General features: G+C 39.3%; 4 protein-coding genes across 6 annotated transcripts; 2 read left to right on the forward strand and 2 right to left on the reverse strand.

Moving 5' to 3' along the window:
• Positions 1-331: 331 nt before the first annotated feature.
• LOC124268962 (serpin B6-like) lies at positions 332-4,539 on the forward strand. Its single transcript, XM_046703985.1, has 3 exons — positions 332-440; positions 1,967-3,271; positions 4,000-4,539. Exons 1-3 carry the CDS (start codon positions 389-391, stop codon positions 4,116-4,118), a joined length of 1,476 nt encoding a protein of 491 aa, XP_046559941.1. The 5' UTR covers positions 332-388; the 3' UTR covers positions 4,119-4,539.
• Positions 4,540-7,760: 3,221 nt separating this feature from the next.
• On the forward strand, positions 7,761-12,540 carry LOC124268963 (serpin B6-like). Of its 2 annotated transcripts, XM_046703987.1 has the most exons (4): positions 7,761-7,842; positions 9,965-11,263; positions 12,217-12,375; positions 12,408-12,540. In XM_046703987.1, the coding sequence occupies exons 1-3, from the start codon at positions 7,791-7,793 to the stop codon at positions 12,333-12,335; spliced, it is 1,470 nt and encodes a 489-aa protein (XP_046559943.1). In that variant the 5' UTR covers positions 7,761-7,790; the 3' UTR covers positions 12,336-12,375; positions 12,408-12,540. The 2 variants fall into 2 exon arrangements, with proteins under 2 accessions (XP_046559943.1, XP_046559944.1); XM_046703988.1 differs by lacking the exon at positions 12,408-12,540 and having other exon boundaries at positions 9,965-11,267; positions 12,217-12,335.
• Positions 12,541-20,629: 8,089 nt separating this feature from the next.
• Positions 20,630-27,384, reverse strand: LOC124268965. Its single transcript, XM_046703990.1, has 3 exons — positions 26,929-27,384; positions 21,681-21,806; positions 20,630-21,087 (listed from the first exon to the last, which is right to left on the reverse strand). The coding sequence occupies exons 1-3, from the start codon at positions 27,257-27,259 to the stop codon at positions 20,816-20,818; spliced, it is 729 nt and encodes a 242-aa protein (XP_046559946.1). The 5' UTR covers positions 27,260-27,384; the 3' UTR covers positions 20,630-20,815.
• A 3,607-nt stretch (positions 27,385-30,991) lies between these two features.
• Positions 30,992-34,579, reverse strand: LOC124268966 (fucolectin-5-like). Of its 2 annotated transcripts, XM_046703992.1 has the most exons (4): positions 34,466-34,579; positions 33,073-33,294; positions 32,387-32,614; positions 30,992-31,064 (listed from the first exon to the last, which is right to left on the reverse strand). In XM_046703992.1, the coding sequence occupies exons 1-4, from the start codon at positions 34,569-34,571 to the stop codon at positions 31,060-31,062; spliced, it is 561 nt and encodes a 186-aa protein (XP_046559948.1). In that variant the 5' UTR covers positions 34,572-34,579; the 3' UTR covers positions 30,992-31,059. The 2 variants fall into 2 exon arrangements, with proteins under 2 accessions (XP_046559948.1, XP_046559947.1); XM_046703991.1 differs by lacking the exon at positions 30,992-31,064 and having other exon boundaries at positions 32,005-32,614.
• Between the last annotated feature and the right edge of the window lie 22,244 nt (positions 34,580-56,823).

The raw sequence follows: 56,823 nt of genomic DNA on the forward strand, positions 1-56,823 counted from the left end.
TTTGTATGGTTCCAAATTTATCATAAGCGTGTCCCTATCGTTGCTTATTATTATATCAATCGCTTCTCTGAATCAATTTCTTTACAGACTTCCGACATAATTATATCGAGGGAAAAAATAAGGGATCACATGAAAGCACAAGTATTCCTTTATTTTTTTTCCAGGTTTCTTCACAAGCTGTGCGATACAATGCTTGTGAAGAAATCTTTCAAAACAATAAAGGAACACTTGTATTTCATGTGATCCCTTATTTTTTCCCCTCAGTATATTAACGGACCACTGTGATTGTGACAAACGGAGTGTACATGATACATTCGCCCAAATACAGCAGTCAGGCGTGTCACAAACCGTGTCACTCCTCCGTTCACAGAACAATATACAGCACATCATGGCGCCTGGGCTCATCTTCACCATCTGCTCTTGTGCTCTGCTGATAGCTGGTAATATGCCTTTTATTGCACTATATGTCACAGTCAATGTGTAAAATGAATAGTATTTTACAGGAAATTGTGTGTATTTTATATATAGAATAATTCCATGTATAATATGATTGAGATTTAATAACGACTCGAGACATATTATTAAGGCCCTTGTGTTTATATACTATCTTTGTATGCTGCAATAGAGGTAGCGAACAGCTAGTTCACATGATTTACATTCATTATTAATTAAAACTTAGATACATAAGATATACACAAGATACAGTTTGAAACAGTTCTATTTCATTATTCGATGTGTATAAGTCAACTTTACACATGGATGAGGTGTGTCAAAATACAATTTTGTAAAATGTTCAACCTCAGTGAAATGAGCATTGGGACATGGAGGTACTGTCTAAACGCTAGATGGAAGAGAAGAGGTGTTCTTTGATCCATCAACAAAAACATGAAAATACCTTTCAGAATCTTTGAGAATGTCACACATATCAGTCAGTGTCGTGTACGTCCACCATTAAGACTTAACGTTGACTTCCCAACCTTTTCTATCTTCAAATCCAGCTAAACATTCATTCAACGTTATTGTTCCAGCTGGGGTATTCTGTTGTTCACAGTAACTGTGTGCGCCCTGAGCCAAATTGGTATTGAGCTATGCGAACTGAAATGAAAGCCTTTGCTATCTATGAGCAACAGATTATCCTTTTGAGACTGACTGACTAAGTTTGGTTTTAAGCCGCTTTTAGCAATATTCCAGCAACATCACGGTGGGGGACACCAGAAATGGGCTTCACACACCGTTTAAATACTCTTTTCAAGGATATTGTGAAGGGTGATGCAAGTTCAGAATCAGACTATGTGTTTCGATTTTTTATATTTTCTACACATGAAGTAGTATCATAGTTCTAAGACATGTGTATATCATTTGACACTTCTGTTCCGAGAAATAGAATCCTTTTTTGACTTTCCACTTAGCCGGAGTCTTGTAAAGGCACTAAATGGACATAAAATGACATAGATAAGATAAACTTTATTGTCCCGCAAGGGAAATTTGTCTTGCATTTAAACAGCCAATACAATGCCAAGAAAAAAAGATAATTTAAAGTACATCTATACACACAATGTCAAGCTAATCACAATATAATAATGAATCATAATTAAAGTACATAATATAACAATCACTCGTGCAATCAATGTCTTCACTGTTACAATTTTGGAGGTAGATTTAGAAGTTTTACGATGTATGGAAAAATTACTTTGAAGTTCTATTAGTCTTGTAATACAAGATTTTGAAATGGCGGCCAGATGGCAGAAATTCATAACATTCATTTAATAAGTGTAATGGAGCAGATTGAATGGGTAATATTTGCATGGAGGTGATTGGCATTTTTGCATTATTAATGCTTTAATGTTCAAGATGAATAAAAGCCGGAATATTTCCTTCATGGAAAAGACAAACTTATTTACTTGCTCAACAAATTGAAAATAATGCTTATTCATTTCACTTACATATTTTGCCAAACATATTGCAGTGGTGTATGCTACACTGGAGGCGACTGGTAACCATGACACCGAGCTCACTGAGGATGCGATCAGAGAAAAGCGAGGGCTAAGAGGGAGACATCGCCATCGACACAGGAGCCACAGACAGGGAGATGGAGATGGTGATGGAGATGAAGATGGAGACGACAATGTTCGTAGTGGTAGGGGAAGAGGAGGAGGGCGCAGGCGCAGACCTGGACGAGGCCGACGACCTGGTGGTAGACGTGGTGGGAGAGGTCAACGTAGGATAGCAAGTGCCACAGATCTATCCGACATGCCTCAAAGAGCACAACGACTAATCACTGCCCTGGTTGGTGCACAGAACAGTTTCACAGCCAATCTCCACCGTCAAGTTGGACAACCTGTTACAGATGTTGTGTACTCTCCGTTTAGCCTTCACCAAGCGTTGACCATGACCTTCATGGGCGCTATGGGTAATACTGCGTTTCAGATGAAGAGAACACTCGCTTTACAGGGACTAGGGCGACGTACGCGCCGAGCAGCAAAGAAGCTTAACGAAGTTATCAGCCATTCTGGCAATGCTACCCTGAAAACGGCGAATGGTGTGTATGTTAAAGCAGGATTGACTGTCGTGGACGATTTCACAGAGAGTCTGCGTGTATTCTACCAGGCTAATATCTCCTCGTTTGACTGGGAACACCCAGATGGACCAGAAGGTCCGATTAACGAATGGGTTTCTGAGCAGACGAATAATCTCATTCCAAACCTAGTGGCCCCGGATACCATAGATTCGTTGACAGCTATGATTCTAGTCAACGCGATCTACTTTAAAGCAAAGTGGAAGACGCCATTCACACCATCCCTAACAACTCAGCAGATGTTCAGAAAGTCACGTACTGAGCAGGTGCCCGTTCAGATGATGCAAGTAGAAGGGATGTTCAAGTTGGGCACTGTTCCTGGTCATGCTGCCAGAATATTGGAGTTACCATATGAAGATGACCGCTTCAGTATGCTCGTGATGCTTCCCAATGAAATCGAAGACCTACCCACACTGGAGAACGGGCTGACGGTAGATCTTCTCGCCAGTAGGTTGGACACTGTCGTAGCTTCGGACTTGAAGGTATATTTGCCTCGTTTCAAACTGGAGACAGCAATATCAGTAAAGGAATCTTTACAAAATATGGGGATGACCAATCCATTCCTGCGGGGAATGGCAGACTTCAGCGGCATCGTGAGCACTCGTCAGCTTTACATTTCTGATGTACTTCATAAAGCTGTTGTCGACGTTAATGAAATTGGAAGTGAAGCTGCTGGGGCCTCAGCAGTTATCATTTGTAAGTATTTCGTTTCTAAAAATGGATTCTATAGCCAAATCAAATAGAAAAACAGATCCAAATAAAACCACAAGTCTTTTTCAGGTTGCAGTTGACTTGTGTTTCCATTTGCTCCCCATTTCAGTGATTGAACATATGTTCATGAGTTCGTTAGAATCGTTCTCCTGTGTATGTTGGTATGTCACGCTCCTGTAAGTTGTGTTATTTAATCATTGTATTCATTTTGAGAGTGATTAAAAGTGAAAGCATTTTGACGTACTTTGATTCCAGAAATATTCCATTACTGAGTATGTCCTACCGCTAATGCTATTTCAAGATATATTTTTTCTATTTTACTTAGTATTATCTAAACATGTTTAGATAATTTGCAGAACGTACATGTGGGAATAATAAGGTATTGCACAGTCGTGTTTCAGTGGTAGGTTGTAATTCCTAAAATACGTATCATTACAAAACCTTTTTTATCATGTTAGTCGTGTCTACATACATGTTTGCAGACGATGGATCATCAACATTCATGTCTCGCAAAAATTTGAAACAGAAAACAGTTCTCAGCTGACCTCGTTCATGTAAAACGTATGTTTGCTCCTAAGTAAGATAACTATCATTAGATATTATGGTAATGTGTATTTTCCTTAAAGATATACTTGTTGACATTTGGAAGACATGCAATATTTGTCAGTGAAATATTGAGCTAAAAGTCTTTCACTGTTTACTGTTTACTTCAGCTCTCGAATCACTTCGAATAATGCCCGAGATTCGCTGTGACCACCCCTTCCTCTTCATCATCAGAGACAACGTCTCCAAAGCCAACCTCTTCATTGGCAAGTTCTCCGGTGGGGCCTAAATGTGGATTATTCCAGGTCCCCCGAATTGATCGTATTCTGACTCAACTTTGGAGTCAACCATCATATGTTGCCTGGTCACTTATTATTACAAAAAAGGAAGTGTAGTTGGATATAGATATAGCAAGTCTCTCACATCTCGACTATTCACATCCATGTATCGATTAGAAAAGTAAAAGAACATGGATTGCAGCTGTTAATAGGTTATATGTTTTTTTTCCAATAAGTTCCTCATCAGCCACAGGAAGTAAATTTTAATGAATATCTAATACCTCTTGTCCATCGTGATGTGCACCAGTTATTGATTGTAAGAGAGTCACATTACTGGATGAAAAATGTATTTGCTTAATATCAAATGTTACACAAGAAGCCACTGTCGTACGTGCGTATAACAAAGTTCTGGAATAAACTATTTCCCAACTCTGTGAATGTCAAGTTACCAAATGAGTGAGTGAGTGAGTTTAGTTTTACGCCGCACTCAGCAATATTCCAGCTATATGGCGGCGGTCTGTAAATAATCGAGTCTGGACCAGACAATCCAGTGATCAACAGCATGAGCATCGATCTGCGCAATTTGGAACCGATGACGTGTCAACCAAGTCAGTTACCATATGAAGATATTTGCTGTACATGATATGCCTGGTCTCCATTCAATTCGTCCATATCACTGCTGACATATACTTGCGAGTGTATTTACAGACTACATATGTCCGAAACATACTGTTGACATGTGACACAAAGTAACAGATGAACGTAACATATCTCAAAAATTGGGTTCCAATGCTGTACCGTGTATCTCGTGTATGCTATGATAATGTGTGGATCTTATTCTGGCGTGATTTCCTACTGTTGTGACAACAAATTAGAGTGAGTGAGTGAGTGAGTATTTATAGTGACATAGTAATATTTCAGCCATATCGATTAGTATGACTTCGACTTCAGTTTACACTGTTTTGTACAGTGTGATGCTCACATGATGAAAAGTCAAACATGTGTGTGAAATACAAGCATATATTTCAGCTATTTGCACATTTAACCATGTACAAACATGTTTGAGGAAACGACGAGTGTGCTTCCCTAAGCGTGATACGACCACTGACTTTGAATCAGCTTCCCAGGGACATGCATGTGATCGACAGCGTTCCACAACACAGCGGCAAAACCTGACTTTAACAAGAGGGTCATCACTTAGTTTCTCCTACTACACACAGAAATAACAGCAGCGGCCTTACAGTTTCTGTTCAGGCAGTTTCTATTAAGGTCCCATTTCCCTCCTCCCATTTGAGGAGAGAATATGCAGTCTAATGTGTCGATGTAAGATAGCTGGGGTATTGTGGACTGCTGCCTGAAAGGCTAGCACTGCACCAAATGGTACAAACAGTCACATCACATGTGCACGCACGTCACTCTACAACTGGAGTAATCTTGAAAGATTGTTTAGCCATATTTCACCGTACACGTGTGCAGCATACATTTAAGTTACACCTGGCACCTGAACAACGTTTGACAAAATGTTGAATTAAAATTGTAATTACTCTACTGTATCACCCAGTAATATCAGTAATCGTGACTGAGGTCTCTTTCAGTTTCGGCTTCATGCTGATTGAAAGTTCCTTGAAGTTGTACAGATGTTTGCCAAGATGCCTAATTGTAACATTTGGTAACGTGAATGTTTTGCTGCAAATATTTGACGATTAGAAACTGTCCGTTTTCATGACGTCACAAATGATCTAATGGCATGTCGTCTCATAAAAAGATACTACGATAACTTCGTATTAAGAATGATCTCCTCACAACCAGTCCTAATCCCTGATTAATGTGGAAATTGCTCATGGCTCCACTCATGTGAAACTCTGTTACCCGAGTTGTAATTGGGTAATACTCCTTGTTCGCTCATTTACATGGAGGCGCTTGTACCTCTTCATAAAAGTGGGGGATGCAGAGTATAAAGCCCTAGTTTGTACATCACAAGTATAGTTCAATAAACCGCATTATGAATTAGGCGTCTCACAATGCAATGGTGTAAAGTATAAACCTAAACTGCAATAATGCGCCATTGCAACAGCTGCAGTATTACAATACTGCTGACTGCATAAAACAACCGTGATGATCCGGGTCAGAATTGGTCATCATCAATCCATGCTTATCGTGAGAGGTGACTACATATGGTCAGATTGAAGAGGTGGTCTTACACACACATACCCAAACAGACCCCCACCCCACCCCATCCCATGCTTCCCACCCCTTGAGCATACAACTACTGGTAATCTCGGTTAATATTTATATCTCCCAATATTGAAACACGGAATGAAAGAAGATATTTCTTTCCACCATAAGTTCCCTTTCTGCACAGTACGTATTTCCACAGAATAATCACTAGAAGTGCATCTTAAAATTTTAAGTGACCGATTTAAAATTAGAACAAGAAGGTTTTCAAAATTAAGTAAGGGGACATTTAAAATCTTAGATGTCTTTATTATTCATGTATCATATGACATCACGAGAATGGTTCAAGTGACAAGACTACCCTCGTGAGTCTTCGATGATATTCGATCTCCTGCAACACACCAGTACTCTGTCACAAGACACATGACCCTCTCTTATCCCCGTCAACATGATGGAACGCAACTCGTGATGGTCAACAAGTGTTGTGTTTTGGCGTGTCGTCTTTAAGGTTCCCAATGTGCTAGAGGAACGTTAATGTTGATGTTCTTGAGATGTCGTAGACTGTTTTCGATGAAGATCCTTCAGGTTTCACTAAAGAAAATCAATGATTTGTTGCTTTGTCTTGCTGTAACATGCAACATTGCAGCACCTCCTTCAAAACAAACAGTAAATTATTTGAACAGTGATTGAAAAAATATCTCATCTCAAGACCTCAAGAATAACACATTTTGAACTCGCTTAATTAGAAACAAAACACGCCAAAAAGACAAACTAATACTATACATATTGGAAATGAAGCAAGGCCTTGAAGCACCACGAGAGAGTAAGTGAGTGTAGTTGTACGCGGCACTCAGCAATATTTCAGCTATATGGAGTCGGTCTGTAAATGAGTCTGGACCAGACAATCCAGTGATCAACAGCATGAGCATCGATCTGCGCAATTGGGAACTGATGACATGTGTCAACCAAGTCAGCGAGCCTGACCACCTGATCCCCTTAGTCGCCTCTTACGACAAGCATGGGGTACTGAATATCAACATTCTAACCCGGACCTTCACGAGTAAGCACCACGAACAAGGTGGATGTTCTGCTTCACACAGGGGTCATTTCATGCCATCGTGATTGTCTATGTTTATTAAAAAGTTAATGGCTCTTTATTCACATAGTCAAACTTAAACAACCAAAAGCCTTTCTAAACAAAAGAAAATCCACTTTAGGATTCCAACTATATAATGACCCTGTTTTAACGAATCATAATCTTTGATCATAATATTAATGATATGGAATCAATCACTTTACTAGCATGTTCGAGAACCAGTGGGAGTGGGACATCAAGCGACGAGCAAACAGGCAAATCACAGAAATAACAAGTACATACGACAGAGACAAACACAGCGCACAAGAAGCATTCGCCTAAATACTGCAGTCGAGGGTCTTGTAAACATATGATACATCACCTCAGGTTACAGTGTCACACCCTCCGCGCAAGGAACAGCATCTGGAAAGCCATGGGGCCTAGTCTCATCTTCACCATCTGCTCTTGTGTTCTTCTCATAGCAGGTAATACGTCTTGCATGTGTATTGATGTTTCATTCACGTTCTTATATGTAGAACATATCACGTCCTATATTGTTGTTTTTTAAAATGAGATTTAAACTTTTATATAAGGTGAAGAACATCCGAGGTGCGTCAGCACCCGGAATCGTCTATGGGGCGTGAGATATTACCAAGGCTGTTTTTTATATATATTGGCATGAACTATGTTTGTACCCAAAAAAACGCTCCTTTGATGCAGTGCGAAAGCAGTGTATGATATCCGTCTCATATTAACCTAAAGTCTGCACTAAACTGCACTTTGGCATTTTATTATGTTCTTGAAGGCACATTATATTGTTTCAGTGTTGACATTTGTCTGATCGGAACTTGTTCCGTTGAAAAACATTGCATCTATCTTACTATGACCCTTAGGTATTTGTAAATGTGTTGAAATCTGACACTGATTCAGTATTGAACAGTAATCTAACACTCAACATTTCAAGGACACAATTTAAAAGAAATATATATTCTTTTGGTTTGAGTCAATATACCTTAGAGACACTTGATTCTGTTTTCATTCGAATAAAGATTCAAAACTTATTTTAGACAAATAAATAGATACATTTATCGTATACGTTCAGAGTCACGTGAATTGATATGGGCAATATATATTTTACTGAAATTGACGGGACAACTTGCATGTAAATTGAATATTCCAGGCGCGTTTTACCTCGGGCAATTCAACAATGGAACGTCTGGACAAAGACGAATAAGACAAGCGTGCGTACTGTATAAACGCGGTGGTCTCCAGGTGGTATGTGACATAGCAATAGTGACCTGGAATTCTCTTAAAATGCAGCTTTTCACTTTAATTAAACTATCAAAGCTGAGGAACTGATATGACCCCAGTATAAAGTCTCGGTCTAAGTCAAATCCATCCAATATCTTGATTGAAGCGAGTTTGAGTATAGTTTGGGATTCCATTTGGCTGATTATATTCAAGGGCATTCCGTAACGCCTTATGTAGTGTGATAACATACAAGTTTGCCCTGAACTATTATGGCTGTGACGTTGTCATAGTCCAAAGCAAAACTGTCCATTACCCATTGGTGTAGTGTGTAAAAATACCACCACAGCCTTCTATGTTGTGTAAGCACACCCAGATTCCATCTGCCTAGGCAATGAATGTTCCGCTTCAGTAAACATAGACATGTGGACAAAGCATGGGAGACAGTATGTCTCTAATGCCTCAATCGTAATTTCAAATATTTCAATTCAAGAGGCCATTTCATGCCCAAACTCACTGTTTTGTAAACTCGGAAAAGAGTATTGACTCCGATTTTGACATGACGTAAACAATTGTTCACTGATGTGAATTGTTATAATTTTCCCACATGGGCAAGATTACACTATACACACATGTCTAAGTATGAGTAATTTAGTGCACTGAAAACAGAACTAATGTGAAGGAACACATTTTTATTGTCAAAGGCATGATTTCACATCATTACAATTTATGGGCACGCATTTACTTAACTTCACAACCAAACAGTAATGTCCTTTAGCTATGAGGTAGTCATTTTAGAATTCATTCAAAATTATTGTTCCAACTGTCATATTATGTTGTTCCCAATACCTATCTGCCCTTATAACTCAAAGCTGCGTCAAATTGGTATTGTACTAAGTGGGTTCTGTAATGAAATATGTTCGTGTAAGACTTTGCTATCTATGAGCTACATATTATCTTTTACATCCTTCAACGTACACTTTCATGGCAGATTTGAAGTTCAAAATAAGATAATGTGATTCTATGTTTTCTGTAAATAAAGTAGTATCATATTTCTTATAATTGTCCAGTTGTGTCTATCATATGACTTATATGTATCCCTCAGTCTCCGGTTTTAAATGGATGAGAGTCAGAAATTTGATCAAACGTAGGCAAGGAGATTATTTCATGACACTTCTTCAACTGCATGCATGACATAAGAGCAATTGGCATTGTAGACCATTAATGGTTTAGTGTTTCCAAAAATAGAAAATGTCCGTAATATTTCGCTCATGCAAAAGACATACCTAATTACTTGTTCCATACATGGAATCTAATGCTTATTCATTCAAATTAAGTATTTTGCAAAACATATTGCAGTGGTCTATGCTACTCTTGAAGCAACTGGTAACCATGACACCGAGCTCACTGAGGATGCGATCAGAGAAAAGCGAGGGCTAAGAGGGAGACAACGCCATCGACACAGGAGCCACAGACAGGGTGATGGAGATGGTGATGGAGGTGAAGATGGAGAAGACAACGTTGGTAGTGTTAGGGGAAGAGGAGAAGGGCGCAGGCGAAGGCCTGGACGAGGCCGACGACCTGGTGGTGGTAGACGTGGTGGGAGAGGTCAACGTCGTACGGTAGATCTATCCAACATGACTCAAAGAGCACAACGACTAATCGCGGCCCTGGTTGGTGCACAGAACAGTTTCACAGCCAATCTCCACAGGCAAGTTGGACAACCTGTTACAGACGTTGTGTACTCTCCGTTTAGCATTCATCAAGCATTGACCATGACATACATGGGGGCTAATGGGGATACAGCAAATCAAATGAAGAGAACACTCGCTTTACAGGGACTTGGACGACGCACGCGTCGAGCAGCAAAGAAAATCAACAAAGTCATCAGACGTTCTGGCAACGCTACCCTGAAGACAGCGAATGGCGTGTATGTGAAAGCAGATTTGAATGTTGTGGATGAGTTTTCAGATAGTCTGCGTGTATTCTACCAGGCTAATATTTCCTCGTTTGACTGGGAGCACCCAGATGGTCCAGAAGGTCCGATTAACGAATGGGTTTCTGAACAGACGAATAATCTCATTCCAAACCTAGTGGCCCCGGGAACCATAGATTCGTTGACAGCTATGATTCTAGTCAACGCGATCTACTTTAAAGCAAAGTGGAAGACGCCATTTACACAATCCCTAACAACTCAGCAGATGTTCAGAAAGTCACGTACTGAGCAGGTGCCCGTTCAGATGATGCAAGTAGAAGGGATGTTCAAGTTGGGCACTGTTCCTGGTCATGCTGCCAGAATATTGGAGTTACCATATGAAGGTGACCGCTTCAGTATGCTCGTGATGCTTCCCAATGAAATCGAAGACCTACCCACACTGGAGAACGGGCTGACGGTAGATCTTCTCGCCAGTAGGTTGGACACTGTCGTAGCTTCGGACTTGAAGGTATATTTGCCTCGTTTCAAACTGGAGACAGCAATATCAGTAAAGGAATCTTTACAAAATATGGGGATGACCAATCCATTCCTGGAGGGAATGGCAGACTTCAGCGGCATCGTGAACACCGGCCAACTGTACATCTCTGATGTAATTCATAAAGCTGTTGTCGACGTCAACGAAGTCGGAAGTGAAGCTGCTGGAGCCACAGGAGTTGTTATGAGTAAGTATTGAATCTAAAAGCGACCAACCCGTGTCAATAGCCACAACAAATTGAAATACAGACTCCAGTATAACCACAAGCCTGTTTTAGGAGGTAATTGACTTGCTTTTGCATGTGTTGGTTACGGAGCCACTTGTGGGTCATGATTCGTTCCCCTTTTCAGTGGTCACGATATGGCTGAAGTACTGCCGATGTGACTTAAATTCGTAACTCACTCACCAACCCACTCCTTTTCAATGATTCATTAACATATGTTCATGATATAGTTAGAACATAGTTCTGCAACATAGTTTTTTTAATGGATATTTCTTATTTCACTACAGGCTGATAAATGAAATCGTCTGTTATCATCACTATTTGATCATACATAAACACATGACTGCGATACAGCCGAGAGGAGTATATCTGACTATATCCTATATCTAATCATGATTTAATGTGTTTTTAAAAAAAAAATTTACTCAGTACCTAAGTACAGACAAAATAATGGTCAGCTGTTCTGTTCTCTGTTTATGTCCAGTTTAGAGTTCACTGCCAGATTTCGTCTTGTTAGAATCATGTATATGGTGCAAACACGATCACTCTTAACCAGGTTTAACTACATTTCCGCATCATTGACATTTGGATGACCTGTTGCTGAAATGTTGTTTCGTGTGTTTTTCGCCAATGTTCCTCAAGTTGCCAGAAAAGTAATTATCAAAGGGTCTCGTCCGAAATTTGTATGTGACATTAATTCATAAACTGCGTGGCAAAAGAATGATAATTTAATTTGGCGAAAACAATGTCATAATTGAAAATGGAAATAGTCTCAAAAGCACTACAGTGTTTAGGGCTTAAACACAATTAGATATCCATGTAAAACATATCACCATCGAATAACCGTTACTAATAGACAGTATATATTTTGTTAACTTTTAAAGACATATGGCTACAATGTTTATTATTTCCTTCAGCTCTCACGTCACTTCGAATAACGCCCGAGATTCGCTGTGACCACCCCTTCCTCTTCATCATCAGAGACAACGTCTCCAAAGCCAACCTCTTCATTGGCAAGTTCTCCGGTGGAGCCTGAATGTGGATTATTCCAGGTCTCACGAACTGATGGTATTAGGCTGTTGTTGTGTTGTTGTTGTTGTTGTTGTTGTTGTTGTTGTTGTTGTTGCCACACTCAGCAATGCCCCAGCAGCATGGCGGGATCGTATTGTGACTCAACTTTGGAGCCAAACATCAGGTGTTGCCTGATAACACATATACACAAATAAAGAAGTGTATTTGGATATCGATGTTGCAATTCTTTCGTCTTTCAAATATTCCCATCCATGTATAGATTAGAAGAGTAAAGCAATATGGATTTTTAAAAACACATGATTCCTCCAGCTCCAATTTATCAAAACACGGGTGGTTTTGATTTTAGCGTTCAACTAACACATATGGGACCTACAACAGTAAACAACTGATTTGGTGATGATTTTCGCATTCACACCATAATGAGTTACATAACATGACTGTCAAATGACAGGCTCCTTCGTGATCTGAACGAGAAAGCGATCGTGGCGTGTGGTCCTGTGCACAGAGCGCAGGTCACGAATCAGTTGGCGAGCTTGGATGGGTGACCGTGTTTGACAGCTTGACTCCTGAGAGTTTCTAGGACTTCAGTTCTGCCCCACAACGAAGTACATGTGATACATGTGGTCTCACCTTAGGCACGTGAGTTTGTTCAAAATTGCCTCTGTTCACCCAGCCGAAAATGGGTACCCGGTTGGATAAAAATGTGACTATGTCTAGCGCCTAACAGGCAGCTTGGGCTATCGGGGTAATAATAATCAGGGTGTTAGCAGTTTGAACATGCTTTGTTGCGTGGAGATTAGCGCATTATAAGACTTCTCATTATATTATTATTATTATTGTTATTATTATTATTATTATTATTATTATTATTATTATCAAACACACCCAGAAACATCAGATGCGTTAAAGTTTTTTCCAGGACATAAGGGGCAAAACTCGTCGTGCACGAGTGTGGATAAGGCTGGGAGAAAGATTTCAGGATTCCATCGTTGACCACTCCATGGTCATGATCATTAGTTAGAGGCTCATTCGTGATTTCTGGCAGGATTAGTCGAATTAGAAAGAACCGCTACAGGTGTGAACTACAGTGATGGTATCGGACTTCACTGCATCCATGTTGATGGTAACGCTCGACTTCATTGTGCCATGTTCGTTGATGTCCACCGGTGTCCGTTATGTGGACAAGCACTAGTCACTTGTCCTCGATCAAACCCAATGAGCACATCTGGAATGAGCTGCAGGGGACATTCTCATGACGCCTTGTCAATCAGGGGACGGCATGTAAAGTGGAAAATGCTTTTACTGAAGAGTGAATGGGTGAGTTTAGTTTTACGCCTCTTTTAGCAATTTTCCAACAATATCACGACGGGGAACGCCAGAAATGGGCTTCACACATTGTGCCCTTGTGGGTAATCGAACCTGGGTCTTCAGTGTGAAGAGCGGACGCTTTAACCATTAGGTTACCCCGCCGCCCCTACTGAAGAGTGAATCACTCGAATCCATACACACCCTTACTGAGAGCATAAGACAATGTTGATTTTCTTCGATCGCACCCTGTTGAGAGATGGTGTTTTTGTACAATGACTTTAATTTCGTAATATATCACTGTTTCTCCTTGGGTTAGATTATTGTTCACATGCTACTTTGTCGCAGGGTGTGGCCCATGACAACGGACTGTTGTTCATTAAACTTGTCTGCACTGACTGTGTTTTTACCTGGTTCAAAACGTGTATAAAGTATCACACGCGTTATCTCTTTTAGCTGGATTGGCACATGGTTGACTATGTGATTTCCCTGGTTCAAAATGTGATAACCTTGTTGATCAGCTTCCGAACCTTTTCTTGTTTGTTGGGGACGTAATTGTGGGGTACAGCAAGTCACAATGGCAAAGGTAAAGTGCTTAAAGAATTGCTCCAGAAACACAACTTATGTTTGTGTAACGATGGTAGAAACATACATATACATCCAGCAACAGGAACATACTCTGTCATAGACCGATCTATTTGATATCTTCTTCTTTATTAATGAATTTCCATGGTTCCCGAGTACTTTGGCTGACCCACTTTCTTCTAAATGGAAATTTACTAAGACGGACTGAGACACATTCAGAACTTAGTGTGAGGCTATACATTTGGAATTTTATATTGGTGAAACTGACCCATAAAATGGTTTTCGGAGGCCTCATACTGCTAACTTCGTGCAACACTTCCTTAACGTCAACAACGTTCACACGTGACCCTTACCCGCAGAACGTAATCCCATAGAGAACCTTCGGGAGATCATGTGCAGACGGCAACAACGTTCACACGTTACCCGCAGAACGTAATCCCATAGAGAACCTTCGGGAGATCATGTGCAGACGGCAACAACGTTCACACGTTACCCGCAGAACGTAATCCCATAGAGAACCTTCGGGAGATCATGTGCAGACGGCAACAACGTTCACACGTTACCCGCAGAACGTAATCCCATAGAGAACCTTCGGGAGATCATGTGCTGACGGCAACAACAACCTCCCAATCCCGGATGAACTAATTGAATCCTGGGACACCAGGAAGAATGGCGATACATCCCATGTGCCGTCATCAGGTGACTGACAAATGCAGTGACGCATAAGACCACCTATGATCAAGTTCTGCCGAGCTGACCATTTGGACTTGTAATGAAACAAATGCTTTATGTACCCCATGTGGACATTACAAGCCACATTTATAAATTGTTCATTGTATTGTTATGAAGGCTTTAGCAGATAATGATGTTGACAATACCGTTTATTATGGTCATGTTTGTTTTGCTGTTTTCTCTTCGCTATCGAGCTTCAAAAGGTGTTCAGAAAATGGATATACATCTTTTTAAATCCAAAACTAAAGTGGTACACGGAGGCGAATTCAAGGATATAATTCTTTAATCAGCGTTTAATATCTCTGACCGACATTAAATATTCAAAAATGGCATGCCTAAATCAACTGAATTTATTGAAAAATGTTTTCCATCTTGGCAGGGGACTAGTCCACCCTTTTTCACATGTATCGAGTATTTTTCGGTAACTCGATTATGGCTACATCGTCTATGCTGCAACTTGCAAAAGCAGCCTTAAACTAGTATATTCTGAGCATTAAAAAATGTCTTCTTGTTGATGTGTTCGGAAATGGCGAATATGAGGTCGAGTGTGTTGACTGACGTTTAGGTCTTTTTGAGTCTTGTGTTGAGGGGTCTGAGGGTTACATCGTTGTATGTGTCGCTACCATTGCAGGGAATCTAGTATACACATACTCTGGGGTAGGGACACGAGTCGCTGGTGCCTCTGTCATTGGCGTGCAGGAGGGTTTTGCTGCTGCTGAGACGACAGATTGGATCCCCATCATGTGGGAAGCCACTAAAGTCCTATTGACCACCACCAACAAGAAGAAACACTACAAGAGGCCACAGACATCAGTGGATCAACCATGGCCATGGGATATACATGACTTGTTAATATAATCATCACTGTTGGCTTCCCTTGTATTTGTGTTATTCACTAGTTTGGCCTGGATATATTCATGCCTCTCATTTGTTTATAATGATTTACCTTGTTACATGCCACCATTGTGATCGCATCATCCATGCTTGGATTAATATTCCCTGGCTTCCATTGGTCCATCCACCTTACCCATTTAGCGCAAATTAACTACCGACTTCCCTTGTTATCATATCACTATTGGTATTTCACATGCACATATATAGCTATCTTTCCCGTCAATACATCTTGCCCAGCCCTTCATACAACTATTTTTTTAAATTCTCTTCCTGAAGATCTGTGCAATAAGAAATCTTCTATTTTGCCGCAATCTAGGAATGAGAATTAAACCTTTTATTTCTGCTGCTCACATTGAGCACGAAAATAGTCTCCTTTTCGATTGCTTTCTTCTCTCCCGTGGCAATTGGTCAGACCACTGCTGGATCGTGCCTCAATTAAAATTAGAGGCATCTGAAGTAACGGAATCAGCAAAATATAATCAGCTAAGAAGCAATTTGGAAGATTTCACACTCTGTATGTTCAGACAACACCAATGTCATTGGATCCAAAACTTTTTACACTGCGTTTAATACTCTTAACGCATTAATTCCCAAACTAATTGCATATTTTCAAATGTAGTTTATTGGTTATTATGAGCTTAACTGAGGGTTGTTTTTAATGTAGAATGATGCATATGTTTTGAGAAATTGCAAAATATGTCTGTGCTTTGTCTCTGCGAATGCAAGGGGCGAATGTCCCCAAGTTTCAAGTACATTTTTAAAGAAAAGCATATTCATAATAACTCCCCCTCTTAAAATACATACATAATACGAAATTCAATTTCAGACATTTTGTGGTAGATTTTATCAAACATTTAAAATCAACATGAAAATCAATTTAATGGGTATTTCATTTATTCATTTCAAAAGTCTCAAACAATTTCCCAGATGATCACTGTGACAGTAAGGCACATAATGATAATAATACATTTGACACAAACAACAAATACTTTTGTTATTTCATTGAGAGGGAACGTCTGATAATATCTGATATAATCAGATACTCGTGTCAAGTTTCCATAAGCAACATCTTCATCTTCAGAAACTGACTAAAAGAATGTGTTGCGAAGATTTCTGTCCATACACGGCCAAGAAATGGAAAGTGAGTGAGTGAGTTCCGCACTAGGCAATATTCCAGCTATATGGTGGCCGTCTGTATATAATCGAGTCTGGACCAGACAATCAAGTGATTAACAGCATGAGCATCGATCTGCGCAATTGGGAACCGATGACATGTGTCAACCACGCCAGCGAGCCTGACCACCCGACCCCTCTTACGACGAACATGGGCTACTGAAGGTTCATTCTAACCCGGACCTTCACGAGTAGAAATGGAAAGCTTCATAGCAGTGCATTGAAAACCACAATACCACATTACTTGCATGTTTACGCGTGGTCTTTTCTGCAGTGTGTACACTTTCGCTGTGTAAGCATCTCCCCCTCATAGCGTGACCCTGGACATCAGTGGGTGGAATGCTTCTGGGGGGAAGACAGTGTCCAGTGAAATTTGGTTGTCGGTAATAGCAGACCAGAACCTTGCCTAAAATATCGTCATTCCAGATTACAATCTGGTGCCTAACAAAGGCATAGTCGATAGCTTCTCGTGGCACTTTCTTCATTTCCTTAGGGCTCATGACTGGACATTTTAAAAATGTATGTGTCAGCATTGAACCAGGCCCCGATTTCTCGAAACAAACTTAAGTCTGAGTTTTGACTTAAGTTAGAGTTTTTACTCTTTGAGAAAACGCTGTTAAATTCATTTCCAAGAAAGAACTGAAATCGATATCAACTCAAATTTAGAAGACAATTTGAGTTTGGTGGAAAGATTTCGTAAGTTGTTTGGGCCTTTTTATTGCAAAAATGCAGTTGAATGCAGAGGAATGTTTGAAATTTCAGTTTGAAATTTTAGTAAACACTTGTTTGTTTCGAGAAGTCGGGGCCAGTTCCTGCAACACCCTTTGCAGAAAGATAATCCAGTAGTTTAAAAGAGGTGAAGAAATGACCAAGTATAAGATGGCAAGGAAAGCCAAGCGGTTAACAACTACAGAACCTCCTAGTCCTAGATCTGGATCACTCGTGATACCTTCGGCTTGATGTGGCTCAAACTGCACAGAATATCCCGAGGGCGTAGCGAGAACCCTGAACGTGAATTCAAATAGAACAATCTTTCCTCCTACGAACCGTTTAGCAGAGAGGCGGCCATAGTAAGGTACTACTGATTCGTTTACAGATAAATGGTGAACATCAGAATCAGTGAGCGTCCATTTATCATGGCATCAAAGGTCGCACCTTTCCAAACTGACCACGGTCAGGCAAGTTCTGATTGCCGGGATGAAAGGTAGCAGAATATCTTTCCAAACCTGTTTCATTAAATCGTAGACGTAAGAGCTTCACTGTAACTATCTTCATTCTGTTCCAAGTACATGCTTCGACTCAATAAAACAGTATACCTAGATATGAGCAGAATTGCACGAAAAAGCTTCATCTCTTCTTTGTCTGCCTTGAACACATGATATCCGTCATCCCTAGAGGCATGAAACGTGTCATTTCAGCAAACAATGTTAATACACCGGGCAGGTTGCCATTGACGCTGGTTTTAACGCTCCTCTGGTAAATTATTCTCAACCCAGCCACGTCCTGAATTGATGTTGCTCGAGTAAAATACACAGAAGAGAATATTTATATGGAACTCGTAGATATCTAAGGTAGATATTTTCCAAACGTTAACAGGAGATCTTGCTGATCGTCTGAAACCCGCCACCAGTTTGGTTTTTCACAAAGTGCCAAAGCCCCCCAACACCGACTAAAGTGGAATATCTCGAACAACTACTGCACCCTTGCATACTGGAGTCTCTCTAGTGGCTCAGCCAGAAATACAAAGAGCCGTATGTGTCAGTATTTGTTTTCAGGATAACTTTGAGAATGTGCACCCGACTAGGGTTAATGTATATCTGCGTGATCATTACACAAATCAATCTTCACTAATTCCGCGTCTCGGAACAAGAGTTCAACCTGATATTTCTCCTTGAGGACTAAAGGTACTCCAGCCACACTCCCCTGTGGAATTCGCACCATCCCTTAAGCTCCAGGCCATTCAACGTAAGTAAGATTCACAATACTGCGCTCGTTAAATACATAAACAGTACCGTAAAGGGTTAGTGCATACCATGTCTCTAACAAAAGGCTTCTTTTTCTGGATTTGAACGGATTAAACAAAACCAGTTCAACCAGTGGAAGTAATTCATACTGTGTACAACACCCAGCAATCTAATCATCGACATAAACATTACTTCTGTCATGATAGCTAATTTTCAGTCCCATGTAAGAAATACCTATGGTATAGAAAACATATCACATACAGAACCGTGTATATAAGCATTACGAATCTATTTTGTGATACCGAATATATCAGGTTTTTGTGCGTGGTACAATGCCAAGTGGTGAAGGGCGGCGGGGTAGCCTAGTGGTTAAAGTGTTCGTTCGTCACGCCGAGGATCCGGTTCGATTCCGGTACAACACCTATCTATTCTGTCCAAACTGGAGCACTCCACTCACGCAGAAGCAGACCAAACAAAACACACACATACACGTGCACGTATGGGAAGGTAAATATAGTGAACTGCTTAACACAAGGATATTTACTGGTTTAAACATATTTCATTTATATGAATAATGAACAGGATTGGGAAACAAACCAAGGCTTATCTTAATTCCGCAACAATATCAAAGCATTGATTACATAATCGATGTTTGTGTGTTTGTGACATATCAACACTAAGACACAGAAATAATCAAGTGACATTGAATTTGATCAAATGAAATAAATTCGTTCACAGCTGGTTTACAGTTAAGTAGTACATTCCATTTCGGTATATTACTTCTTAAATCTTAGATCGGCAAGAATAAAACAATGAACAAATTAAACAATTCGCTAATCCAGCTATCCATTTCAACCCACATGACATGACCCAAGTTGTCCTCGAATATTGACTCGTCACGCTGTCAGCGTTAACCTGTCAAGTGATGAGTATTGACTTACTGTTACAAAACACGAAGACGCCTGGTACTAACGACTTACAGTTCTAGGTTAATGTAAAGATACAGAGATAGGGTGAAGGGTTGTATAAACTGACTGACATAAGTGACTTTCGGTACAACAAAACGACTGATTACTGTTCTGTCTGTGAAAAAATTACCAGGAGATCAGGATCTTGCCGCCGGTTGGGTCTGGTCAGATCAGCCCAACACAGGGTTGGGTCCGCGGGTCCTTGTTTTCTGCATAATTACTTATTCATTGTACATATTTGTGATTGGTAACAAAGAGTGAGAGAGTGAGCTTAGTTTTACGTAGCATTTAGTGATATTCCAGCAAAATCACGCCGGTGTACACCAGAAATGGGCTTCACACAGTCTAAAAATATATAGAATCGAACCCTGATCTTAACAAGATGAGCGAACACATTAACCACTAGGCTACCCCGTCGCCCCTGGTAACAAAGATGCGTGACCACGTGTTGTCAGCTTGGGTTTCAGCAATCTGGTATGTAACTCCATAGCAGATGTTTTATATGTATTCCATAACTGAACTAATTACAATATTTTTCCCTGCACGTTCTCCTCATCAAAAGCAATTATTTGTATAGCATTGCGATGTTTGTTTGGAGTGAGTGAGTGGGTTTGGTTTTACGCAACATTTAGCAAAATTGTAGAAATGGTCTTCACACATTGTACCCAGGTGGGGAGTCAAACCCGGGTTTTCAGCGTGATGAGCGAACGCCTTTACTACTAGGCTATCCCATCGCCTCCATTGTTTCAAACTTAACTTATTTACAGTGTATGGTATATGGTCAACAACAAAGTGTAGCTTCTGATTAATGGTTTCAAGTAAACAATCGGAAATGGAATTTAGAGTAGTTTAACATGGTCGGATCAGGCTTTGCAATCTCTGGAAAACTGGGCCATAATTGTACGATCCGTTTCTATTCTGTAGTCTGATGCGGCAACAGTCAGGAGAGTTTGGGTGGTGAGGTCACATCTCCCGTCAGAGGCACGCCTATCAGCTGTCCTGCAGACAAAGGCGACATGATTGGTGCAGTGGTCCATGCACTGTTGTTCAGTCACCCCGGTGTAGGTAGCCATGTTGTTGTGGGCTATAAAGTAGCCACGTATTGTAGTGTAATGAGGACCGTACTCCGTACATGCTGCAAATAAATTAGCTAAGTTGTTTATTTCTGTAACATGATGTGGACGATGCTTAGTGTAAGTGTACTCAAAATGAAGTCAGATGAATGTCAATTAAAGACTAGTTGAAGGTTGATGATGACAGAATAGTCAGACAGACAGACATATTGCCCATATTACAAAAGGGTTTTAACAGGTGTATTCATGCTGGACACATTACAGGTATCTTGTCACGGGACGAGACAACAACAAAAAATCTCTCGTAAAATAACAACAGAGATGCTACACTAAACTATCACACAATATTTCAGCATATATACTGAAGATCTAATTATAATTTGTTGTATTTCTTATCCTAAAGACTTTTTATATGTGACAGAATAGTTTCCACATTGAACAGAAGCCCGCCAATAACTTTTGTTCACTCCCCAATAGTTTGATTCTTCTGCACAAGACAGTCGTCAAACCCGATTATGGTCTTTACACAGAAAACTCAGCAAGAAATATGGTACATGCACCAGGTCAGTATTTACGGAATTGAAATAAAAGGGATTTCCAAACACACTTAAAGCAAATCCTTTACAAATTAGAAGAAATATTATTTCATGCATACTCGAAACACAAGTCTTTTGTTGAGGTGAGAATGCCAGTCCAGGGTCACACATGCACTCTGAGTTGACACAGACGGAACTTGCCACGTAACAGTCTGCGTTGTTCTGACACGAAGATCCAATAAAGCCTTGAAAACAAATTAAAATGAAATCAACATTGAATGTATTTAAAAATATGAACCAATATCTATTGCATCGCGTAAGATATAAAGGTTAAAAAGAGTAACCTCATTAAAATATTGTCTTAAAAGAAGTTGAAAAATAGTAAGAGTATATAAAAAGAATAGGAGTCAAGATTACTGAAAACACTGAGGCAAAACCCATCAGTCGGCTCGATTTCTCGACACAAACCTAAGTTTTTACTCAACTGCATTAATTTTTAAAATATAAAAGCCCAAACAACTTACGTAATCTACAGATAAACGCAAATTGTCTATTCAGTTTGAGTTTAATATCGATTTCAGTTCATTCTGGGAATTCAGTTAATTTTCCTGCGTTTATTCAAAAGTGAGTAAAAACTCTAAATTCAGTCAAAACTCAGACTTAAGGTTGTTTCCAGAAATCGAGGCCATATGAACTAATTCCCAACATGTTGTATAATCATATACACCACTTGGCATAGTATATTATTTTTATTGCTTTGTTATGCCTGAGTAGATAAACTGATAATGAACTAAATGTGCCATTCTGTCAATTATTTATGCTCATCCGTGTCCCCTTGCTTCCACCAACCAGATCTCTTTACCGTAACAGATGTTGCAAACCTTGGACCTGATATTAACATAACATGAAAGGTCATAATGTTGCTGTAGTGTTAAACACAAGAATATGTTCAATGACAGGACAGCGTAAGGAAAGTCCTGCTTTTGTTTCATGAAGGTCATTGTGTTACCTACCAGTAAGAAAGCGTTTGAGCTGTCATTATATGTTGCTTACCAGTAAGGAAGCGTTTGAGCTGTCATTATATGTTGCCTACCAGTATGAAAGTGTTTGAGCTGTCATTATATGAAGCCTACCAGTAAGGAAGCGTTTGAGCTGTCATTATATGTTGCCTACCAGTAAGGAAGCGTTTGAGCTGTCATTACATGTTGCCTACCAGTATGAAAGCGTTTGAGCTGTCATTATATGAAGCCTACCAGTAAGGAAACGTTTGAGCTGTCATTATATGTTGCCTACCAGTATGAAAGTGTTTGAGCTGTCATTACATGTTGCCTTCCAGTAAGATAGCGTTTGAGCTGTCATTATATGTTGCTTACCAGTAAGGAAGCGTTTGAGCTGTCTTTATATGCTGCCTACCAGTATGAAAGTGTTTGAGCTGTCATTATATGAAGCCTACCAGTAAGGAAGCGTTTGAGCTGTCATTATATGTTGCCTACCAGTAAGGAAGCGTTTGAGCTGTCATTATATGTTGCCTACCAGTAAGGAAGCGTTTGAGCTGTCATTATATGTTGCCTACCAGTAAGGAAGCGTTTGAGCTGTCATTATATGTTGCCTACCAGTAAGGAAGCGTTTGAGCTGTCATTATATGTTGCCTACCAGTAAGGAAGCGTTTGAGCTGTCATTATATGAAGCCTACCAGTAAGGAAGCGTTTGAGCTGTCATTATATGTTGCCTACCAGTAAGGAAGCGTTTGAGCTGTCATTATATGTTGCCTACCAGTATGAAAGTGTTTGAGCTGTCATTATATGAAGCCTACCAGTAAGGAAGCGTTTGAGCTGTCATTATATGTTGCCTACCAGTAAGGAAGCGTTTGAGCTGTCATTATATGTTGCCTACCAGTATGAAAGTGTTTGAGATGTTGTCACCATATGAAGCGTTTGAGCTGTCACCAGCCTACCACCAGTAGGAAGCGTTTGAGCTGTCATTATATGTTGCCTACCAGTAAGGAAGCGTTTGAGCTGTCATTATATGTTGCCTACCAGTATGAAAGTGTTTGAGCTGTCATTATATTTTGCCTACCAGTATGAAAGTGTTTGAGCTGTCATTACATGTTGCCTACCAGTAAGATAGCGTTTGAGCTGTCATTATATGTTGCCTACCAGTAAGGAAGCGTTTGAGCTGTCATTATATGTTGCCTACCAGTATGAAAGTGTTTGAGCTGTCATTATATGAAGCCTACCAGTAAGGAAGCGTTTGAGCTGTCATTATATGTTGCCTACCAGTAAGGAAGCGTTTGAGCTGTCATTATATGTTGCCTACCAGTAAGGAAGCGTTTGAGCTGTCATTATATGTTGCCTACCAGTAAGGAAGCGTTTGAGCTGTCATTATATGTTGCCTACCAGTAAGGAAGCGTTTGAGCTGTCATTATATGTTGCCTACCAGTAAGGAAGCGTTTGAGCTGTCATTATATGAAGCCTACCAGTAAGGAAAGGAAGCGTTTGAGCTGTCATTATATGTTGCCTACCAGTATGAAAGTGTTTGAGCTGTCATTATATGAAGCCTACCAGTAAGGAAGCGTTTGAGCTGTCATTATATGTTGCCTACCAGTAAGGAAGCGTTTGAGCTGTCATTACATGTTGCCTACCAGTATGAAAGTGTTTGAGCTGTCATTATATGAAGCCTACCAGTAAGGAAGCGTTTGAGCTGTCATTATATGAAGCCTACCAGTAAGGAAGCGTTTGAGCTGTCATGTTGCCATATATGTTGCCTACCAGTATGGAAGTGTTTGAGCTGTCATTATATGTTGCCTACCAGTAAGAAAGCGTTTGAGCTGTCATTATATGTTGCCTACCAGTAAGGAAGCGTTTGAGCTGTCATTATATGTTGCCTACCAGTAAGGAAGCGTTTGAGCTGTCATTATATGTTGCCTACCAGTATGAAAGTGTTTGAGCTGTCATTATATGAAGCCTACCAGTAAGGAAGCGTTTGAGCTGTCATTATATGTTGCCTACCAGTAAGGAAGCGTTTGGGCTGTCATTATATGTTGCCTACCAGTAAGGAAGCGTTTGAGCTGTCATTATATGTTGCCTACCAGTATGAAAGTGTTTGAGCTGTCATTATATTTTGCCTACCAGTATGAAAGTGTTTGAGCTGTCATTATATGTTGCCTACCAGTAAGGAAGCGTTTGAGCTGTCATTATATGCTGCCTACCAGTATGAAAGTGTTTGAGCTGTCATTATATGAAGCCTACCAGTAAGGAAGCGTTTGAGCTGTCATTATATGTTGCCTACCAGTAAGGAAGCGTTTGAGCTGTCATTATATGTTGCCTACCAGTAAGAAAGCGTTTGAGCTGTCATTATATGTTGCCTACCAGTAAGATGGCGTTTGAGCTGTCATTATGTGTTGCCTACCAGTAAGGAAGCGTTTGAGCTGTCATTATCTGTTGCCTACCAGTAAGGAAGCGTTTGAGCTGTCATTATATGAAGCCTACCAGTATGAAAGCCTGCCAGTATGTTATCTTCTAGGAGATAACAATCTATTTTTAAGTATGTGCTGCAGAATTGGCAAATTGAATGAAAATGGGCGACGTGTCAAGCACACACAAAAATCCGAGTGACACTAAGTCTTTCTTCCGGACCAAACCTCAGGACATGGTGTCCTGGAAACAATCCAGTCCATGTAATGGCAAAGGATTCACCTTATTAGTACAAGACGGTTCCATCTCTTGTAACCTACTGCAGGCCTGCTGCTGAATCAGATTCCAACCAAAGAAAATGAACGACGCCGAGACAGTCTAACAAAGAGACTGCAGGAGAACAGAAAGTTGGCAACCAATATTTCCGTTGGGAAGTCTTGGATCAAGACATACAGAAAGTAAATCAGAGTCATCGCCTTGCTCAAACGCAGACTCGGTCGCAGTCAAACACATAGAATCGATTTTTGAGGCTAATTTCTCACATGGTAATCTCACGAACAAATAAATCACTTGAAGTAATGCAACATTGTCCAACCTGATACGTGTGCCTTCCACTGACCAGAGCACAAGCCAAGTTTGTTAACTGACACCGCACTATGGATCAATTGAGGCATTCTTTATGTATGTTGAATAAGAATAGATAAACATAATGAAATGGTAGAAAGGTTCCAAGGTCCGGACATAAAGGCATTATCTTGGCAAAGGCATTAATTGGCATCCGACTGTAATGGCTTCTGGGGGATGTGGACAGTATCCATTTGTTAAACAGTTCCGTGAAATGCATAAAATACTGGCTAAAACTATTACATATGACATCTAATAGACTTTCACACAAATGCCATTGAATCTGGATTCAGTTGGTGAACAGAACTGGACAAGTACATCTTTAGTTCAAGTCTGGGCACTCGTCACGATATGGCTGAAATATTGCCGACGTGACGTAAATATTAACTCACTCACTCAAGTCTGGGCATGAGTCTAGGCTATGCACATTGTTGGATGTTTAGTTATTTTTCGTAATCCTTTTTGAAGCCAGAATGAAAATATGTACAGCAGGAATGAATGAACACATACGTTAGCATCTATCAGAGATGAATATTATCCAAGTTTTAAGATAAGCCAAGAAGCAGAGAAATGTGTAATATACTCGCCCTTGTATACAGTTGCTACCGACTTTGCATGACCTTAGAAGACATGGTATTTCCGTATAAGGCATACTATTTATACAAGGAAATATCACAAAATTACACAATCTGAAATATTTCAAGCTCATGTGTCTATTTCTTTCAACACATACCAAAGATGTTATTCAGCACCCAGGAAAACAGTTTCTTGGGAGGGAAAGACTCATTTTACATTAGTCCCTTCGAGGATTTAATCTTTCATCTTTCAATGGTTATTTATAGGTACATGGCTAATTGCATGAACGGCATCGCCGTATTATGAGCTGTTTACGTCTTACCAATAATCGTGGAAGAAAAATACCGACAGTTGGTTTCATGCCATGTAATTGTTCATATTAAAAAAGAGTTTCAGTGTTACTGAATATGTTTCGAAGTGGCGATCCTGCCACAGACAGTATGTCATCAATGCTTCAAATATCACGAAAACAAAACATATGAAAAATATGTTTTGAAGTCCACGCACGTGTACCAGAAAAACAAAACACAAAAAAGACATTTTATAGGAGTCTACGTGTTTCAGAATAAGGTTAAAACAAGCAAACGTGTATCATAGTGACGTTGACTCTGTGTAATTGTTTGACGCGTATGTTACGTAAAAAAATTAAAATTAACTGAGGCCAGGTATCACATTCATCTCAATCACAACAAACGTAAATCATAAAGATGTATGATAGGCTGACACAAGGTATGTATTTGATAAAATAAATTACCTTTCTCTTTTGAATACAACTTATATCCCGGGGCTGATTCACTTGTTGAGTTCCCGTTAAAGGCGACTGCGTAGCCTCTACAGACTGATCCTCCTGAGTTCACTTGAAAGGTAACGCAGGCTTTCTCTTGGAGACAGAAGGTGGCACATTCATTTCTATTCACTGATGATTTTGTCCACAACAACCATCTTGAAAACAACTGATTGTCAAACGTCATGACATGAGTGTATTTGACAATCTTGCACTCTGGAATGGCTTGAATTCTATCTTCCGAAAATCGCAGAAATAGAATCAGGATGAAAACGCCTTTTCTATCCATGTTAAGTGGCATAATTTTTTCAGCGTGTCCAAACAATCTACAAATGGAACACTGATCCGTTCAGATGGTGAACTACATGTAAGTCTCCAGACTCGAAGAACCATGCAGTGTTGTCAGAATTGATTCTACATATACAGACACGACCAAATGTCCCCATGGACATCACCTGCTTTGCTCTGGTGGTTTCTATTCATTTGTCTTTTATCCAGCACAGGATGGGTTTGTTTAATGTTTAAGTCTATGAAGAATCGCTATCTACATGGACAAAGGCAGCAAGAATTTACATGTAGTTATCATCTTGTAAAAATTGTAATCTGCAAAAATCCCTCACCAAACATCCCCATTTGTACACCATAAAGAAAGTATAGTATGTGGATGCCTATATTTTGTTTCTTGAACAGTTTCCTATGCTGCTCAACAAACTGTACTGAATGCAGTTAAGATATTCACACACACACACACACACACACACACACACACACAGAGTGAGAGGAAAGGAGAGAGAGAGAAAGAGAGAGAGATATTTAAAAATGCAAATAATTAAATAAACAAAAAACAAAATAAAAACCATGGAGACTCAGCTCAAAGTAGCAGAAATTACAGGTGATGAAGTTCGAACTGACCATATCAAGCTTTCAGACAGGCATTGCACTGTGCGCACATTCTCTGTATAAGACTTTTGATTATCATCTGAGGAATGTTGTAGATCACCCCAGGGAGATCACAGGGTTGTCTGGTTAAGACTCTACTAATTAGTCGGGCATAGAATGTGACATATTCATTACATTTCGTTGATGATTTGGCCATAACAACCATCTTGCAAACAGCAAATGGGCAAACGTCATGTCATGACGCTTGACAATCTAACACTTTGTATTGCTTGTGAGCGAGTTTGATTTCATACCACTTTCAGCAATACGTCCTCCGGCAATATCCCGGCGAGGGACACCAGAGATGGACTCTCCATATGGAGAATCGCACCCGGGACTTCAGCGTGACGAGTGGAAGCTTTAACCATTAGGCTACCCCACCACCATCACAGAGTTACTTCAGAATTGATTTTACAGATACACATGTAAACACGACCAAAGGTATTCCCATTGAGGCCTGCTTTCATCTTAATAGATAATTAAGTTGTTTAGTTGTATATTTTTGTACATATCAGCGCATGACATAAAACGTAGCTCAAGACCTCCTATTGTATAGGATAGCGGAAGTTTCAACACTACTGTTGATCAATTCCTTCATCTTGGAGGCTATGGTCAAACGCGGCACGAAATAAAAAAATATCATATCTGAGTGAGTGAGGAGGTTAGGACTTTTAGTCACATCGGCAGTATCACATCCACATCGTGACTGAAAACAAATTCGAGATTCATGTCACATAAACTCAGAGTGTAAAAACACTGTAGAAACAACGAGAACATCATAGATGTAAACCTAGCATGTAAATCTAAAACTATATACAAACCATTAAGTGTCATGCTACATATTGCTAACAATCGAAAATAAATTACCATACTAAGGACCCTGATTTAAAGTTTCAAAATGAGCCTCTACATATAAACTATGAACTGTCAAGGTTCTGAGGACAGATAAATATCGGGTTAGAATTGAGCAACCCTGTTTGTCGTAAGAATTGGTAAGAGGCGACTAACGGGATCGGGTGGTCAGACTCGCTGACTTGGTTGACACATGTCATCGTATCGGACTTGCGTAAATCGATGCTCATGCTGTGGATCACAGGATTGTATGATCCAGACTGATCTAGTGCGGCGTTAAAAGACAGAAAAAACCAAACAAACATGTCTTACAATTTCAAAAATTATTGCATCTTGGATAATTCCCACTAATGCGTTAAATTTGGAAATGACCTTACACCTGCCACAATGAAAGCATTACTGTAGTTTTGAACAAGAGTGATTAAACAACAAGATACCAAGATCCCTCATTGAAGAAAGAGCATGTCTAATTTTTCGGAAGCATGGGGAATGTAGACATCAAGCGTTTTAGAGCTGGAACAAATAGGGAATTACTCGACAGAAAAGGAACGTTCATTGTTAGAAAGTTGACGGGATCTCTCATGTCTCGTTGTCTTCAATAAAACATTTGGTTCGACAACACCAGTCCTCCAAACAAAGAAAACACAACGATCTTATGCACTGTTTTCAATTCCCACCAACACTGAGAAGATGTCGAGGGGCCTCCATGTTCAATCGTGTAAAGCCAGAGTTGTATTTCTTCGTCGCTTCTCTGCACTGTTTTAGACACGACGAAGTTGAAGGAAAAGAATAATGTATTGTGCCACATCTCTTGAGAATCAAAAAAATAAGGGACCTTCGTCTGTTGAGCATTGTGACATCTTCCGTTACTTTCATGAATACGTGAAACGTTATGGCATAAAACGTCTTGGCATACTAGACACTTTTGTTTTCATCTCTAGATGATTGATAAGTGACGTTGCCTGTGAATCCCTGTTCAAACACACTCAATAAGAGAATAGTTGAGCTTCTAAAACCTGTACTGCAGGCATGTATTGATCAATATTTCCTCTTATCGATTAAGATTGATGACGACTGTTTGTTCTTTAACGCTGCACTATCAAAGCTATATGGCGGCGGTCTGTAGTACAGACCATTGGTCCATGAAATTGGGTAACTGTGGCATGTGTCTACCAAGTCAGTGAGCCTGACCACCCGATCCCTTTATTCGCCTCTTACGGCATGATGCGTTCCAATCAAAATTAATAGTGCACGGTTTAGGAGAACTAGCAGAAGTGAAAGTAACTGTATCAATTTGACGTTCATGACTTATGAACATAGTCTCCATTTTTGCCTTCCTTCATGAACATAATCTGTAATTTTGTCACACAACCCTTCAGGACCTTTCACTGATCACTGGTTTGCTTGGTTCAGACTCGCTTATTTACAGACCGCAGACATCTGGAAATTGCTGAGTGTGGCTTTAAACAGCATCTAAACAAAGAAAATGACGAAAACAGGAAATCTCTGTGGGAACAATCCTCGATAATCTCCAGGATATACGTTACGATCACTCTCCACTATACCCTGGATGCATCCACGGCTTTGCCTGATGATTTTATTACCTCCCTTGGCTGGCTTTTTATCCAATCAGGTGTCTACGCTGGGAAGTTAAGCGAACTAATCACAACTCACTTTCGCTTTTTAAATTATCTAACCGATTAAACTTGGCAACACAATTGATGCAGAGGTACTCTGAAAGAGGTAGAAGTAGTTCTTTTATGTATTTTTTGAAAGTTTCAAATCTGTCAATTTGTCTGTATTATTTCCTAAAAATCTGAGTGGCACTGCGGACAAACATTCGCGACTACGACTGCGACCGCTATCTTTGTTGACACTGACAAGCTCGGATGTAACGGCTGCTTAGCTGATTGGCTACTGTAAGAATGCGGAGCCAGCAAAGGGAGGTAATAAATCACCGGGCCAAGCCGTGGATGCAACGTATACCCTGGAGATTATCGAAGATGTGAGGGAACATACCTTTCAGTAGAGTTTCAGTTACCAGTTGAGTGGAAACTGTTGGGAAGGATGAACAACGTAAATAATGACAGTGACACTGCCAGTCTGGTGACCAAAAACTCCGTTTGGAAAGACATCTTGCTAGTTTCTTTCTTGCTGAGGAAAGTATAACAACCGGTGGTCCAACAACTGAATCAGTCGTGTACAAACAGCAGAGAAAAGACGATAATTATTATCTATCGATAAACCTGTTTATTATATCAGAGAGAATGTGTGACACTTTCCTAAATGTCGTTAGGCCCGGGTCGGGTGTTATACTGAAAGTAAATTCGGATAATATTTACTTCTGAAATCAGACTAATACATAAACATGGTTGTTTTATGAATAGCGTCATTTTGCATAGGCCCGTGAAGATCAGGATACAATTGGTCTCTTGCAATCCATGCTTGTTGAGTGTGTGTTAGTTCAGATTATAGGTCACACCGGCAGTATTTCAGCCATACCGTGGCTGAAATAAGTTGTAAATCCGTAATACATACAGTTTGAATTATAACAAAAACTACCCACGAAAGACAGTTAAACAACTAGTATATCATAGATATGAATATAAAAATAACACGTAAATCTAAAACATTTTAACTATTGAAGACAATATAATTTAAAGACAGGCTGTATATTGCCAGCAACTGAAGGTAGATCGCCATTCGGACCATGGGAAGTTACAGTAATTTGCTTCGTCATGGACCTATAGTCTGTTTGCAGTGAAAACGTACCGATGAATTTCATTCTAAACAAAAATGTAAATCAAATAAAGTGAAAATAAGATTGCGATCCTCATAATTTTACCTTGCCAATTGAACAGTTAAACCTCAAATTTTTAATTGAAATCAAGATACAAGTTGTTTAATAAACGATCATAGTTTCAAATCGCTATTATTGGTTTGTATCACAAGGGGGTAAGTGCAGTAGTTGGAACAATGAAATGAATGCACGTGCGGTACGTGAAGAGCGTTAGCTTACTTGTTCTTGGTGTTTCATTTAATGTGCATACCCCCTTGTAATGCAAACCAATAATAACGATTTAAAACTATGATCGTTTGTTAAACAACTTTTACCCTAAGTTGAATAACATTCTGAGATTTAAATGTTCAATTAGCAAGGTAAAACTATGAGGATTCGCAATCTTAATTTCACTTTATTCAATTTAATTTTTTCTTTAAAGTGAAATTCATAGGTACGTTTTCACTGCAAACAGACTATAGCTGAATTTACGCTATCAGTTCAGCTACTAGCAATATCAGACAATCTAGCCATGATTTTAAATAACATATAAACTATTGTGAAAGAATTTATTTTAAATGTTTGGGACTTACAGTGTAGTATTTTTGTTTGTTTCAATAAGCGACTAATGGGGTCGTGTGACCAGGCCGTTATTATTATCCCAAATCGATGTCACTGAATTGAATCACTTGATTGCCTGGTCTAGACGAGATTAGTTACAGACCGCCATCGTGTACCTGTAATATTACTTTGAATACCAAACAAAACATTTACATGATTGAAATGACTGTGCACTGAATTATCATGTGTGAAGTTGTTTGTAATTATTTTCTCGGGTGAGGTTGTCTACTGCTTTACCTTTGATGAGTTTTCCACGAACCACGACTTCGCAGATGGTGAGATATTCACGGTTTGGTGGTATATAATGTAACATCACGTATCGACCCGTTGTCGAAGGGTTGCAGACTAGAACCTCAGGCCTTGACAGTCGTCCTTTCTTTTGTGCACATGTCATTGGCTGGGCAGTGCTGGTATTCATGGGGTTTTCTTTAAACACTAGGACTTCCAGGTCATGGAATCTGTATGCTGGCATCAAAACACCACACTATCAGAGTCAACAGTCACAGTAAAGCATGACAATTTGTCATCCAGATGTTTATTTCCGGGTTCACTTCAGGAAGAAAATATATACCGAGGGAATGCAAGATCATGCTTTATTATAAAATATGTAAATATACTCTGTAAACAAATTAAAATCGTAAATTTGTAAGAGACAAATGAAAGAATGGGGAATGCATTAAAGCGGTATTGAAGTGTGACAGAAGAGAGTATGACCCCCAACGATCTCGAAGGGCGATATGGTAAAGTTGCTAATTTCAAAGATTTTTGGAACAGTGATGCCCAAGACCACCACGACTGGTGAAATATTCATTAACTATACTCTTCAAAAGAAGTAGGGAAATTTAAATGTTTAGTTTACGATTGAAAAACTTGGGAGATGTATCGATGATGCAGGAAAAGTGCTATCATTATCAAGCACTTACCATAACCATCTGTCCGTCTGTAAAGGGTGACGTTGTGCACATCATAGTTTCCTTGCAAGTCAACCATCCACCAAGGTTTCGGCACAGAAGCATGGGAAGTAAAGCATTGACCTGCTATACGATTTCCGCCCTTGTCACCGTCAACCACATGGTTAGGATTAGAACGTCCGTCAAAGTCTTTACATCCGTATGCAGGTTTGCCAAGGGCCAGATTGCTGATGTCTGGAAGACGAATCCATAAAAAAATTAAAAATAAATAAATAAACATTTCAATGTCAAAACAGTTAAGGATCTCTTTACCACTGTTATTTTTCATTCAGTTATTTTTTTTTTTTTAAAGAAATTGATTTATTGATTTAATTGATGCATTCTGATTAATATGTTCTGTAGATATATATATTTTACTGATTGGTAATTTAGATTAGTACCTTAAATTGTTAGTGGCTGTACCCTCAAAGTGGGTTAAAGCATTGTAAAATTATTGTCCTCCTGAGAGGGTACGTAAGTCCCAAAACTTTCATTGTCAATTTAGCTCCACCAACCTTTGTATTCGTAGTGTTTTTGTTTTAAAATTTCGGCTGAATTTGCCTACAATCGCCAGCGACTGATGGGATGATATAAATCCAGCTAGGGTCCATGGAGGTAGGCAAAGTACTGTAAGTCCCCATGATCCCTAGTATGGTGATCTTCCTTCTGTTGTTTGCGATCAATAGCCCCTTTTTTACATTGTATTGTCCAAAAATAGTCTCCTACTTGTATGCTAGCTAGTTTTAATTAATTTTGTGATAATCTCGTATTTATGCTGTCCACCGTTGACAGGGTTTTATATATTATGTGTATGTATTATGAATTTAGAACTAGTTTTAGTCACGATATGGCTGAAATATTGCCGATGTCACTTTAAATTTTAACTTACTCACTCACTTGAAGCAGAATAAGTAGGTAGACGCAAATGACGCTCATATGTCATAAATCATTTATAATCAAAGCTAGGCTTTCATACGTTACCCATGTGGGTAATCGAACTTGGTTCTCAGGAGTGATGATCACATTGCTTTAACCACTAGGCTACGTAACCGCCTCTGATAACCAGGAATCAGGACAAGTCTGGGTACCGTTTCACGATTGACTGTTTTTTTTGTTTTACGCCGCACTCAGCAATATCTCAGTTATATGACGCCGGTCTGTAAATAATAGAGTCTGGACCAGACAATCCACTGATCAACAGCTTGAGCATCGATCTACACAACTGGGATACGGTGACAAGCGTGAACCAAGTCAGCGAGCCTGACCACCCGATCCCGTTGGTCGCCTTTTACGACAGGCATGGGTTACTGAAGACCAATTCTAACCCGGATCTTCCCGGGTTCTTACCTTCAGAACGCGAGTTTACCTAAATTCAGTGCCTTTGTGACTTTGTCCAACTTTGTGGAGATGTCGAGAAGCTTGTTCTCTGTTTCCTTTTGTCGCAACCCAACAGACTTCAGCTCTGACTTCATCTCTGAAATTGCAGGGAGTAAATATGATTTAGTTTAATGCACTAATAACGGGTTTTGAGCGAAACAGAATGTTCATACCGTCCCGTTCAGTGCAAATATTACACATCTTAGAATGAAACATTTCCAAATTTTGCGTCATAAGTTTGTGAAATGTTCATTTTTCCATCTAAAGCTCACTTAGCTCATTTATTACACAGCGTAGGAGGTAAAGTTTCAAAAATAATACTTTAAGTGAGTTAGTTTAGTTTTTGCGCCGCTTTTAGCAATATTACAGCAATATCACGACGGGGGGCACCAGAAATAGGCTTCACACATTGTGTCCATGTGGGGAATCGAACCCGGGTCTTCGGCGTTACGAGCGAACCCTTAACCACTAGGCTACCCCACCGCCCCTCATAATGTTAAGTCATGGGTACTTGTATATGCTATCAATGTATATCAATGTATTATGGCATAAATACTGTTTATGGTATTAATGTGTTTTAGAATGGACAACGTGAAATGTTAATACTATGTCATAAAGTAAAAGGGTCTATGGAAACAGCATTTAGAAACTAACTAAGTAGCGCATGTCCATTGCTGTTTTCGATATTTTCCCGATGTTCCTTACGATATAATATAGTTGTTCAGCACTTCAAATGATACAAAAAATATCGTCCTTAAAAATGAGCGCGTACAAGTCGATAAATACATGTACCGGTGTTCCACAGTAGATATCGCTTGTGTGAGATCAGACGATATCTCCTAGGAGATATCGTTTTGACAGTAGATTTTGTACAATGCCCTGACAATGCTATGACGTCATGAACTTGTTGACGTCACAATGTTATGACATCTGCAAATCTAATGGCAGTACTGTGTTCAGAGATGTACATTTTTTATTGAAAACTAATGAAGAGTGATTTTTTATGATAAATAGAATCTCACCCTCGTGTCTTCTGATATCAAATATATCAACACTCGTTGATAAAAGTAAAAATATCGTCGGCAAGCCTCGGATATTTGTAACTTTATCAACTCGTGGTGATATACTTGAAATCAAAAGACACTCGCGTGAGATTCTCTATTTATTCCAGGAGCGTGTATCTATTTGATATCAAAAGACACACGGATGAAATCATTAGCATAACACAAACCTCATTTTTTTTTCAGTTTGTAAACAGCAATAATAAGGGAATATCTGATCAGCTTCAGTGATAGAGGGATTGGGCATGCAATTTCATTGTGATGGGAAGCTATCTGCCAAGTATCCTTATGTAATTTCATTGTGATGAGACGGTAATCTGCCAAGTATCCTTATGTAATTTCATTGTGATGAGACACTTATCTGCCAAGTATTCTTATGTCATTTTATTGTGATGAGACAGTTATCTGCCAAGATTCCTTATGTTATATCATTGTGATGAGACAGTTATCTGCCAAATATCCTTATGTCATTTCATTGTGATGAGACACTTATCTGCCAAATATCCTTATGTCATTTCATTGTGATGAGACAGTTATCTGCCAAATATCCTTATGTAATATCATTGTGACGAGACACTTATCTGCCAAATATCCTTATGTCATTTCATTGTGATGAGACAGTTATCTGCCAAATATCCTTATGTCATTTCATTGTGATGAGACAGTTATCTGCCAAATATCCTTATGCAATATAATGACACAATGTTTAAGTTCGTCTTCGAGAAAAAGAAAATCACAATAAGCTGATCTGATCTGGTCGGATCTGTGAAGCTAGAACTAAGAACGCTATGAGAATATTATGTTTGCACCTTCCTCTCCTTCAGTATCTGATTCCATATTTTGCATCTTCTTCAGAATTTTCTCAATCTTCTCATCGCTTACTTCTTGTCGGGATGACACAGACGCAAGGTCGGACTGGACCTCTGAAACTAGAAACAAATCATCCATGCACCGTATCATGGTATTCGCAATCGAAAATACTGGTGCTAGGCTTGACAATAGATTTTCTACCCGTGAAGAGCTGGGTTAGAATTGATGTTTAGAACCCATGCTTGTCATAAGAGGTGACTAACGGGATCGCGTGGTCAGGTTTACTGGCTTGGTTGACACATGTCATCGTATCTCATTTGCGTAGATTGATGGTCATGCTGTTGATCACAAAATTGTCTGCTCCAGACTCAATTATTTACAACCGCCATATATCTGAAATATTACTGAGTGCGGCGTTAAACAACAACCAACCAATACATTTTCATTTGGGGTGCAGTTTGGCAATGTCTCAGGCGACAGTATTCGACTACAGACACAAAGGGTTTCATGAAGAGTATTCGAGGTGTTGGTATGGTTCATATTCCAAGAAAGATGTACTAGTGATACTTACAAAGAATCCTTGCGACTGAAGAGCAAGTGTACTTGAAATAATATGTCATGGTAAACCTCTGGAGTCGAATACGCAGTCAGTCTACTCTTGCGTGTGAAGAAATAATCACCACTCGAACTTGAAAGCCGCAAAACACTACTGCACGCATTACGTCTTCATCTTTAAAATAATTTTAGGTTACTACACTTGCTCCTTTGTAGATAGGGTCAACTATGTCTTTTCTTGACTCACATCAATAACTCCTAGGGGAGTTAGTGAGTTTAGATTAGTTTTACGTCGCATCCAGCAATATTCAAGCAATATCGCAGCGGTGAACACCAGAAATGGGTTTCACATATTGTACTCAAGTCGGGAGTCGAACCTAGGTTTTCGGCGGGACGAGCGAACGCCTTAACCACTAGGCTACCCCACCGCCCCGTGGTTGAAGTCGCTTGATCTCGGCCAATTCCTGTGGAAGCCAGTTGTGAAGGAAAACACGAGATTCAAACATTCAATTCGGAAGTGGACAAGTGATTATTTATCTACATATGACAGTTAAGATGATGTTTGTGTTGCTTTGTTGTTTTTGGAAACGTGTAATTATGTAATGAGAATGATTGGTAAGAAATTCGTACCTGCTTCTCCATCACTTCCTTCCATGTCATGTATTTTCCCCGTGAGCTTTTCGACCATTTTTTGCATCTCATCCATTTGACCTTTCATAACTAGGAAATATATACAACTGTTAATACAATCCGAGATTAATTACAGATGAAGAACTATGGATACATGTCAGTGTGATGTTGTAAATGATACACGATGGACAATCCAATCTATTCTTCCTCAGGCTACGATGTGTCTGAAAGCCTCCTAGGGACATCGCGTCATTTACAAGTTAAGTAGAAAGGCGGTATCTAAATAACTCTGCACGAGCGTGGAAAATACACGCCATCATTAGGTATCCCGAAATGGTAGAATGGTTGTTCAGAATTTAAAATGGAAATCAACTGTCCAAATGAAGGTATTTAGCATGCAATCAATATTTAGAATGGTATCAGATGGTTCAAGAACCTCAATGTTCGTTTTGATTGATCTGCCATAGCTATTAATCAGAGTAATAGTTTATCCTGCAAGGAAGAAACATTATCTTCAAGGGTGATGGTGCCATACCATTTTTCATCTTCTGGCATGTAAATGACAAGGAAAACACGGTCTTATAATTGACTTGAGTAAAGAAAAAGAAGACAAAGGACGAAATAAGGGACTATGGTGGTTCAGTCGTCTAGGACGCATAAACTCTCGACTTTCGTTTTATCATAGGGTTTGTACTAGACCCAAGCCTAAGGGGTTCACAAACGTGTGACTTAGGAATTATGTACTCATAAAATACAGTGATATGGCTGAAACATTGTTCCAAGTGGTTTTAGACGCAAATCAATCTTCTTCTCCAACTTCCTACAGCTACATCTGTGCGCCTTGCAGGCGGCATGTTATTGTGCTCTCACCTTTATCCACTTTTCAATGCTTTATGCCTCTCATACGCGACTGAAAATTGACATACATGTTTGGACACAGAAATTCTACCAGTATTAATGGAAACAATTTGTAAAATATGTTTTATTCGTGCATATTTACATTGTTCATTTTGAAATCAAATTGACTGCTTTCATCATCGAACAAGCTATCAGAGACAAGGTTCAGCTTGCAGTCATCAGCATGGGAGACAGACAATGGACGTACACTTACACCAGCGAGTGCTTACATAACCTGAGACGCAAACAAAGGCTGTGTCCTGAGACGTTGCATCATATCAGATCCCCAGGAATCTGTGATACAAAGCCTACTAAACGAGGAAAGCGCAGTGGTCGAAGAAAACAAAGACGTATTCAAGTTATACTCAATGTGTATCCTAAACAACCAAATAGTGTCAACATTGTTCATAGATTTATCAACGTTGACAATAACATTCAAGTTCACCCTAAACCTTTCAGAGAATTATTACAACTCAGATTGTGGAATGCTCGTTCTTGCAGGAATAAATCTGTGGAGATTTCAGATTGCATTCTTGATGATGACATTGACGTTGCTGATATTACGGAAATGTGGCTCCATGACATCGGAGACGAAACACAGATTGTGGAAATGACTCCTGTAGGATACACAGTGAAACATGTTCCAAGGCTTCATTCGTTAGGCGGAGGAATTGCATTGTTACACAAAGAAGAACTGATCGTTGAATCAGTTTGTGTTAGTCATGAAGATTTTCAATCATTTGAACTAATGGAGGTGTTACTGAAGCATGATTCACAATCAGTGCGTATTGCTTGTATATACAGACCACCTCCTTCTAAAGCAAACAAACTTACAAATATGGATTTCTGTAGGGATTTTAGTTTGCTTTGTGATAGATTGTGTGTCAGGAAGGGAAAAGTTCTTATTCTTGGGGATATGAACGTGCATTTTGATAACTCATCTAAGCCCTTTGTTAAGAGAATACTTCACGTTTCGGAATCACATGGATTACAGCAGCACATACAAGAGGCTACACACAAGTCTTTCCATACATTAGACTGGATAGTCACTATGGATGCTGAGAACCTGGTGAAACATGTTCACATTGAGAATAGACAAATGTCAGACCACTTCTTGATGACTTTCACAGTGGACCTAATACACAAGGAGCTGTAGGGTTAAAGCACCGTGCATTGTCGCAATATCAAGAACATTCATATGGAGGAATTCAAGAATGAAAACGTTGAGTCCCTTGATAATACATGTGAAACCACTGATTGTCTGGTTGATAGTCTGCACACAACTCTTGCATCTTTGCTTGACATACATGCTCCATCTAAGGTGAAAAGAGTTAGGAAAAAGAACAATACTCCATGGTATTCAAATGTGATTCTATATGCTAAAAAACGCAAGCGAAGCGCTGAGCGTAAATGGAGGAAGAGTACGCTTGAAATCGACAGACAAATCTACAACAGTGTCAGAAATTCTGTCAATACCCTTGTGGGGAAATGCAGAACTGATTACTACAATAAGGTTATTATAAGCAAGGCTCGAGATCCAAAAGCCTTGTTCTCCACTTTATTCACATTGATGGGGAAGAACTCGGAAGTTATTCTACCGGTTGGGCACGATGATTCTTCTCTGGCCAAAGTCTTCTGTGAGTACTTTTCTGACAAGATTTCCAATATCACATCCAACTTTACCAATGAGCAAGAGGTTACCAAAACTCTATGAGTACAAAGGATTTCCTATGGATAGTTTCAGACCCTTGACTGAAACTGAGGTTCTGAAACTAATCGTGAGCTCAAAGCCAACTTTTTGCACTCTGGATCCGATTCCGACGAAGCTTTCTTGAACTTAATTGATGTGCTTTTACCTGTCACTACCCAGATCATCAACCTAAATTTACAAGCAGGTAAAGTGCCAGATTCTTTCAAGTCAGCCGTGGTCAAGCCATTGTTGAAAAAGTCTAACTTGGACCCAAGTTTGGTGAAGAATTACCAGCCAGTGTCCAATGTATCATTCAAATCTAAACTTCTTGAGAAAGTGGTTAAACTCTCAGACTTCAAGAGCATTTAGTTGCCATAATCTTCTTTACAAATACCAATCGGCCTACAGGACGGGACATGGAACAGATACAGCCCTGAATTGTGTTCTTAACGATATAAACATGAGTGTTGAAAGTGGTGATGTTTCTCTTCTGGTACTGCTCGATCTTTCCTCGGCTTTTGATACGGTGGATCACCAGAGATTGTTAGCACGATTACAGTGTGAGTTTGGAGTACAAGGAACTGTTCTCACCTGGTTCAAGTCCTATCTGACGGACAGAAGACAATGTGTGATGATAAGGGACACCAAATCAGAGAACATCCAACTGACATGTGGAGTTCCCCAGGGATCCGTGCTTGGTCCCGTGCTAATTACTCTATATACATGTCAACTTGGAAACATCATACAAGATGTTCCACACCACTTCTATGCTGATGATTCCCAGCTGTTGAAAGGTCTTCCTCTGGACCCTCAGTTACAACAATCAGCTGTACAGGACATGGAATCATGCATTCAAGATGTCACGACTTGGATGGCAACTAACAAACTACAGCTGAACGTCGAGAAGACAGAAGCTATATTCGTCGGACCATCGTCTAGACTCAAAAAGCTTTGCGTCGATCATCTATCTGTGGGGACAGCTGACATCAAATTCTCACCGGTTGTGAGAAACCTGGGTGTTCAAGTTGATTCCAACCTCACTATGACAGATCACATCAACTATCTTTGTCGTATCTGTTATTTCCATTTAAGGAATATTTACTCCATTCGCCAGCTTTTGACTGTTGACGCCACATCAGCTCTTGTGAGATCTCTCATATTTTCGAGATTGGACTGCTGCAATAGTCTCCTCGTCGGATGCTCCAAAGAAACTATATACAAACTGTAAACAAAATCAAGACACTGCCGCAAGAATCGCAAGAAACCAGCTTGAAATCTCACATATCACCAGCATTGAGATCACTACACTGGCTTCAAATAACGAAAGGAGTGGATTTCAAACTGTTGACTCTCATATACAAAACTTACCATTATCAAGCTCCCAGCTATTTCAACGATCTCATTGCTGTGTATGAACCTGCAAGAGATCTCAGATCTGCTCATCAACTACAGCTTCAATTGCTGCCATACCGTATGAAAACTTTTGAATCACGATCATTCCAAATTGCTGCTGCACACAAATGGAATTGTCTGCCATTAAACCTCAGGACCGTCCCAACACTTGATGCATTTAAAGCAAGCCTCAAGACTTGTTTGAGAATTACACTTTTCATCATGATGTATGTATGTTTGTGTTAGCGCTTTGGGCATGCTTTGTTGCGTGGAGATTAGCGCATTATAAGACTTCTCATTATTGTTATTATTATTACAAATATGAGCTCAGTGGGTTACGGTCAGTCAGAATATGAACGGGAAGTGTTATGAATGGTTAAATAAATAAAATACAAACTGACTTCTAAAAGAACATCATCGACTTAAACAATGATATGGTCGTATATAACGATCAACTGATGTCACATCACCCATCACTGTCAGTTTACCTGTGAACAAACATTTCATTGTCACAGAATCGCAAACAGACTGTTCTTCTGCATATGTTGGTTATAATAGCTAACACTTCCAAGGACCAGCACAGGTAAGAATGTTATTTACATGTGATATATTTCAAACAAATCAAATATCTGTTCTGCACACATCTGGGTTACTCATATTGACTTCAGGGGAACTTCCTTGTCGAAAGAGTGGTCAGGCTCTCTGACTTGGTTGACACACGTGTCATCGTATCCCAATCGCGTAGGCCGGTAACGATCCGAGTTTGAATTAGCCTTCAGCAACCCAGGAGGCGACTAACGGGATCAGGTGATCAGACTCGCTCACTTGGTTGACACATGTCATCGTATCCGAATTACGTAGATCGATACTCATGCTGTTGGTCACTGGATTGTCTGCTTCAGACTCGATTATTTAGAGAAAGCCGGCATATCTCTGTGGAAGTGATACACATATAGGCGTTTCGGAGATTACACTATTTAATTACTCAGGTGACGAATAAAGTTGATATCCATAAGTCCTGTTACAAATATATTACACTAAGAACATAAACAGGATAATAGTTTGTTGTCAAGAGACAAACAACTTCAGGATATTGTAAAATTATGTGTCTGCATATAAGACTTTGCAAATTTGTTTCTTCGTAAAAAAGGTTTCCCTTTGAAACAGTAATGAGAAACATTCTTGACGACACACTTTTCATTCAGGGGTCTCAAGATTATTGGTTTAAAAGCAGAGGATAAGGAATTTGAGAAGAACATATTTGCGATAGGATCCCTAATTTTGTTCAGTATATACGTAGAAAGATCCCTCGGTTTGGGGTTCACAAACAACCCTGCCTGATACATGAATATAAGGATTTAATACCTTTTTGGGAAGGGTTGGATCCTGCAGGTTGAGTGAAGGAAGGAAGGAAGACTGAAGATGCTGGGCTCGCCTCAAAACCAGTAGCCACACAAAAGGACCCCAAAAGTAGTACACCGATCATTATTGCCCAAATACTTGTCAAGTGTGATGTCAGATTAAAAGCTACCTCGAAATATATACGAGAAATACTGATTGTTATCTGGATATTGTCTAACGTCATTGTATACAGATTGGGATCAAAACTGAAAGGAACGACATCAATGGTTGCCTTTAGAAAAGCAACACAAATGAATCTCCTTGCAAGTTTTTGTTGGATGAAATAAGAAAGGTCCTTTGTTTGCTTTATATTTAACTCCCTTTGCTCACGTCAGCTGAGCTTGCACACGGCTAGCATGTTCATCCTTATCGTCTGTTGACATCTTGTTCTGTAAAGGCTCGTTTCCTCAAATCGACAATATTGTTTTGATTACTCAGATCACACGACGAATTTGGAGACAATTTCACAGCCTAGTCCAAATGAAAAAGTTATTTAAGATCAGGTGCTTTTAGGCCTACTGCTATCTGTACATATTTCAAGCATATGCTTAAAATGTCTAAATTGATCATCTTAAGAAATCTAAATAAATGATATTTTCGGGACTTGCACTGAAACCATTTCCTGTTAAACTAAACTCGGTAAAGAAAAAGGACTTGCGATACCATAATAGTTAACTCATTTAACATGGTGAAAACTGGAACACATTTACCAAAGATCATTCTTTTCATGTCAAAGGGGTAGCTATAATTATGAGGGTATGATGTTGTAAAGTATGTTATCATACTTTTCATATTTCAAAGAACACTGAAAAATTACATGTACTTAAAAACGCAGAGATAACGATGGCCCCATGAATGAATTTATTCACTGTTTGTTTTTAAGAATTATAGTCGATTTGGTAAACAGACAATGTATGCAGAGCACATTTTAACCATTTTAACTATCAACTTCATAATGTTTTGCTATACTTCAACACACAAACAGGAAATATGCAGGGGAAAGTGTGCTTAAGGTAGATTTTACATCACTAGGTAATGAGTTACTCATTCTTGAACCGTTATGATAAATGTCTGCTGCAAACATAATCTTGACGTTGTGTTGTGGGCCTTGCACTTTCCTGTAACGTATGTTACCAGCTTGTAACAATTAACAATCACATTTCAACACTAATCGTTTTGTATTTAAATGTAACATAAGCCTCTATTTGAGACAATAGGAACACTATCTTTGTTCCTAGCTTTCATATTTTTTTCAAAATAAAACTTATTCATTCAGTTCTTCGTGTAACGTGAGTTACTAAGTAATAACCATTACAAATTAACGATTAACTTTCCAAACTAATTTTGTAAAGGTAACCTCTATTTCGGATACTCAGAACAACTTCCTAGGTGGTCAATGTTTCAAAACTGAACACGTGGAATCTAAAAACAGAGCTGATTAATGAGTTATTTTTTTTGTTTTGTAAATTGTGTAACGTATGTGTCCGTAACTGATGTTTTTTTTAATATTGCATATCTATCACCGTTGCAAGGTGTAATGGTTAATGAACTTGTGTATGTTAAGTATGAATATCTTGGTAACCTAATGTTTGCAACAAATGACAATAGTTCATAAAATGTTCCTTTTATAAGCATGGGGCAGTAACGAATGTTTCATTTTTAACCATAACTTTTACAAAATTAAACATATGGAACACATTTGGCAAACGTTGACGTTTATTTCTATTTGGAGGTTTTTGTTTTATGAAACACAGAACCTGATTAGAAAAATAGCATTATTTTCATATTGTTATATCTCTTGATTACACACTTATGCAACACACAATATACTGGGTTTGAAGGCTTGTCTGACATTTACAATTTTGGCATCAACCAAACAACTATTGATTGTAGAAGATTTCAGCAATGTTTCACTGTGTTGTGCAATGAAATACACAGACGAACTTAGGAGTCAGGTATTTGGGGGAACTTCTTATAGATTATCTTTTGATAAGCTATTGATATTTATTATAAAACCAACAGAGGTTTTACGAGCGACAGTAACGTATGTATCAGTTTGATATATGTTTAACATTAATTTTAGAAAAGTGAAATGTTTTTATATGTTTTTCTTCTATAACTTGTTTCTGCCAGTCACACTAAGGACAGCATTGACACAAACATTGATAGCAAAGCTTTGTTACCTTTGGCAGACAATGGCGACCAATATGTACAGTTCTATTGAGAAAGTGCTTGTTGAACAACCTATACTGGACAAAATAGTTAAGGGTATATGTAAATTTTGAAATTATGAATAATGATCTATTTATTCCTTGACACACTGATAAAATATCAATCATAAAAATACCAATATCCCTAACTTATTTTGTCCAGTATATATAAAACAATTTACCTTTGGGGTCAATCCCACCAACCATGCCAAATAAAGTTGGTCGCCCATCAAAATTATCTAGCACTTGTTGCTCGGGTACAGTTTGTGAATCAGCTCTTGGTACACCGCCTGTTGGTGGTCTCATAGAAGAGCTTCTGTTTGCCTTGGCTAAGAGATAATAGTTCTTTCATTACATTAATAAATCATGGCACGTTGGAAAGTAAACAAGTATTCAAACATCAAATAATCCAACTGTATGGCCAGACAATCATGTATGTAATTACCTTTTCATGTTACATAATGATTCTGGTCAAATGCAAGTAAAATACAAAAGTATGCTGTGAAAGAAACCAGATTTCATGTATCTGAATTGCATTTTACCTTTCTATTTAATATTTTGAAACTTTCTTCACTTGGGTTCACTCAGCATTCTGAGGCCAGATCGACCTCTTCTGTAACACATAGCTATCTTTCTATTTATTAGTCCCGGGATGTATAAAATGAATGAATGAATGAATGAATGAATGAATGAATGAATAATAAACAAACGAATAAGTAAATAAATAAATAAATAAATAAATTCCATTCATACTACGTCTTTTGTCGTAGTACATGTACCACCGCCATATAGCTCTAATATTGCTGAGTGCGGCGTAAAACTCAACTCACTCGTAGAACCAGCTTACAGAATAGTTACAAATAGGCTGATTTTTTCATATGCTATTTACAAATAAACCCTTGAAGGTTTCTTGTGCACTTATGTTAAAAATATATCTTAAATGCGGAGTATTTTAAATATGTTTAGTCCAGCTTATCACCCAGTTAGGTTATTCCATGGAGTCGAGTAGGCAGGTGATTGCCTTTTCTTCAAACTGGTCCTTTGACATCCGTCCGAAAAGGCCTTCTCTCCAGGTGGTTGTGTGCCTCGACTAGGATGACTTCCTGTTCTCTAGTCCAGTTGCCCTTTCTTTTACTCCATACTAGGTACGTTGCAGCAGACAAAGTAGGTCTAAGTATTTAAATCTTCATTACACAACTTTATGAGTAATATTAAGAGCACCAATCCCCTCAGTTGAGATAAAATAAGGTTCATTCTGCTTAACCACAGCTCCCCGGGGAAAGAACTCGGTAAATGAACCATTGGTGTGCTGTCGAAACCAGAATACACACACATATATAAAATATTCATACATTTGGACAAACTGTATCTTGTTTGTGATGACTCACTCATTCCATTTCTATTGTATAAATTATTTTCGTCACGATATAGCTGTGATATTGCCAAATGACGTTAAGTATTAACTCACTCACTCACGTGTTTGTGATGAACCGCACGTAGACAATGCCGAGATCTTATTATGGATGTAATTTTCAAAAGAATGTTAAAAGTAAAGCATTTACAAAATATACCCATCGGGACAATGAAGAACTAGCATGACAATTTATGACCAGAAGAGATCCCAAATGTATGGTCGCCAGTGACTTGAGTGACTGCTCCTCGCAGTGTTCTGTCCAGTCGAAGCCTCGCATCGTGCGCCTTTTCATCTTCTAAGACACTTGAGTTATGTATTTTTGTCTTGACTTCACATGGCTTAAATACGCATTGACCTCAAAGACAAAGAAACTCTCCTGTTCTAATTGCCATTCAACATGAAATTAATAGTGTGATTTAGTCAATCAAGTACCATGTGAAATGTTACTGCAAAAGAACTCCATTCTTATGAATCCTTGGAAGTAACGGGCATCACAAAATTTGAAACCGAACGTGAAAAACAAAATCAATGATACCATCTATTGAGCGCACGTGAAGGTCGTCGGTCATGTTTGCACAACTGTTAAGGTTCAAAGTTTCAGAATTCTCGCCTTGACCTGTCAATATCCGATTCTGAACGTATTGCTAACAGACTACAAGAAAATAGATAATTATTCACTTGGGTTTTAGAGCATTCATTCAGTGTGTGACCTAAAATTTGACTTATAAATGATATTGTAATGTAGAGTGAGTGAGTGAATTAAGATTTTAAGTCACATCGGCAATATTTCAGCCATATCATGACTAAAAACAAGTTATAACTTCATGCTAAATATAGGTATATTATAAAACCCTGTCTCCAAAGGACAGAAATATACCTAGTTTATCACAGATTTCAATCTTAAACTAGTATTGAACTCTAAAACATTTTAACTATATATGACAATACAATATTAAAACAGGCTACAGATTGCCAGCAGCTGAAGGTGGATCACCATACTTGGGACCATCGGCACTTACAGTATTGTAATGTTAACAAGCGTACATATATACATTCATTTTAGATATGACTTTGTATTTATAATGGACCTGTGTAAAAGAGGTTTATTCGCTATATGGCTGAAATAAGACCGATGTGATGGGACATTTTAACTCATTAATGCAATCGTACAATATATGTAATCTATATTCATGGCAAACTTAGTCCATAATCACCAACAGGTACCAGGCATGATGACTTTCAGTTGCTGGCGATCCTTAACCCGTTTATATTGCATTGTTTACTTTAATAATATCGTTTTATGACAACATGGAAGTTTCGCCTAAATATATGTGATGCTGTAGTAGTGTTACTGTTCTTCGACAACAGGTTTTTAAATTTCTAATTTTATTGATCTTTAATATAATGATTAATTGTTCTCGTCACGATATGGCTGAAATATTGCAGGTGTGACGATTAATATTCACTAACTCACACTACATTCCAAAAGTAATCTTCAGTATAAATGCTTTCCCAATAAATTTCTGTGTCACTCATTAATCCCCTTGGCAACAAGTGAAGATTGGCTCATTTTCTGAAATGATTATGCTAATTATATGAAAGATTGCGTATTTAATTCGCGATGATTTTCTGTGTTTGGCGCCTTCAAACACAACATGTTTAAGGCGTACAAATTTCAATTGTACGTGTATACAGCCGAGACAGCACTTCATTAAACAGTTCATGTCATTTTGACATTGTACTGTAACTCTCTCTCATCACAGTTACATAGACTGGTGCTGGAAATTGCTTCCAAAAGTTGCCAGGAGCCCGGTTATGCTGTATTACCCCTTGGCATTATCTAGGCAAAACTGTATGCTAAATACTTCCTTATGAGTAAATGTTTCTTTCCCCAGTTGTTTGAGGTTCGTCTGTGTAAGGTCGAACTTTAACATAGTCATGTTCCTCTACATTCATGGGCGGTGGGGTAGCTTAGTGGTTAAAGCGTTCGCTCGTCATGCCGAAGGCCCGGGTTCGATTCCCCACATGGGTACAATGTGTGAAGCCCATTTCTGGTGTCCCCCCGTCGTGATATTGCTGGAATATTGCTAAGAGCTGCGTAAAACCCAACTCACTCACTCACTCACTCACTCACTCTACATTCAACTGGCTGAATAGAATGAACAAACATACTGTCCAGTATCATTTCTTCTCGCGACAATACTTAAGCTTCGTATCTACAATTAATAACATGTCTGGTTTATCTTGATTCTCCAATAAGGATTATGTTATCTTGATTGACCAGTAAGGATTATGTTATCTTGATTCTCCAGTAAGGAGTATGCTATCTTGATTCTCAAGTAAGGATTATGTTATCTTGAGTGTCCAGTACGGATAGTTTTGTCTTGAGTGTCTAGTAAAGATTATATTATCTTGAGTGTCCAGTACGGATTATGTTATCTTGATTGTCCACTACGGACTATGTTATCTTGATTGCCCAGTAAGAATTGTGTTATCTTTATTGTCCAGTAAGGATTCTAATAAAGACCACTTGCTGTATAAAACAGACTGTGTGCAGGCACTGCTCAAAAGATTAGTGTCATATACTATAACAAACATTGTGGACATGTACAACATTTTCGTTTAAACACTTGATTATATTTAGGAATTTCGTGTATATTGGCCTTTCCATTTGTAGATCGATGTTCATGCCGTTGATCACTGGACTGGTCTTGACTCGATCATTTACAGACCGCCGCCAGATAGCTGGAATTTTGCTTAAAACTGAGGCGTAAAACTGAACTCACTCACTCATTTGTACGATTATGTATTAAATTGCCACTGGATGTATCTTCACGTCACAGTGAGCAGCTCTTCATCTCACAATGGCTGCATCTCGTGATGATAGAAACTGACCAATGAGGCGCTGGATTTCCAGACGAGCATTTTTCAAGTCAACACTGTCTGAAGTGGAGGATGGGAACATGGCTGCCACGTGACCGACGCCTGCAACACATTAAAGGAATAATATGTTCAGTAGTCCTGGTAATGAAAGCAACAAGAACTCTATGCACAGGTTATACTATACCAAATGAGAATCCGTGATTTGTCTTCACTGCAGACTGAGTCCTATGGCAGCTGTGATTGGAGGATTTTTTGATTATTCAGAATGTTTGTAAGTGTACATCCATCTTGTATTTGAACTGACCCTATTTTGTAATATTAAGTGCTGTTTTTTTACATGATGACTTAAGCTAAATATGACAACAGGTATTTTCAAGCGGTTTGTTTGTTAAGCAGGTTTGTTATAGCCTCCTTAACTCGGAAAAATAACCTGGCTGAGTTTGTCATATGTTATATTTTTATTGTTTCATTAAGGACGGACTATGAACAAAGGTGCATATAATAGCTGTTCATAGCTTAGTTAATTTGAAAAAATAAAATAAAACGTTACTATTGAAATCAAAGAGAAATATTTGGTTTTGTGTAACCTATATATCCCAGAAGTTTCATGCACCCTGACACCATGGTAAAATTCTATGAGACCAACCAGTTGATGTTCTTCGCCTTTCCTTGTGTACGAAATATTTTACATTATAGACCTAAACATATTCGGTTTCATAAACATCCACCGCAGAAGAACGGTAATTCTTTAAAAAATCCTTTTTTGTCATCCAAACTCCACGTCATTGTCTTTATTCCACAGCAGATCAATGTTCGTACTGACTCCAAGTATTAACTGTGAAGAGTACAGGCAACCATTTGAAAACTACGTATACCTGCAAGCACTAGCAATGCGCAACGATGCTGCAGAAAATCACAAATGGTTTGAATGATTTTACATGAATCATTCACGTCACTTTATCACACCTAGACTTGTAACCATTTTGGCGGACAATCGAGACATCGTTACAATTGCATCCACGTGACTGTTTCCTTAATGCAGATGGTGAGGTACCCTACGGGTGAAAGTATTTGCCTGTGACGTCAAAGATCCTGGTTCGATTCCCCACATGTGTGAAGTTCAATTTTGGTGCCCCTCGCCGTAATATTGCTCGAATATTGCTATAAGCGGCGTAAAACACATACTCACTCACCTATTATTTGCAGTGAACTAGGCCAGTTAAAAGTATCTCGAATATGTCAGTCTTTGTGAAAATGAATCACTTAATAAGTGCCATTAATGTGTCATGAATTTATTTCGTGCATATATTCAATTTCTGCCTATATGTATGCACGTAATAAAATATATATTTGTGTGCGTGTGTGTGATTGGTAGGTGGTTTCATTTACGCCACCATCGGTCAACCTGTTCTGTTGCGGATTGAATGTCACGTATGTGCGTGTGTGCGTGCGTGCGTGCGTGTGCGCCATCCCACTGATACCGTACCTGGTAGACAAATCAGTTCGTTTGTTGTTTTCAGTGCGGGGTAGATCAATACCAAGGTCGTTAGTCGTCAATGACGAACGGACACGGATTGGTCCTGACTGCGATAAATAAATATTTAATGTTTGTAAACCCATTATGGCTCAGAAATAATTGATGAGAGCACGCTCAAAGATGCCATCGATTCAGTGTGTTTTGGTGCCTGTCGTGTGTGTACACGATACAGTAAACAGGAATTTCTGTGAGTTATCGGTACAAATTCTGAGCAGGCTTTTTGCTCGGCATCGTAGAGTCACGATAGGGCTACCGAAAGACGCCAGGTCTCACGTTACGACGTTGTTTTTTGTAATATACTGGAAGTCCCCATGATCCCTAGCATGGCGATCTACTGTTTTATATTGTTTTATCATATATGCTTCAAATGTTTTAGATTTAATTACTAGTTTAACATTTATATTCTCGTTGTTTTACTGCCCCTTCGCCGACAGTTTTTTATAATTTACCTTTAGTTATGAAATTATAGATTGTTTTTAGTCACGGTATGGCTGAAATATTACCGGTGTGCCTTATAATATTAATTCCTCCCTCACTCACTTTGGTTTTGTGACATATGTCTCCCTCTTTTGTTAATATTTGGCTTGACAGGATTTTATAGTTTTAGGTGGGTATTCACAGTGAGGACTGTTGACTCTTGTTGACCGAGGCTACTTCTCATTCCATTTATATAGTGCGTTAGTGCTGAGACCCCGTGACATTGTATACCATGAGACGTGTTGATTTGGCCAGCCCCGGATTGCATGACGGTATGATGCGATAGGGATTAAACCTCAGGCTTACGCACTCACTTTATCCACTGGACCACGGAGGTGGTCTACGACGACGATTTCGACACGTAATGATATCAGCCACATACCTTTGACAACTACTGCGTATGCCCTAGGGTTTGGTTCCTGGTGAACCCATACTTGATCCATGGATCATCTGTACCTTGAGTGTAGATGATGTTGGTTACCCGGATGTCAAGGCCGCCGGAGTTCATAATTATGTCGTCATGTCCACGTTTCACCAAGGACTGATTAAACGCCGGACCAAACATACCTGCACATAGTTTGTAATAGTAACTGTAAAAAAACAAAGACATAATTGAGGATTTAACTTTTTCTATATCAATACAATTAAACCATTCAACATTGGACTGAATCCATTCACTGGACTATTTCGTCAAAATGACGTGGTGATACGGCAATGTGGTATGGCACACAGTACTCTACACATGTAAACGGAGAAGATCCACCGCAATATATCCCTTGCCATCGATAGGTTTTCACACATCATACAACGTTTTTATGATGCTGTTCCTACTTTATCTGAACATGTTAAAGTGAGTGAGTGAGTTTAGTTTCACGCCGCACCCAGCAATATTCCAGCAATAGGGCGCGGTCTGTAAATAATCGAGTCTGGACCAGACAATCCAGGGATCAAAAGCATGAACATCAATCTACGCAGTTGGGATACGATGACATGTGTCAACCCAGGCAGTGAGCCTGGCACCCAATCCATGTCATCGGTTCCCATTTGCGCAGATCGATGATCACGCTGTTGATCACTGGATTATCTGGTCCAGACTCGATTATTTACAGACAGCCACCATATAGCTGGAATATTGCTGAGTGCAGCGTAAAACTAAACTCACTCACTCACTCATTTCTCGTCGCAAAGTTGGTGATGCGGCGTTTAGCAATATTCACTCCCTATATCAATACCATATTCCTACCTGTTAATATTGATAATATAAGACAATATTGACGGATGACTGTGGTTGCTTGTCACGCCGATGACTAGGGTTCGATTCCCTGCATGGGTCCAATATGTGAAGCCGTTTTCTGCTTAAAAGCAGTGTAACACCATACTCGCACACAGATATCAATGTCTGTTGTTTGCCAGTTTTGCCATGATTAGGAGTTTGGGTTGAAATACCGGCATGTTCACTCTTTGGTTCCTCAATACAAAGCAAGACTGTGTAAAGTAAGGGTTTTAAGATAATATTGGCGCCATATCTCTCTGCGGACCGCTACCCTGAGCTTAACCAAGATGTTAGTCTTGCGCCACTTTGAGTTGTCCAACATATATGCTGACAAAATCGTGACTGAAATATCGTCCAAAGGCATGTCGGTTAGAATTTGTGATTATATAGTATTTCAGGATCGCCTGGGAAAAAAACAAAACTATTTTATGTGAAAGTTTGTGTTACGAATATAAGGTGAATGACTTCTGATATAGCCGATGAAAGATGACAATTGAGGCTGTGTACTCACTCTTCACTCACTGTTTCCTAGAGGCTGCCTGTCTGAAGTTGCCGCAACGAACCCCCCAATTTGGGTGCATTGTTGATATCTCCACTGACGAACTGGAATTTCAAAATCAATGTAAAGATAAATTATGCATTTTAATTGGTTGAGCATTTTTAGTTTAAAATGTGGAGGATGTGGGGGAATACAGGCCATGACCTAAAATACTCACTTTATGGAAAGATAATGATCATTTTATGTTGCATGTTCTGAACAGTTCTGCGTTGATTTACATTTATAAAAATATATTCTAGGTCACTTTATCACCTAGACTTGTAACCATTTTGGCGGACAATCGAGACATCGTTACAAATCCACGTGACTGTTCCTCAATGCAGATGGTGAAAGGTACCCTACGGGTGAAATTATTATAGCGATAATGACGTGTCAAGAGACCCTGGTTCGATTCCCCACATGTGTGAAGTTCAATTTTGGTGTCCCTCGCCGTAATATTGCTCGAATATTGCGCTATAAGCAGCGTAAAACACATACTCACCTCACCTATTATTTGCAGTGAACTAGGCCAGTTAAAAGTATCTCCGAATATAATCAGTCTTTGTGAAAATGAATCACTTAATAAGTGCCATTAATGTGTCATGAATTTATTTCGTGCAGCTATATTCAATTTCTGCCTATATGTATGTAATGCAATAAAATATATATTTATTGATGACGTGTGTATTATTGTGATTGGTAGGTGGTTTCATTTACGCCACCATCGGTGAAAACGCCTTACCTGTTCTGTTGCGGATTGAATGTCACGTAATGTGCGTGTGTGCATGCGTGCGCGTGCGTGCGCGTGCGTGTACGCCATCCCACCTGATACCGTACCACGGGTAGACAAATCAGTTCGTTTGTTGTTTTCAGTGCGCGGTAGATCAATACCAGGTCGTTGGTCGTCAATGACGAACGGACACGGATTGAAGTCCTGACTGCGATTAATAAATATGTAATGTTTGTAAACCCGTATGGCTCAGAAATAATTGATGAGAGCACAGCCAAAGATGCCATCGATTCAGTGTGTGTTTTGGTGCCTGTCGTGTGTACACGATACAGTAAACAGGAATTTCTGTGAGTTATTATCGGTACAAATTCTTGAGCAGGCTTTGCTCGGCATCGTAGAGTCACGATAGGGCTACCGAAGAGACGCCAGGTCTCACGGTACGGCGTTGTTTTTGTAATATACTGGAAGTCCCCACTTGTTGGTCCTAGCATGGCGATCTACTGTTTTTTATATTGTTTTATCATATATGCTTCAAATGTTTTTGGATTTAATTACTAGTTTAACATTTATATTCTCGTTGTTTTACTGCCCCTTCTGCCGACAGGTTTTTATAATTTACCTTTAGTTATGAAATTATAGATTGTTTTAGTCACGGTATGGGTTGAAATATTACCGGTGTGCCTTATAAAATATTAATTCGCCCTCACTCACTTTGGTTTTGTGACCAATGTCTCTCTCTTTGTTAATATTTGGCTTGACAGGATTTTATAGTTTTAGGTGGGTATTCACGAGTGAGGACTGTTGATCTTGTTGACTGAGGCTACTTCTCATTCCATTTATATAGTGCGTTAGCGCTGAGACCCCGTGGACATGTGTATACCATGAGACGTAGTTGATTTAGCCCCGGATTGCATGATTTGCATGATTCACGATAGAAGTTAAACCTCAGGCTTACGCACTCACTTTATCCACTGGACCACGGAGAGGTGGTCTACACGACGACGATTTCGACACGTAATGATATCAATCACATACAGCTGACCAACTTCTGCGTATGTAACGGGTTTTGGTTCCTGGTGAACCCATGCCAGATCCATGGATCATCTGTACATGGTGCTTGGGTAGTGCAGTTTACCCGGATCGCAAGGCCGCCGGAGTTCATAATTAATGTCGTCATATCACGTTTCACAAGGGACGATTGAAACGCCGGACCAAACATACCTGCACATAGTTTGTAATATTGGCGGTAAAAAAAACGGAACATAAGTGGGGAGTTAACTTTTCTATATCAATACAAATAAACCACCATTCAACATTGGACTGGAATCCACATTCACTGGACTATTTCGTCAAAATGATGACGTGATACGACAATGTGGTATGGCTTTAATTGCTCCACACATGTAGACGGAAGATCCACCGCAATATCCCTTGCCATCGATAGGTTTTCACATCATACATACAACGTTTTTTATGATGCATTTCCTACTTTATCTGAACATGTTAAAGTGAGTGAGTGAGTTTAGCGTTTCCGCGCACCCAGCAATATTCCAGCAATAGGGCGCGGTCTGTAAATATTCGAGTCTGGATTGAGACAATCCAGCCAAGAGCATGAACATCAATGCACGCGGTTGGGATACGATGACGTATGTGTCAGCCAGGCAATGATGAGCCTGGCATAATCCATGTCATCGGTTTATTTGCATGGATTGATGATCACGCTGATCTGGATCCTGGATTCCCAGACTCGATTATTTACAGACCCAGCCACCATATGGCTGGAATTGCTGAGTGCAAGCGATAAAACCATCCTCCTCCACTCATTTCGTGCAAAGTTGGTGATGCGGCGTTTAGCAATATTCACTCCTATATCAAATGCCATATTCCTACTATTTAATATTGATAATATAAGACAATATTGTGGATGATGACTGTAGTTGCTTGTCACGCCGATGAATAGGTTCGATTCTATGGGTCCAATATGTGAAAGCCGTGTTCTGCTTAAAAGCAGTGGCTTGCACCATACTCACTTTTAGATATCAATGTCCTGTTGTTTGCCAGTTTTGCCATGATTAGAGTTTGGGTTGAAATACCGGCATGTTCCTCTTTGGTTCATCAATGCAAAGCAAGACTGTATGTAAGTAAGGTTTTAAAGATAATGTAGCGCCCTATCTCTCTGCGGACCGCTACCCTGATCTGTATACCAAGATGTTAGTCTTGCGCTACTATGAGTTGTCCAGCAACATATATGCTGATAACGTCATTGACTGAAATATCGTCCAAAGGCGTAATCGGGTTAGAATTTGTGATTATATGGTATTTCAAGATCGCCCGGGAAAAAACAAAACTATTTTATGTGAAAGTTTATTATTGTTAGGAATATAAAGGTGAATGACTTCTATTATAATAGCCGATGAAAGATGACAATTGAGGCTGTGTACTCACTCTTCACTCACTGTTTCATAGAGGCTGCCTGTCTGAAGTTGCCAGCAACGAGCTTGAATTTGGGTGCATTGTTGATATCTCCACTGACAGACTGGAATTTGAAATCAATGTAAAAGATAAATTGTATGCATTTTAATTGGTTCAGCATTTTAGTTTAAAATGTGGAGGATGTGGGAAATGCAGGATATGACCTAAAATACTCACTTTATGGAAGATAATGATAATTTTATGTTGCATGTTCTGAACAGTTCTGCGTTATAGTCTGCAGGTCCACATGTCTATTTGTGTGCTTACCGAATGGACGAGATAGCTTTCCGAAGCGGGCAGTGATCTACCTTCAGTTGTTGGCAATCTTTAGCCTGTACTTTTTATATTGTGTTATGTTTCATGGGTAAGATGTTTTA

Source organism: Haliotis rubra, unplaced genomic scaffold (genome assembly GCF_003918875.1).
Source record: "Haliotis rubra isolate DU_JTF1 unplaced genomic scaffold, ASM391887v1 Scf1408, whole genome shotgun sequence".
NCBI lineage: Eukaryota > Metazoa > Mollusca > Gastropoda > Lepetellida > Haliotidae > Haliotis > Haliotis rubra.

Excerpts from the sequence above, each read along its gene's own strand:
- LOC124268963 (XM_046703987.1), top strand. The coding sequence starts at position 7,791 with ATGGGGCCTAGTCTCATCTTCACCATCTGCTCTTGTGTTCTTCTCATA. Across the intron at positions 7,843-9,964 it reads TTGTGTTCTTCTCATAGCAG|TGGTCTATGCTACTCTTGAA; the intron begins GTAATACGTCTT and ends AACATATTGCAG. Across the intron at positions 11,264-12,216 it reads AGCCACAGGAGTTGTTATGA|CTCTCACGTCACTTCGAATA; the intron begins GTAAGTATTGAA and ends TATTTCCTTCAG.
- LOC124268962 (XM_046703985.1), top strand. The coding sequence starts at position 389 with ATGGCGCCTGGGCTCATCTTCACCATCTGCTCTTGTGCTCTGCTGATA. Across the intron at positions 441-1,966 it reads TTGTGCTCTGCTGATAGCTG|TGGTGTATGCTACACTGGAG; the intron begins GTAATATGCCTT and ends AACATATTGCAG. Across the intron at positions 3,272-3,999 it reads GGCCTCAGCAGTTATCATTT|CTCTCGAATCACTTCGAATA; the intron begins GTAAGTATTTCG and ends TGTTTACTTCAG.
- LOC124268965 (XM_046703990.1), bottom strand. The coding sequence starts at position 27,259 with ATGCCACTTAACATGGATAGAAAAGGCGTTTTCATCCTGATTCTATTT. Across the intron at positions 21,807-26,928 it reads GTTGTATTCAAAAGAGAAAG|GCTTTATTGGATCTTCGTGT; the intron begins GTAATTTATTTT and ends TTTGTTTTCAAG. Across the intron at positions 21,088-21,680 it reads ACAAAAGACTTGTGTTTCGA|CATGTACGGAGTACGGTCCT; the intron begins GTATGCATGAAA and ends ATTTATTTGCAG.
- LOC124268966 (XM_046703991.1), bottom strand. The coding sequence starts at position 34,571 with ATGAAGTCAGAGCTGAAGTCTGTTGGGTTGCGACAAAAGGAAACAGAG. Across the intron at positions 33,295-34,465 it reads CACAAAGGCACTGAATTTAG|ACATCAGCAATCTGGCCCTT; the intron begins GTAAACTCGCGT and ends TTCGTCTTCCAG. Across the intron at positions 32,615-33,072 it reads CAGACGGACAGATGGTTATG|CATACAGATTCCATGACCTG; the intron begins GTAAGTGCTTGA and ends TTTTGATGCCAG.